The 64,009-nt window shown below is 39.0% G+C and overlaps 6 protein-coding genes across 12 annotated transcripts in view; 4 read left to right on the top strand and 2 right to left on the bottom strand.

Moving 5' to 3' along the window:
• LOC129779684 (putative nuclease HARBI1) overlaps positions 1-1,366 on the top strand; it is a 1,744-nt gene extending 378 nt beyond the window's left edge. Inside the window, exons 2-4 of the mRNA XM_055787318.1 lie at positions 51-483; positions 547-691; positions 1,308-1,366. Of these exons, the coding sequence (XP_055643293.1) occupies positions 51-483; positions 547-691; positions 1,308-1,366 (637 nt within the window). The remainder of the gene's footprint in view (positions 1-50; positions 484-546; positions 692-1,307) is intronic.
• LOC129776828 (uncharacterized) lies at positions 892-2,875 on the bottom strand. The gene is made up of 3 exons (XM_055782711.1): positions 2,737-2,875; positions 2,500-2,683; positions 892-2,433 (listed from the first exon to the last, which is right to left on the bottom strand). Coding segments are annotated over exons 1-3 (744 nt in total). The 5' UTR covers positions 2,739-2,875; the 3' UTR covers positions 892-1,875.
• An 11,817-nt stretch (positions 2,876-14,692) lies between these two features.
• Positions 14,693-39,228, top strand: LOC129762024 (anosmin-1). 7 transcript variants are annotated; one of them, XM_055759987.1, is made up of 8 exons: positions 14,693-15,008; positions 15,633-15,897; positions 28,864-29,028; positions 29,112-29,673; positions 29,736-29,953; positions 38,187-38,377; positions 38,439-38,637; positions 38,704-39,228. In XM_055759987.1, exons 3-8 carry the CDS (start codon positions 28,864-28,866, stop codon positions 38,914-38,916), a joined length of 1,548 nt encoding a protein of 515 aa, XP_055615962.1. In that variant the 5' UTR covers positions 14,693-15,008; positions 15,633-15,897; the 3' UTR covers positions 38,917-39,228. The 7 variants fall into 7 exon arrangements, with proteins under 7 accessions (XP_055615962.1, XP_055615960.1, XP_055615959.1 ...); XM_055759985.1 differs by having other exon boundaries at positions 14,693-15,031; XM_055759984.1 differs by having other exon boundaries at positions 14,693-15,031; positions 15,521-15,897.
• A 55-nt stretch (positions 39,229-39,283) lies between these two features.
• Positions 39,284-41,088, bottom strand: LOC129762025 (WD40 repeat-containing protein SMU1). The gene is made up of 2 exons (XM_055759990.1): positions 40,937-41,088; positions 39,284-40,865 (listed from the first exon to the last, which is right to left on the bottom strand). Exons 1-2 carry the CDS (start codon positions 40,960-40,962, stop codon positions 39,362-39,364), a joined length of 1,530 nt encoding a protein of 509 aa, XP_055615965.1. The 5' UTR covers positions 40,963-41,088; the 3' UTR covers positions 39,284-39,361.
• An 8,497-nt stretch (positions 41,089-49,585) lies between these two features.
• Positions 49,586-50,368, top strand: LOC129778242 (ribonuclease P protein subunit p20). Its single transcript, XM_055785024.1, has 3 exons — positions 49,586-49,939; positions 49,999-50,167; positions 50,228-50,368. Exons 1-3 carry the CDS (start codon positions 49,712-49,714, stop codon positions 50,344-50,346), a joined length of 516 nt encoding a protein of 171 aa, XP_055640999.1. The 5' UTR covers positions 49,586-49,711; the 3' UTR covers positions 50,347-50,368.
• An 85-nt stretch (positions 50,369-50,453) lies between these two features.
• On the top strand, positions 50,454-50,993 carry LOC129778251 (transmembrane protein 203). Its single transcript, XM_055785036.1, has one exon. It carries the CDS (start codon positions 50,454-50,456, stop codon positions 50,907-50,909), a length of 456 nt encoding a protein of 151 aa, XP_055641011.1. The 3' UTR covers positions 50,910-50,993.
• The last annotated feature ends 13,016 nt before the right edge of the window (positions 50,994-64,009 follow it).

The raw sequence follows: 64,009 nt of genomic DNA, 5'->3' as shown, positions 1-64,009 counted from the left end.
CAAAAATCCCATGTTTGTTTCTCTTATTGATTAATTTTGCCCTTATTCAGATTCATCAAAAGTTTTCGTCTAAGTAAGGAAGCTTTTCGGTACGTTTTAGAGGAAATTGAGAACTGCCTTACCACAAGGAAAGGTGGTCTATCCACGGAGGTGAAACTCGCAGCATGTTTGCGATTCTTTGCTGAAGGAAATTATCAACATGGAGCAGGGCAAGATTATCACATTGCCATAGCACAGCCCACATTTTCCAAGGTGCTGACTGAAATGCTTAACATTCTGGAGCGGACACTGTGTAAGAAATGGATTTCCCTAAATATGACGGAAGACGAACAGCGGCGTGCTAAACTACACTTCTATCAGAAAACATCAATTCCGGGTGTTATTATGTGTTTGGATGGAACCCACGTAAAAATTATTCCACCTAAGCTGAATCGAAATTTGTTTTTTAATCGGAAGGGATTTTATAGTCTCAACGTTCTGATTGTAAGTATTATTAGTATTTGAATTAACAAATCAATGAACAAATACTCTTTTTTATCAACATAGGTTTGTGACGATCAGCAAAGGATTCGTTTCGTTGATCCTACCTTCCAGGGATCTAATCATGACTCTACTATATGGCGTGTAAGCCCTGCAAGAACTCACTTTGAGCAGCTTCACCAAAATGGTGAAGTTAATACTAAGATTCTAGGTAATGTTCAACTACAATATTTTAGTATACTTGTATGTACTGTGTGATAAAATATTTTCAGGTGATGCTGGTTATCCATCGGAACCTTGGTTAGTAACGCCATTCAGAGCAGCGGAGGAAGGGAGTTTGGAGAGCGATTTTAATCGCAGGCATGCCTTGGGTCGTGCTATCGTCGAGCGGACAATCGGTTTACTAAAAAATCGGTTTAGATGCATCCTTGGCGCGAGACAACTTCACTACAATCCTACTAAATGCGCTCAAATTATAAATGTATGCTGTGCACTTCACAATATATGCTTAGAATTTGGTCGTTCTCAGTAGTTATAATATGTTATGCAGCTGTTTACATAATAAACTTTTGTTTAAATTAATATTTATGACTGTTAAATTTCATCTAACTTGTTTGCAAATGCTCAAATAAATAACAACCACCGGAAAAGGAAGTGTCTTCCTTACTTAACTATGGTTTCGGCAGAATTATTTACTCTTATTCCTGCCAACACTTTGAGAACATGTCATTATCGATTTCTCGTAAGCAGGCCAAGTATTCAAATAACCATTATTAATACTTTTTGCGTTGTTTTAACCCCTTGCTGTACGATTTAATTTCCAACAGCACGGCCCAAAACGAGCACTTCGAGTCGTTCCGCTACTCTGCTGAGTGTGGGTATCTAACATGGGTGCCCTATGATGAGCAAATACATGTTGTGTTTAAAATAAAAACGAAGGAGTTATTACTACGTACTAACTCGTTCGTTTTTATTTTAATTATAATATTCAAATTATATTTTATATTTTTAGCTCATTCAATTTTTTTTTAAATAACGGAAATTTTATAATCTTCAGTTGTCGGTATCCTCATCATATGCCTGAAGCTATGTAATTATTTCACATCGAGAAACAACGAGTGAAGTTCAATGTTGTACGTGAAGGGGTTAAGGAAGTTCCATAAACTATAGGCGAAATTCGTGAATTTTAAAAAAGTTTATATAATTTTGATGCTATTCCAAACAAACTTCAAAGAAAAAATTAAGTAAGATTTTTCTTCCATGGAAAGATATAAAAATACGATTAGAACTTTTTTTCATTTTTTTATACTTGAGTTACAATATAAAGATAAAAAATCAGATCACTGATATTTTGAAACATTATTCTAATGTTCTGAAATATACGCAATCTGCGTTTCAAGGATTTGTCGCTATTGATTTCTCCAGCGCGATCTTCTCCATCTCGTGGTTATGTCGTTTTTGTTCACTCAGATGTTCTTTGAGTGTGGCATCCACGGAAAGAATCGCTCGAGCTGATTGGCGCTGATAATGAACCAGATCACTCAAATTCTTGTTTGTGTTTTTTAACAGGGATTTCACATTGGTGTGAAATTTGTTTTGTTGCTCGACTTGCAGCTCTAATAGCCTCGTGGTAGAAGGTCTGGATTTTTTCGGCTGAGAGGGCTGGAAGTGAATGGTATTATTGATACCGTCACACTCGTCGGAAGTACCATAATATATAAAATTTTCCTGGTCTGCAGCTTGAGGTTCACCCGAAGGCGAACCCAACTGTGTTCCATGAGATGAGGTACCCGGGATTCCTTCCACGGTCGCAAGTAACCCAGTTAGTAGAACTGCCTGCTCCTCCAGCTCGGACAAATTGATAATTTTATTGGGTCCTCCACCTGTCGCCCTCTGCTCCCGTTTGTTGTGAGCGAGTTTTCGCTTTAATCCGGACTTATAGTCCGCCCAAACCTACACAGAAAACCAGGGCAAAAATAAGACTATAAACATATGTTTCGGATTCGTTTTAGTATATACCTTTTTCCATCCACTTCCATCGCGAATAGGCGGTCCCAAACTATTGACTTCTGCCGCCAGATCATCCCAGTAGGGTCCGGAATTTCCTCGGGAGAAACCCTTTGCTATGTCCGGCTCTTGCTCCAGAAGCAGCACAATCCGCTCGAACTGATTTTTAGTGGTTGTTTTGTTTTTGTTTTTTTCCCTGTTGAACGTTAAAATTAATTTAAAGAAAAAAATGATTAAAAATTAGCTTACATTTTTGCAGTTCACCGCTCATCCGCTGCGGAAATTATTCACTCCTTCATAAACAAAGTGGGTTTGACGTTTGGTTTGATTCGAATGAAAGATGTTCGAAAACAAAACAGTCCGAACGAAAGGTATTCGAATTTGAAAACACCTCGAACGAAACAGGGAATGGAATTTACCAAGTCGTTCGAAATATTTCGAATCGATTGAAATACAGAATAGACACCTATATCTCAGTTTCAAATAACTTCGCACTAGTGTAAACCATAACGCCTCAGCAGAGAGGCTTTTTGTATCATCATTCGATAGAATCAAGTTAGTTATGTTTTAAACGCTACGAGAGTAACTTTGTTTTCCCTGGGGATGGGGAACGAGAAGTCTAAATCCTCCCAGGAGGAGAAGCTCCGGCCGTATAATCCTAACTCCAACACAACGTAGGAAAAGTAAATGACGATCAAACCAAATACAACCGTGTTTGGCCGCAACACGAATTCTTACGCATCTTTGGAAACTCAATGGAATTATGAAACGCAGTGTATGTATTATCATTATGTTTAATCACAGTGAAACCGTTTAGCTTGAAAAGTTTTTTTTACTTATTTTATTTTCTAGTTTTTAGTACATTATCTGTTTCATTAGTAAATTTCTGTACAGTTAAACCATTCAACTATTTTTAATTTTCATTTCTTGCTTCATTTTTTTCGGAATGTTTTCATGATGCACATATTCTAGAAGTTAACTAATTTCATTTGATACTTGTTCCGTCCCAACGGAAGCGGAAAACCTTCGTCGAAGAAATTACGCAGCACAGCAGAGAAAACTAGCAACTACGCTATTCGCGCTCGCTATAAAAGTGAGGTGCGCTGCCCGAAAATCGCATGGTGTCATCCTCATTCTTTGTGTGGACACCGACTGGACAACATCGTTGCTGGACGAGCTGAACAACGAGGGATCGAGTGCCTTTCTCAAGGCAATGAGGGTGGAGGTGTAGTGCGAGAGCGAAGTAAAGTTTTTCCAAGGGCCTTTCTCAAAGCTAGAGATGAATGAACTGAAAAAGTTTAAAATCTCTATAATCAAAAACCAAACCAACCAACCAAAAATCGCCACAATTTCACCGACCATCGCGACGACAACATCGGAGAACCAACAAGAAGAAGCAGCAGCAGCCGAACAGCACCGAAGAAAAGGAGATAGAATTGTAGAAGAGAAAAGAAATAGAGTTCATAGTTAGTATTTTCCGCCATTTATTTTTTCTACATACTAACCATTCCGAAAGAAAGAAGCCTTTCTCAAGGCTTCCGATCCATCGAATCAACCCGCATCCGATTACGATCCCCGACGAGAGCTCAACCCGTTCAGCCAAATGGTCCCGAGCTCAGAAGATCCTGAAAATACAGACTACCGCACAGTCTAGTGTTTGTTCCCAGACTGAACGATACCCATACGCGGGAGTTGGATCAAAAAAGGTAATTGGACATTTTATGACTGCGGCCATATTGGGTTTGGATTTTTCATGAACTACTGTGTTCTATTAGTCAAGCTCTTTCATTGGATACCCATATTGATGAGATTTTAAGAAAATTTGTAGTGCGCCATCTTGAATTTTCAAGATCACGGAATACATAGTTTTATAATGCCAGCAGAGAAAAAAAAGGGTTCCAAATTTAAGATCAATCGGTCAACAAGACGGTCGAATTTCTACTAATATGGGACAACGCCACAGAAAAACATACAAACAGGTCAAGCTAAATAGAACCGTTTAATAAAGAGCAGTATGTCCCAAACATAGGAATAAATATTGTGATGCGAAATCCCGCATGGTTTTTTCATGAACTGTCGTTCATTAAAGTGTCGTGGTTCTTGAAAGAACCGTGGTTCATGAAATAACCATGGTTCTTTCAAGAGGCGCGGCTTATTTTTAAAGAACCATGGATCGTACGCTCGTTCTGACGAACCACATCAAATGAGCGGCTCGTGAGCGCTAGTCCATCTTTAATGTGACCCATCACCATTCATCAAACCAGTTTCATTACTGGACGATACTGGAGAATGACTCACAAATATTCAGTACAGCTGAATGAAGGCGAGTTCAGCATTCGGATTGTCGCCATGGTTGAACGGGGCGGATCGATGAGCATTTTACTAGAATGCTATGAACAAGAAATGGAGGTAGGCTAGATATGATTAAGCAGAACGTGAAGTAGATCACTTTCGTTAACTCGAATGAAAGTTCACCGAGAAAGAGGAAAGCTCTAATTAGGTCGTTTGGGCAATTTTGAAAAGGAACTGTCTGTTGCACGCATATTACTGAAGTAAGAAATAGAACTAATTGAGCTTTAAACTTCCACCGTCGCCGACTAGAGAATCAGTGTTGGATTCTCACAGCCTAGGAAAAACAGTCTTCCTTCGAATCGAACCGGAACAGCAAATGCTTATACTGGTAATCGGAACAACGGTAATGATGGCACGAAAGAGAAATATTGAAGTGGTTCACGATTATATGATTGAAATGCAATCATCATTTCTCGATTGTCGCTCGTGGCGTTTCTGATTTTTCATACTGCGACACAAATGTATGTACACCCCACACACATGTCATTTCGGAGAGTGTGCAGCTTGGAGCTTGAGCCCAAAATGGACAACATGACGACTCTATCTTCCGTCCGAAGCCCCCTTCAATCGAGCATGGACTGTAGGAATGCTGGGGATGTGTTTGACGACGACGACGACGGTGTAGGCAAACATCGGAATGTTTATTTTGTGCGATATTTAAACGCAAAGCATCAAAGGAGATGGAAATGACGATGCGGCAATTAATGAAATATAGGTTATCGATCGCAAATCACGGGGTACAAGGCATGATTATGGCTGGGGCAATTGATGGTATTTGCAGAATTTGGGTGAAATTATTGAACATTAAACAAACATTACAAACATTGTAGCAGGGCACGTGCCAAGAAATATACGACGATTGGTGGTCTGGAGCAAATCTGTGTGCTGGAACTAAAGAAACCTGCGCTATTTTTTTACCATCTCACCCACTCCCATTTGAAATTATTCGAATGTATACTGTTCACACCGCATTTCAACGTTGAACATATTGGCACCGGCCATCACTCACTCTCTCCTTGCATATGCAAATACACCTATAGGTAGTCCTGTCGTGTCGTGGTCCCACCTGACTCTGACTATTTCCATTGGCGGCTCGGCATCGGTGCCACATGCACACGCTATCGTTGGTTGGTAATTCCTAGAACCAGGAAAAGTTCAAGTCCATATGAGCAATCGCACGCGTCTGATTTATTGGAAATGATTTTATAACGATGGTCCACCCTCTACTTTTACCGCGTTTTTATCATATGATTTAAGCGAAAGCACGGAGTTTCTTTATTTATATTGACTTTATTTACTGCTATAACCCACTGGCAACGGGTGTTGGAGTTTCCCGGAATACGTTCCCATAAACAGTTGCGGTGTGTACACAAAAAGTGGCCACTGACATATTATATGGCGTGGAACAGCTGTTTTGTCGTCAGCGTGGCATGTGGGCTCCATAACCGCTTCCAGCGTCGGAGCGATGCGATGTGTATCTCGGGGACCGAAAGTCTAAGTTCAGCGAACATACAAATACGAAATAGTTGCGATATTGACGATAAACTCAATATCGTGGTATGAATGTGATGTTTTACAATGTTTAATATCTGAAAATACATTCCTTATAGGCTGAGTTTTTTCAGCTGAACTTTTTCAGCTTTGTAAAGCATCACATTCATACCACGATATTCATATTCATTAATATTCAACATTAACAGCCTTTTTTACTGAAATAAGATCAATGACTATGCAAGGGATCAGATGGAACAGATACATAAGATCCATTCCAGCGTGACGTGACAACGGTTTGACTCACTAAAAACAGTTTTTTTCTCGTTTTCATGTATAAATCATACGATTTCCAAATGGTAAACGATTTTAAAGTGAAATTGAGAAAATTTCCTACAAGAATCTTCAGTTGGAGAATATTTTGCAGTTGAATCCGCTTGTAGTCAACCCAATACTTTTGTGACGTGACAACATCTGTCTTTTTGCGGGTTCCGACTTTTGAATATTAAGGTTGTATTTTCAGTTCCGTTTCAAAACATGTAAATAAACTTTGTTCTATGATTTGTCAATGAAAGATGAACGTAGATTCCTGTCTACTTATTTTTTCAAAAAACTGGCAAGAACATGCATTTTGTGACGTGACAACGCGCTCCGTGCGAATAAACAGTCTCCACGAAGCGTTGTCACGTCACACAATTAATAAGTTGTATTAAATAAGAATTTCACCGTATTGTAGCAAGCTACATATTAGGCTGTCAAAAAAGTCCTGCGGTATTTCCGCGAGGTGTCGTTGTAAGCGCGTAGTTCTAGTTGTATTAATTGTATCGAGTTATACTATAGCTTGTTGGAAAGGTATTTTTGCGCGCTATAATATAGACAGTGTTGACAGTGTTTTGTTTGGTTAAGTCGTTCGTGAGTTATAGTGTCGCAAATATGGAGCAAAATAAAGAGAAAATCCGACATATTTTACAGTACTACTATGACAAAGGCAAAAATGCATCTCAAGCTGCCAATAAAATTTGTGCAGTTTATGGACCCGATACAGTTTTCATTTCCACCGCACAACGATGGTTTCAAAGTTTTCGTTCTGGTGTAGAGGTCGTCGAAGATGCGCCACGCTCCGGAAGGCCTGTCGTCGAAAATTGCGACAAAATCGCTGAATTAGCCGAGAAAGACCGGCATAGTAGCAGCCGTAGCATCGGCCAAGAGCTGGGGATAAGTCATCAAACCGTTATTAACCATTTGAAGAAGCTTGGATTCACAAAGAAGCTCGATGTATGGGTGCCACACACGTTGACGCAAAAAAACATCTTTGACCGTATCGACGCTTGTGAATCGCTGCTGAATCACAACAAAATCGACCCGTTTCTGAAGCGGATGGTGACTGGCGATGAAAAGTGGGTCACTTACGACAACGTGAAGCGCAAACGGTCGTGGTCGAAGCCCGCTGAAGCGGCTCAGACGGTGGCCAAGCCTTCATTAACGGCCAGGAAGGTTCTGCTGTGTGTTTGGTGGGATTGTCAAGGAATAATCTATTATGAGCTGCTTCCCTATGGCCAAACGCTCAATTCGGACCTGTACTGCCAACAACTGGACCGCTTGAAGGTAGCACTCATGAAGAAGAGGCCATCTTTGATAAACAGAGGCCGCATTGTCTTCCATCAAGACAACGCCAGGCCACACACTTCTTTGGTGACGCGTCAGAAGCTCCGGGAGCTCAGATGGGAGGTTCTTTTGCATCCGCCGTATAGTCCGGACCTTGCACCAAGTGACTACCACCTGTTTTTGTCCATGGCGAACGAGCTAGGTAGTCAGAAGTTTGCCACAAAAGAGGCCTGTGAAAATTGGCTATCCGAGTTTTTTGCCAAAAAGGAAGCGAGCTTCTATAACAGGGGTATTATGAAGTTGGCATCTCGTTGGGAACAAGTCATCGAACAAAACGGCGTATATTTTACTTAAAACAGATGATTGTAACTAATTTTATGGACAAATGAAAATTAAAAAAAAAATACCGCAGGACTTTTTTGACAGCCTAATATTATTTTTCACATTTTTATTACTCTGAATACCTCTCACATTCCTCTGAGATCTCCCCTTCCCTCCCCTGGGGTTCAGGATCACGGTCTTGTTAGGGTGATCCTGAACCTACCCCTCTTTGTATCTCAGGAACGGTACGTCCTATCGAATTTTCAGTAGTATCAAATGAAAGGTGTCATAACGCTGACAATTTGAGAGCATGGTGACTTTTTTCTGGCTCTATTTATTTCAGCGTTTTAGCGCCATTTTGCGTTTTCATTGCTTCAAAAACAGAGAAGAAATATTTTTGACCTGTGTCCAATGTTCTTTTAGATTGTGAAACATTGCGAAACAAGGCAAGTATAAATGCTTATGGTATGTTCATTAAAATAAGCTATATAAATTGAATCTACCTGTTACCTGTAATACACGGCATGTCTTTCTTTGGGAAAAGTCGGGTTGGTTCTAAACCGACCTCCAGTTTTTATATCGTGATTGTTTAACACGTTCACTCTGGCGCTTGTCATAAATTGTTAGCAAAATCCTGATTCATCGAGTGGCGCTCACCACAGGGGAAACGCATTTGATTTTGCTATCAGAAACTATGTATGCATCCGCGCACATACCTGTGCAAGGGCGTTTATGTTTGCGTGTTGAAGATGACTTTGACTTTGACGTTAACTTTGATAGTTGACCGTTGATCATTGATGTTTGCGTGTGCATTTGTATGTGCACTTTCTTTGTATAACTCCACACACGTCGCTCTAAGGCTAAGTTCTTTCCACTCAAACATTATCTCCCTCTCACTCAAACCCTATCTCTCACTATTAAACATTATTCTTTTTTTTATTCCTCTTCGTGCACCCATGGATATATGCCAACATTACCATTCACGATCGTATTGTAGGATTTCATGCCATTCTTGGTCTTTTATATCCGTTTTTAACGAACCGGAAGTCACCATCCTCGATTCCAATCGGAATACGATATTCGACATCGGAATATCGCATCGGAATACGATATTCGACTTCCGCTATTAAGCCCATATCGTACGGGATTTCCATTTTATTTTTAGCATTCAATACTACTAGGAGAAAGGTCATTTGTATGTTTCGAAACGGAACTGTAATTAATTAAATCATTAATGTTCATCAGTCTGAAACAACAAAAAGTTTGTAGTGAATCAAAATGTTGTTACGTCACACTGGAATGGATCGTATACTTTTCGTGACGTGACAACAACTTTTGGAGACAGTTGATACTCCTCTATTTGTGGTCCGATCTCAACCAAATTTTGTGGGTTGTTGACCTTCATTGTTTGCTCAGAGAAACCCAAGTATAAAAACGTTTGAACCTATGTTCATCTGATAAACTAAAAAAATGCTCTATTTTTGTGACGTGACAACGCTTCAAAATACCTGTTTTTCAAATGCTTGTTTCTTATAAATTACAAAATGAAACGTAGGTCTACTCACGGCTCTTCAAACAAGCATTTTATCACCCATTCAATGGTATATAGCCATTGAAGTTTGGTTAAGCATGTGCGGAGATATCGCGAGAAACATAAAAATAGTGAAAACCTAAAATATTTTAAATATAATTATGTAGTTTTTAAACTCGTCTCTCTCAAAGGTTGGTGCATAAAAATTAAATTTGTTACAAAAAAAAAAATGATATAACTGGTGCTTATTCAAACAACGTTTTCAATTTTCTCCTAGAATTAGATTTGAAATTTGGTTCTCTGGTGCATAACCTCATGGAGTGGGTCATAAATATAAATATAGGATTTATATTAGGTTGGGAAAAAAGTTATCCATTATTTTCTCGGTAGCTGGCTTTAGTAATATTGATCATACAATTTTAAGGTTATGCTTGTTGTATAGGCAACACTTCACATTAAAAAAAATCTTTTGCTGTTTTTTGGTTGGTTCCATTCAATTGTGAGATACAGGGTGTTAACGATGGATGTCAACAAAGAGACACTTTTTCTTTTAAAAAGGCGAAAATTCAAGCCAGATCGTGTTAATGGTACCGATACTGTAACAGTAAAATACGTGCATTTTTAATTTTGTTAGTTTTTTTCTAATTTTTAAATTTAAAAAAAATATTGTTCTAATTTTTTAACGCAATACACTAAATTTGGATCTCTACTGTTAACAAATGGACCGTTTGAGGCTAGCGATTGACCAGAAACGTCCAGAATTGGCCAACAGAAGAGGTGTTGTGTTCCATCAGATAACACAACTTCGGGAGCTTGATTGGAATGTTTTAATGCATCCATTATATAGTTCGGATCTGGCACCAAGCGATTATCACCTGCATTGCTAAACTTCCTAAGTGATTGTAAAAATCGATTGCTAGAGTTTTTCGCCAATAAGGACGAATATTTCTATGTGAGAGACATTATGAAGCTATCTTTGGAATAGTAACAAATTTTACAACAAAACGACATATTCGACCCAAATCGGACGTTCCGGAGCATATTAAAAAAAGTTCTACATTTCACCCAAAAATAATATATTACTTTTTTCGCAACCTAATGCCAACAGATTAGTTGCAGTTGAAAGGCCTTTGAAGAAGTCATGTTGCATACACCTTATTCTATTTTTTATTTGTTGGAAGACTTTTTCGTTCACTATTGCTTCGAATAGTTCAGGGATGCTGGAGATAATGGCAATTCCCAGATAATAACGTATGTCAGATTTAGTGCCTGATTTAAAGATAGGTAACAAAAAAAAAATGTTTCCATGTTTCTGGGAATATTCTAGTTCGTAATGACATATTGAAAATGCAATGTAAGGGAATATGACACGAATGTCATATTGTGATGAAGTGTCTTAAATCAAATAAAAAAAAATGTAAGGGAAGAATGAGTTTCCAGTCAGATTCTTCAGGAATACAGGTGCTATTCCGTCAGGTCCTGGTTCTTTCGTTCCGTATAATTCCTTTAATGCATGGAATATTTGTTGTTGCGAAAGACAGTTCACCGATATGTTAATCGGATATTCCGATAAAAATGATTGCAAATTTCGTTCGGAGAATTCCCCACATCTTCATCGAGATGCATCTGCGATGGGAAGTTATTGCTTTTGAGCTTAGACTTTACGTAATTAAAGAATTTCTTCGGACATGATTTGACTTTCGCTTCGACCTTTCTATTATACTCTTCGTGTGTACTTTTGCCATACAAATGAAACACAAATTTCTGTATAACTCGAAAATTAATCAAGTAAATGGAGCCAAATTTAGCATGCGAAGATTTAAGGGGGCACGAAATATTTCTATGGTGAATAGACACCCCTCCCATCTCTCTAAGGGGTGGCTGCCATACAAATAAAACACAAACTTCTGCATAACTCGAGAAAAAATTGAGCCAAATTTGGGATGTGAGGGTTTTTGGGTACGAGAAATGTTTCTATGATGGTATGACACCCCTCCCTCCTCTGGAATGAAGAGGGGTCCCATAAAAATAATACACATATTTCAACCAAACGTGACAATTCAAAATTGTCGGAAAACTCTGAAGGGAAATGGAAAAGTTCGAAAAATTCAATTTGCATATGTTCTACAATTACATATTAACAAGCGTTATTAGGCCATTTGATGTTTGCGCTAACGAAATTGATCTTAGTTCGGAAAAGGATAGAAAACGTGGATGTGATAACGAAAAAATTGGGCGAGACGAAGTTTGCCGGGTCAGCTAGTTATACATATAAAATTTACCAATTGTAAATCTGTTATCCTTGAAGTAAGATTCTGGAGTGCGAGAAAAAAAACTTGTAGCATTATTCTCATTGTTCATTTATGCTCGCGAGATTCATAAATTTATTTCTAACTAGCTGACCCGGCAAACTTCGTCCCGCCCAAAATTTATTTTTCGTTATCACATACACATTCTCTTACTAAGCGCACGTTCGTGGGTCCAATCACCGAACTGTTCATTGATTAATCTTCTAATCTACCCTTTAAAATTATTTTTTACTATAAAATTTCAGTACTTCTACCAAAATTCGACATTATAATATCAGATTATTTTCAGACACAATTCTCGTGCAAGACTTTTCATCCACTTGCAAATAACATGTTTCTCCGTTACATGGAATAAATGTTTGATACAGAATATATGATAGCATGAAGACAACCCTAAATCGGACAATTCTTTCCATTTTTATTTATATAGATAGAAGACGGTATAGGAGTGCGTTTTATCAAATTAAAATCCATTTCCACTTTCGAACGAAGATCAATATCGTTACCGCAAACATCAAATGGGCTTGTCAATATGTAATTGTAGAACACATGGGCCTTGAATTTTCCGAATGGGTGTCATATCATCATAGAAAACCTCCATATGCCAAATTTGGCTCCATTTACTTGATTAGTTTTCAAGTTATGCAAAAATTTGTCTTTTATTTGTATGGCAGCTCCCCTTTAGAGAGGGGTTGTAGTGTCTAATCACCGTAAAAACATTTATTGCACCCTAAAACCTCCACATGCCAAATTTGGCTCCATTTGATTGATTAGTTTTCGAGTTATGCAGAAATTTATGCTTCATTTATATGGCAGCCCCCCTTAGAGAGAGGGGACGAATGTCTAACCACCATAGAAACATTTATTGCACCCTGAAACCTCAACATACCAAATTTGGTTTCGTTTGCTTGATTAATTCTCAAGTAATGCAGAAATTTATGTTTCATTTGTATGGCAGCCGCCCCTTAGAGAGGGGGAGGGGTCTCGAACTATCATAAGAACCTTCCCCGGCCTTCAAACTCCCTACATAGCAATTTTCATGTCGACCGGTTTAGTAGTTCCCGAGTCCATAAGTATCAGACAGACAGAAATCCACTTTTATAGATATAGATTTACCTTTCCGTATCGAATGTGTATGTGTATTTCACGAAATGAGAGAAAATGTATAGACAAATGGTTAAGTAAGAGTAAAGTCTTCATGTTTTACGCATTGAAAAACATTAAGTACATTTCTTCATTCAAAATAAATATAACGGTTTAAAACTGCATTCGGTCGAGCGTCGAGCTAATCTGATATCTGATATCTGATATCTTTCTTTCACGCCAAATTCAAGCTTTAATAAATGTCGACAGTCTATCTTCAAAACCGCGAATTACTTCGGAATAGAATAAAATGTTATTCAAGAGCGGACTGGACAGTTTTTCTAATGAAGGCTACTATAAAAGTTATCGTTTCTTACCAGGAAAACTTTGTATATTTATTACAAATAATTTTCATTCAGATCATTTCAGAAAAATCGGACAAAATCGAGTGTTATATATCTTTATGTGTATTTTTTATTGGAGCTATATTTTTTATATTTTTGATTGATGCTTCATTTTTGTTGAAAGTCATTTATGGAAAAAAAGTGAAAAAATGCTCGGACCATCGGTTAACTTTTCAAGATCATAATTCAAAAACGATAAGAATCACATTTCTGATTTTGCATATCTTATATAAAAAACCTCATCTTTCAAGAAAAAATATTGAAAATACAGCGTTCTTGGTCCCGAAACTGTGTAGACTATAAAGAACAATCTATATTTACAAAAAAAAGTTTAACTTTAGTTTTATATATCGATCGTCTGAATCCGTCCAGTAGTTCAAAAGTTATGATTTTTATTTTCAAATTGCATTTTTATTCTTCATAATTTGAGACAAATGTAATTAAACATAGTTTTAGTTTCTTTTTACCATGAATATGTATTTTATTGTAGTCCAATGAAAAATGGCTTTATTGTTTTCAAAAATCAAATTAATTTCGCGAAACAGTACCATTTCGAGTTGACAACAAAGCTCAAGTGCTCGAAATATGAGACAAAACGGTACTTTTCAATGTCGAAGTCGCCTAAAAACAAGAATTTTGTGTAATGAATGGCCGTTGCATTTTAGTGGGTCGGATCGGGGCCACCTTCCCCTACCAGATTGGGCGAGAATGCTGATGATTTTTCCTGCAATTTGATATCATAGAGCCATACACAAACGTTTGGCTTCCCTTTGATTTTGACTAGAATCTAGTGTACAATCGAAGGATACTAATCACAACACACAATTCATCCGCTCTCTCCCACCCCATTGCACTTTCAATTACTCCACTAAGCTTTGTTTTGATTGGTATTCTCCCTCTCTCTCGCAGTGGGTGAATTTTAAATGTGCAAATCGCGAGAAATAGAGTGCATAAATGTGAGCGAAAGAGAGAGAGAGAGAGAGAGAGAGAGAGAGAGAGAGAGAGAGAGAGAGAGAGAGAGAGAGCGAGTCTGTATGCAACCACGCGCGCTAGAAATCCCTTGCAAAGTGGAGTTATCCTTTCCCGCGCGTTGCGTTTAGTGTGGTCATTCCGTTGCTGGCTGCGTTCGGGTTCGGATGCACTTTGCATATGTTCGGTTTGCCGGCACTGACTGCACCGAGTTCGAAGTTCGTATCTTGTGCACTCAGCCGGCTAATTAGTGTTCGTTTGTGTTCAAAGTGATGCAGCAGTGGGGGAGGAAGAGTGGAAGGAGCTCCCACAGCAGAAGCAGCAGCAGCAGCAGAACGGCAAGCAGAAGCAGTTGCAGTGCAGATACCGATCAGTGCGGACGTGATTTTCAAGAAAGCAATTGTTTGAGGTCCTCGCCGCCACCTCAGTAGTAGTAGGCCAGCGAGATTTCGAGTAGTACGCGAATCGGTTTTTGGAAAGTTTGTGTTCGTCGTTTTTGGGATTACTTGCGCTGCTCTCCTTTCATAGCCATAGTGTTGCCAATGATGATGGCCGGATCGGAATCGATACGCTGCATAAGGCGGCTCGCACACCGCAGCAATAAGCAACTAGCAAACTGCAGTACACAATATGCAACAGGAAACATATTTTGTTGTTCTTCGCATACCAGAGCAATAAAAACCCCTGACATTATGCAAACAATCGCCTTAATGTACGAAACTTGTCAAAATATGAGCGATAAGTTGCTATTCAACCGACACGCCGTGTTGCTAGCGACATGTGTTGCTCTGTAAAGGCGACAGCGATATCGTATTGCGTCGGTGTGCGAGATCAACAAAGATTAAATGGAAAAATCCATTGGTGATAATATTGCTTATTGCATGTTGACAGTTGCTAGTTGCTCATTGCTCCGGTGTGCGAGCCGCCTAAGGATACCGACAACCGAACACAACAGTCACTGCCGAAAGGAAGCAGCAGCAGCAGCAGCAGCACGGAAATGCAATTAACGAGAAGAATTCGGTGCAAATAAAGTGAAAACGTGTGTCGTGCGGTTGATTTATGGGATTTATATTCTACAAGAGCCGAGAGGTCGAAAATGTCTTTCTGATTTTTCGATGCATACAAATTGGTGTAAGGAATAAATGTGTGGGCAATTAAGTTGACTGAGGTGATCGATAAATTGGAAGGAAAGTGGAATATTTAATTCGGTCGATAGCGTTTATGAAGTGAGCTTGTTTTAAATGGAGATGAGCCACCAGTGCTTGAGCGTGCTGATTTTCTGAGAACGGTGATGTGGGTTTCCCCTTAGTGTGCCATAACGATCGAACGGGGACGAATTTTCAAGGTGTGGATCATTCAACTACAGTAAATATATCCTTTTGGTCGAGCTAGATACATTGTTTACGCAATTTATAACCCGATATTGATCATTCATCATTACGCAAGCCTCCAACGCAAAAAGGCAGCGACAATGCGTAATGCGAAGGCTGCATTTGCAGTGGCAGTGCGTGCGTATAAGATTGCTACTTTTGCAACATGCTGACTCTTAGTAAGGCTTTTTCGTCTTTTTTTGCGGATTCTACAGCTGATACCCTACCGTCTGCTGCTAGGCACTGGCACTGCCGGTCTGCTCCACTGTAGCTGGGTGTAGTAAGCATTATAAATTTAAACATGTAATCGATACAATCAATCCGGTTCAATAGTGGAGATACGATGATATGCCCTTCAGTAAAGCGGCTTTTATGCGATTTTCTATGTTATGGGTTTCGTTTTCGACTTTGTTTTGTACCTGATAACGCTTTCACGCTTTACTATCAGCTAGCTGGGGGTGCATTTAGTAAAGGATTGGAAGAAGTTTACTTTTCATGCGAACGATATGAGAATGGGGTGGAAAGCGGGTTAACTATCATGGTATTCTCTCATTAATCTGAACCTCTGCGTTACCCCCCCCCAAATGTCAAACTATTTTCACACATTTTTAATCCACTTGAAAATAGAAAAAGTGCGTTCGTTGAAATGATTCAGTTCCCTTTTACTCTTAAATACATTAGACAACATAATCTATATATATAAAAATGGATTTCTGTCTGTCTGTCTGATTCTTATGGGCTCGGAAACTACTGAACCGATCAACATGAAAATTGGTATGTAGGGGTTTTTGGGGCCGGGGAAAATTTTCGTGATAGTTTGAGACCCCCCCTCTCTAAGGGGGGGCTGCCATACAAATGAAACACAAATTTCTGCATTACTCGGAAATTAGTCAAGCAAAGGAAACCAAAGTTGGCATGTGAAGGTTTTAGGGTGCAATAAATGTTTCTATGGTGAATAGACACTCCTCCCCTCTCGCTAAGGGATAGCTGCCATACAAATAAAACACAAACTTCTGTATAACTCGAGAAATAATCAAGCAAATTGAGCCAAATTTGGAGTGTGAGGGTTTTTGGGTACGAGAAATGTTTTTATGATGGTATGACATCCATCCTTCCTCTGGAATGTAGAGGAGGTCCCATAAAAATAATACACATATTTCAACCAAACATATTCGAACCAAACATGACAATTGAAAATTTTCGGAAAACTCTGAAAAAAAAGTTCGAAAAATTCTATGCGAATTGTTCTACAATTACATATTGACAAGCTGAACCGATCAACATGAAAATTGGTATGTAGGGGTTTTTGGGGCCGGGGAAGGTTTTCGTGATAGTTTGAGACCCCTCCCCCTCTCTAAGGGGGGGCTGCCATACAAATGAAACACAAATTTCCGTATAACTCGAAAACTAATCAAGTAAATGGAGCCAAATTTGGCATGTGAAGGTTTTAGGGGGCACGAAATGTTTCTATGGTGAATAGACACTCCTCCCCCCGCTAAGGGGCAGCTGCCATACAAATAAAACACAAACTTCTGTATAAATCAAGAAATAATCAAGCAAATTGTGCCAAATTTGGAGTGTGAGGGTTTTTGGGTACGAGAAATGTTTCTATGATGGTATGACATATATATATATATATATATATATATATATATATATATATATACATATATATATATATATATATATATATATATCGGTGAAAAGTTTTGTATAACTGTAACTTTTGTATATTGTAAAAGTAAAAAGTAGTGATTTCTCTTCAGTGAGAAATTCACAAGCGTTTACATATGGTGAATTTATTCAAGTTATATATACCTCGAATAAGTGTATCATATTTATTTTCATCTGTTTACACCTTTTTTCACGTGAATAAATCCATCTATAGCTATAGATCTCCCTAATGTAAATCCGCCATAACATACTTTGGTGGTATCTTCGTCCTGGCGGAATGTATGATCCTCTTCTGCCAATGTAAAAAAATCCATCACTCTCAGTTCATGTGCGTTACTCTCAAAATACACATTTCAGCGAAACAGTTCAACAATATGAAAAAATATGGTCTCTTATTGATAAATACGGAGTACTCGCAAGGGGCGGCAAGATTGAAATTTGATAAAAATGCAGAGCAGATTTTATTCTTTATTGATTATGGATATTAATGTATTTTCAAAAATATTCATTTTATGTATCCACGTGGACATTATCTGAACCCCCTCCTCCCTCTCCGTGGACAATCGTGGACATTTTCGTACCCCCTACCCCCCCTAAAGTTGTCCACGTGGTATGTGGACAGCCCCTTATTTGCAAGTGGTTGAAAAATCTAGAACGAGAATTGTGTCTGAAAATAATCTGATTTTATAATGACGAGTTTTGGTAGAAGTACTGGGAATTTTATAGTAAAAGGTAATTTTAACGGATAGATTAAAAGATCAATCAATGAATATTTTTGCGATTGAACCCATTAACGTGCGCTTAATAAGAAAACGTGGATGTGACAACGAAAAATAAATTTTGGGCGAGACGAAGTTTGCCGGGTCAGCTAGTTCACCTATAAAAAGACACAGGAGGGTTTGTTTCCGAGACACGATCGCATAGTTGACGTAGGATTCCGTTAGGCTATCTGTTGTTTTGGATATGTTTGAAGAATTACATTGTTAAACTCTTCGGTAATGATTTGGTGGCCCGGAAAAAAGGTCATTTTGTCTGGTTGTTGGGTATTGTTTGTTTACTCGACCAGTGTTCACAACCGAGTGATTATGATAGAAGGATGGTTGGATGGATTAGTCAACAATGCCCACGCTAGTTACCATTTGTGCGCGTCATTTGTTAAACTATCGACCACGAGGGTATTTACATGCTGGTTTCCCCCAGGCACCTTGAATTTGAAATCTCTGTTAGGGAATACATGTCGGTGGAAACAAAAGTTTCCCCTACTTTCATGTGTTTGCAATGCCGATTCCCTCCAGGCAGCTTGGTTTTGATGTCTCTGTTAAGGAACACACTTCGGTGGTTCTCTCTACTTTGATGTATTTGCAATGCCGATTTCTCCGTATCTTCCATTTCGACCAATCAGAACGAGGTATTTCCTTTTGGAGAATTTTCGATTGTTTGATAGTTTTTTTTTATCCCATTTATTTATTTTAGGCTCATTAGCATTTTAACTGTAACAGAGCCAAATTTTAATCGTGTACATGTCACATGGTTATCATATCTATAATTAGTACATTACACAGTTGCCATTCGCCAGTATTCCTTCTATACCATTACATATGGTACATTTACACAGTAGCCATTTAGGCGTAAGAGTTTTCTTTCTGTTCTTCCATTATCCAGGACAGCGGAGACAGTTGATTGATCATTGTTGAGTTATTTATAGAACAGCAGCCCGATGTGTCTTGCAGAGCAGAGCAAATGTATGGATGAATCGATCTTATTTCGACCGTGGATCGATCTCCATCGCTGATGATTGTTGCGTGGACGTAGCTATTCTGTAACAACACAAAGATGGTTAATGAGGGTCCTGAGTTTTGAACTCACGATCGATCGCTTACTAAGCGAACGCGCAACCAATGTGGCTACGGAGACCCCCAATTGTTTGATAGTTAGTTTCATATGATATATTATTTTCTCTATTGTGATGAATTGTTATGGAGTGCTCAGATGGATTGATGCAAATATCTCGTAAATCCATCAGGAAATAAATGACCAATAATTGTGAGCACATGAGCCGCCGCATGTGTCGTCAATTTCAATCAATCAGAAGTGGGTATTTCCGTTAGGATAGGGGTTGAGATTTTCCAATTGTTCGATAGTTAGTTTCATGACATATAATATTTTATCCGATGTAAAAAATTCTTATGGAGTGCCCAAATTGATTGACGCAAAAATCTCATCAATCCATCATGAAATGACTGAGCTATAAGCGTTTGAAATTGGACACTTCTCACGATGTGCTCAGTTTTTGATTTTAATTTGCACCCCAATATTTTCCAGAAAAACGTAATCCTACGTCAAAAAGGATTCTGAAATGAAAGGAAAAAGAAAAGGAAAAATGGTGCGTCGTCGACGTCTTTGAATGGATAGCGATTCTAGGACATTAGTATTCCGACTTCTACCGACCACCTCATTCAAATTTGCTGGCTTCTTGAGACTTTGAGCGCTGTATTTTACAAGGTTTAAAAATTGCATTTGTACTATACTTGTTTCGGTACAATCGATCTAGTCACGTTTTCCCAATCAGTTGCACACGATCGCAGCAAACAGGAGTGAGAAAATCTGACATTAGGCAAAAACGGCTCTCACATGGGGAAGTCTTGTTTATTATGTTAACACTAAACCTACCACGAGGGGTTTTAAACTTTTTTAAATTTTCTTGCAAATTACATTGTCACAACATAATTTTCCTACACTAGTTTTCTTAAAACATACATCGAATGTATTTTTCAGGTTTTACTCCTCTCTTGTTATTTTTTTTACTGAGAAATATATGTAATCTGCCCTAACTACCGCAACGGGTCATTTGACCCGTGCAAGCATTCATATGATATCAGAAAGATTTGTATATGTGGTTGTGATATAAAACCATTGTATTACATATTTTTGCCATAGATTTATATATTTTGTTGTATTTGTGAATGAATAGTGAATTAATTGTATTGCTGACTATCCAAACGAGCTAACAGTAACAATGCCAAGCTACAGTGCTATTTTGCGTATCAAAAATTGTAATTTCATTATTTTGCCAATAATTGCTATTCTAAAATGTCGAAATACACCCATACCTCGCTTTACGGCCTAGATACGTAGGTCCGCTACAAAATGGCGGATTACACATTTTCTCAGGATTGCTTCAATATGGGTATCAAATGAAAGGGCTTGACTAGTAGAACACAGTTATTTATGAAAAATGCAAATCCAAAATGGCCGGCATCATAAAATGGCGCCATTTTTTTTTTCAAAGCCCCATCAATATGGATATCAAAAGAAAGTGCTCGACTGGTAGAAACCCAGCAGCACAGCAGATCATGAAAAATCCAAATCCAAGATGACCGCAGTTCCCAAATAAACAATTACTTTTCAATGGTTCCATTCAGCTTGTCAAGCCTTTTCATTTGATACCCATATAGATGGGGTTCTGAGACAACATGTAATCCGCCATTTTGTAGTGGCCGCCATCTTGGATTTACATTTTTCATAAATAACTGTATTCTACTAGTCAAGCTCTTTCATTTGTTACCCATATTAGCTATTCAATATGGAATTATACAAATTATTCAAAATTTCCGAAAACCAAAAATAAAATACTCCGGATAATCGAGTCCGACAATCATTTTGCGATACAGAACTTGTCAATATCTCAACTTCACACGAAGTTATTGATATTTCTTCCCAAAAAATACGCTCTCTGCAATTGTTTGTCATTCTTTCCAGGGCAAACATAAACAAAGTTTATTGGCTACATTTGAAAGAGCATATTTCACTCTACATGATGTGAGATTTTCAAAACTATCTTATTTTTCGTGTTTGAGTAAATTAGAATTTAAAAAATAGATCTTGGGTAAAAAAACATCAATAACTTTGAGTAGGATCAATATATTGACAAGTTCTACATCGCAAAATGTTGGTCTTGATAAGCTCTAAAAGTCGTACGAAGACGGTTTTGATATAGAATTTGAAATATAATAGTTAGAGCAAAAAAACTCGCTTTGGTCATGGTCACCCTAATGCAACCTAGGAAAAAAGCGCTGAATCGAATCTATTAAAAGATTGAAAAAAGCTTTGTTCAACAAAGTTGTTTAAAATAATTCGGGCTACAACATTGTCGAACTATGTTTATCTCTATCTATAAAGATAAGAAAGTTTGATCGACAATTCTGGTCACCCTATTTTAATAACATAAAAATGAGCGCTCTATCATATGTAACACCTTTGTCGAAGACAGAGTTTGTCTAAAGAATAAATATCTCCCACAAAGTTTTTTTTAACTAAGTTGCATTAGGGTAACCATAAAAAACCGTTTTTTGACTCTAACTTTTATATTTGAAATTTTACATCAAAGTTGCCTTCGTACGTCTTTTTAAGCTTATCAATACCAACATTTTGCGATACAGGATTTGTCAATTTCTTAATCCCACTCAAAGTAACTGATGGGGTTTCACCCAAAAACTAATGATTTCAATTTTAATTTACTCAAACACAAAAAATAACATTTCTTCGAAAATCACATATTATATAGAATGAAATTTGTTCTTTCAAATTTCGTCAACAAAGATTTTTTATGTTCGCCCCAGAAAGAATGGCAAGCAATTGAAGGGAGCCTATTTTTTAGGAACAAATATCAATAACTTTGAGTGAAGTTGAGATATTGACAAGTTCTGCACCGAAAAATGTTTGTATTAGTAAGCTCTAAAAGTCTATCGAAGACAGTTTGTATGTAAAATTTGAAATTTAAAAGTTAGAGCAAACAAACAGTTTTTTTCATGGTAACCCTAACGCAATTTAGAAAAAAGGCGCTATATCCGTTATTTCAAGAGATAGAAAAAAACTTTGTTCTACAAAGATGTCTCAAATAACTGGGGCTACAACATTGTCGAACTATGTTTACCCCTATCTATAAAGTTAAGAAAGTCAGATTTTTTATTTCAGCGACAATTTTGGTCACCCTATTTTTGATAACATGAAAATATGCGCTCAATCATATGTAACAATTTTGTCGAAGACAGTTTTTGTCTAGAGAATAACTGTCGAGCTCTAAATGCGAATTTCCACTTAAATGCATTTCCTGGACCATTGTGCAATGGTGGACCTATAAATCTGTCATTATTGAGCCGTCGAATCGGTTTTTTTTGAGCCGGTGTTGATCCAGCACTGGTATATTATTAGGTTAGGGAAAAAGTATCCTTTAGTTAAAGTATTCCCAATTGCTGTGGAAGACTCATATTTCCTTCAACACAAACGGAATACAAACTTTCATTCGAATTAAAAATACTTATGTTTTGTCATTTGTCGTTTTCATTTGGAATTGCTCTATAGCCTTTTGAAATAAACTACAGCAGAAGACGAAGCATTTAGAAGTATTACTGTTCTTTCTAAAAATTATTTATGTATAAATTAATCATTTGAGAAGTATTTTCGGAAAATGATATTATTTGTTATGTGGAAGACATAACTGTAGACAATTCTGGATCAAGTAGCATTAGCGTCTATTTTGAGCGATTTTGAAAACATTCAATCCACGAGCTTCGAGGATTATCGGTCGTAATCTTCAATTAATTCATTGATTGATTCTGCACCATTTTACGCTTGTGATAAAAATAAGTCGGTATAAAAGACGCGTAGGTCGATCGACGCTCAATGTATTTATTCAAGACGATGCAAATTTCTATGAGAAGGCGTCAATTATCTTTGTGAAGTCGTTGAAAACAGTGAAAACTCTTCTTATCGCTACACGAAAGTATCTCCTGAGTGCCACGGGTTATTGATTGGCCTCAGCTCCCAGAAAATTCATTGCTTCCACGAAAAAGGAGCCCTTGGGCGACACTTATTTTTGTTGACTGTTGTCGGTACTCTCTGACTGACCGACTTGGTACCTTGGCTTGTGCAGTTGTTTTATCACTTCGTTCAAATAAACGCGATTCACCCACCCTCGCGTATCGTGTCAGCGCGTGCGAGGTTTGCCATCCATTATTTTCCGCTTCCAACCCTTCACGCCTCCCGGTCTGATTCGCGCTCGGTCAAGCTTCCGCACGTTTTGCCTGCAATAAAGTCTTCAGATGATTTCAGCTGGAAATAAATAAATCATACAAGGAAAATGACATAAAATAAACACTATGGCAATGACGACAGAAAGAGGTGACATATCGTCGCAAAAACCCTGACCCAGGACAAACGATTTGCGCGTCATTTGTCGTTGCTCACCGGTTTGCTTACCAGTTGTTCCTTCGTGTCTCCTTTGTGGGAGGAGAGTTTCATCACGCAATGCTCCTTTCGACTTAGATCAGCTGTACTCAACCTGCGGCCCACCAGGCCCTTTTGGTTAGCCCGCCCGGCCCGAGATCCAATCACGAAAACTTAAGAAATCATCTAGAAAACATGAGATAAGAAAAACGGAGTTTACACATCGAACATTACATATCTACACATTAGTTAGTTGTCTAGATAAGTGGTATTAGTAGATTAAATATCTATTAAATACATTTAATCCGATCGTTAGGGCCAACCCTGTCGACATTGATGCACAAAAACTAAAATATCGATATGAAAATATGAATATGTAATCATTACCCTTTTTTGACATAAGACTACGTCTCTCAGTAATGGTACCAGATCAGAAAACTGGTCAGGATTTTCTATAAAATAGTTTTACCGTTAAATTTATTTTAGCTATGTATGTTTTTTTGGTTTGTATTCCAATCGAATCAGAAATTCTTTAAACTTTTCGGTTATTTATACATTATGATCCCCCAACCCATAAATGATTTAAATTAGGGAAAAATGGAAGAATACACACTTTCCTATCGTGTTCATGTGACCGAGTATGTATGAGGGATGTGCAATATTCAAATATCACTGCTAATGCTAATAAGGCGTAAATTGGTCGCTCGAAATGCAATTGACAGACAATGTGGATAGAGATAATATTGCAATCTTAGCTCCCCCGTATTCTATCCATTTAGTATAAACAAGCCATTCGCGATTTCAAAACACAGTAGTCACAATACATTAGGCATCTAGCTAGCGATCAGACGGCAGCGAGTTTTTCGAATAACCTTTCTCAAGGCTGAGTGTTTAGTTGAGTTTTCCAAAATGTGTCTTTTTCATCATCATTCAAGTCGTCTCGCTCCAGCTATCAAATAGCAGTCTTTCACAATGCTGATGTCACACACAAAGGTTTTGCTCGATACTAAGAAAGAATGAATGATCGATATCACATTGTACGTATGGTGCAATTTTGTTCGGTGGGGATACCACGTCGATTTGCATGCCGTCTGGTGAAGAGTGCCTCTGTATTTTTGCATCACATCAATCTGTACTGGGGTGTATGTTTATAATTTCTGGAACAAGAGCATTACTGATGCAAAGTTTCGAACGTTAATTCCCTTTTTTCAGTTGTACAAAGTGGTATGTCAATCACTTCATTCGATAGATAAAAGATGCTTCGAAAGCAAACCATTGAAATCACAAAAATCTATAAATATGAGTACCTGCTCGAAAGTCCACCATAGTCAAAATTTGTCGATGCATGTCGTAGGTTGTGAACGAAAGTTCTCTATGTGTTTTGCTCGCGCTGGTCAATCTCAGTTTCTATTTTATTTGTGTTTTATTTCTTTCAGAATAAGCAAGAAGCAAGCATAGTGTAGAGCGCAATCAAAGCTGAAGAGAAATATTAAGTTGGAGGTACATCATCGGTTTTCATACAGTGGAGATTGCGTTATCTAATAGATAACGGTAATGTGAGACAAACAACTCAAACTAGAGGTGGACAAAACGGTTCGTTTCAGCGAGCGGCTGAATCGAGACTCTTTCGGCTCTTTTTAAGCCCGGACTCTTTCCAAAAGCGGCTCTTTTGACGTGGGGCTACGTCTAACCGGAGTATATGGGGGTAAAATGAAAACCTAAACATAGAACATGCATGAAAAAATGAAAGATTCCGAATGCTCATAACTCGATCATTTCTAATTGGATCGGAAGGATGTTTGCATCAGTTGATACGGAATATTTCTACGCTTCTAACGCAATTAATAAAATGTTATTTTTTATTAGATAATAAACTGAATAACTGTCAAATGTTAAACGCTATCTAAACGCCCTAACTAGCTAGTTTTGATTGGCCCGATTTACGGTTTCCCCAACACAGCCATCAAAACCAAGCAGCCTTGGGGAAATCGACATTGCAAACACATGAAAGTATGGGGACTTTCGTTCGCACCGAAATGTGTTCCCTAACACAGACTTCAAAACCAAGCAGCGTTAGAGAAATCGGCATTGCAAATACATGAAAGTCGGGGGTATTTTTGTTCCGACTGAAATGTGTTTCCCTAACACAGACCTCAAATCCATGGAGCGTGGGAAAATTGGCATTGTAAATTTATGCAAGTCTGGGGCATTTTTGTTCCGACTGAAATATATTTCCCCAACACAGACTTCAGAACCAAGGTGTCTGAGGAAATTGGCATTGCAAATTAATGCAGCTCAGGGGTATTTTTGTTCCGATTGAAATGTGTTTACCTAATAAAGACTTCTAAACCAAGGTGTCTGGGGAAATCGGCATTGCAAATACATGCAAATCGGGGGTATTTTTGTTCTGACTGAAATGTGTTTGCCTAACACAGACATCAAAACCAAAATGTCATCATACCAAACGTAAAATACTGTCATTAAATTTGCTTGTAACGAAGAACATAATCTATTGCATGAATTGACCTTACATGGCATTGTACAATCTTTTTACTCACAAAGCAAATATATTGAATTCAATTGAATTCGGAAATTGTTTCATTCAATAAAAATTTTAATCAATAAAAACGAATGATTGCTAAGCTAAGGAAGTCCCACGTCAAACTTGCAACCCACCCATTTTTTTATGTACCGCGGCTCTTTTTTGAGCCGAGACTCTTTTGAACAGCGGCTTTTTTTGGGCCCGGACTCTTTCCAAAAGCGGCTCTTTTTTGTACCGCAGCACTTTTTTGAGCCGAGACTCTTTTGACGAGACTTTCTTTTTGAATGCGGATCCTTTTTGAACCGCGGCTCTCTTTTGAACCGTGGTTCATTTGTAAAGAACTGTGGGTCGTTCGCTCGTTCTGACGAACCGGCTCTAAAGAGCACTAAAACTTTCGACTAAAGAGTTTTTTGAGAAATTTAGATGCATTCTAAAAATCTATTTAGTAGTCAGCCATTCCATGTCAAATCGATATAGTAGTTCTCAGATTTTTGTCAAAAGTGGTAATTTTGTTCTTTATCGCAAAACATTAGATCCCTTTTTTTAAATTTTTTTTTTCATTAGGGTTCCCATTTCCTTTCTAAGGTGGTCCGATTTAACATGTTTTAAGCTTTCGTTCAATATTGCTATGTGACTAGATTAGACCTATGCGACTAGAATTGATTCTTAACGCAAGTGTAATCAAAGAAGGTTAGCTTATTGGCTTCAATTCGATATGTCAATCATCTAAATCGGTTCAGTAGTTCAAATGTTACGAATTTTTGATAAAAGTCATTTTTGGATGAAAACAATAAAAAACGACTACCATCAATAATTACGAAAATAAAATCCATTGTTTTTGCAGGTTCAAAATTTTTAATGAAAAGCTAGTTCATTGGCTTCAATTTGATTTGTCGATTATCTAAATCGGTTCAGTGGTTCAAAAGTTATAAATTTTTGAAAAAAAGTCGTTTTCGGGAAAAAGTGGAAAAAAATATTTTTGGACCACCCTAAAATGGAAATTGGCACCCTAACGAAAAAATGAAAAAATGCGGGTCTAATATTTTGCGGTAAACAACAAAACTAGCGCTTTTCATGGAAATCTGAGAACCACTATATCGGTTTGACATGGAATGGCTGCATGTTTGTATGTTTGCTTGGAGAGAGCTTCTGTGAATTCTGGAATGTGTTTGGATAATGATGTAATGATGTAATGATGTTGATTTGAATAGTAGAAGGTTTAAGCTTTCTCAGTCGCCTCTAGCCTTGAAAAATGCCAGTTTGAAATACCAATCTAAGCAATCCGGCCTTGAGAAATACTATTTGGAAAACCTTGCTGTTTGGATGATTGATGAATGACTAATTTGTTATTTTCTAATCGATCATTCAACTTTCGTGATTCCATTGTTTTCGGGTTGAAAGTGACATAAGGTATTTTTCAACGTTGAAAGATGTGTTCTTCGGTGAAAAACTGAAGTTGAAATTTTTTTTCGATGGTTCAATGGTATTGCTTTCGGATCCGCAGCCACCACAAAACAGCTTCGGGTTGGTTTCTGTTACCGTTCTACGTCTGCTGAGATGTTTCATTCTGCGTTGGGGATATAATTTTGCTAGGAGATACTGGAAAACAACTTAGATATTCAAGAAGGTCAGAGTTCCAATTTTAGTGTTCTAGACAGCGAGCAATCAACAGTACTTGTTGATGCTCAGAATTAATTTGACAATCTACTCAAATTGCTTCGCGAAACGTTCGCGATCCTCACTCAGTGAAAGCACTCATTTGTCGGCCCTTGCAATCTATCGAATATTTGTATCGAAGAGTTTTTTTTATTAAATTCAATGTTCGTGCTCGCCGGCAATAATTTCGTAGTTCTATTTGACCCGCACTGGTCGTGTCTTGAACATCACTCTTCTTCATGGCACGCGGCACCATGACGTGTTTGTGGCCCCATGAAAAAAAGGTTGAGCACCGATGATTTAGATGAAACATTTTCTCCGATCAATCAAGACATTTCATAGTTTTCTCATGACACACATGATCAAGACGTCTGTAATATGACATGCCTCGTGCACAAACCGTCGAATACTTCCGTCGGCAGATTTTGTGTCCTACAACCCGATTGTACAACTAGGCAACTATTTTTCACACAACAGGGGCGAGATTGATGTGAACCGGCAGCGCGATACGCGATACATTGTTGTCGCCAGTTTTCCGTTACAACAAAGTCGGACGGTTTTGGGTTACGGCATTTTGCGAGTGCAAAACAGTTGATTTACAGCATTTTTCGTTTAATGAAGGCAAACGAGCTAACCGTTCAGTATTTGACAATCGAACCATGACTGGGCGGATTAGGTCTTTACAAGAGGTAATCCTTCCTAATACCTCGACCGCATTGTAGCATCATTACTTACTGCAAATATCGGTTTGCATGCGTCGAGAGAACCTTCCACGACTAGTAGCTAGTGTATTGAATAACTACTCGATTAATGATTGATTCATTTTTTTTTCATCCCCATGTAGATGTTGTGCACAGTTGGGGTTGTGAAGTTGATGCTGATACAACACCTGGTTGGCGTTTCGTCCCTGATGAGCAGCGTGAGCACGGCGATCGGCCGAAGACACACTGATAACCTGCTGATCGCACGATGTCGCTCCAAATGTACGAGCACAAACGACAAAATGACGGTAACCCGCTTTAAAATAATGATATTTTTCTTGGAAACTCACGAAATCTAAAGAAAAATTTACTCTCATCATTTGGTTCACAGTGCGAAAGCTCGTGCATCCAAGACTATCTGGAAAACTCCTCCTACAAGAAATACGGCGACTGTCCGAAGGACCCACTCAACCGTCTGGAAGCAATCTGTCAGAACACCTGCCAGAGCACTGATTATCACTGTCCGGGGATCGAGAAGTGCTGTTCGCACTCGTGCGGCATGAGCTGCCAGGCGCCCATTGGTTTGGAAAAAGTTCGCGGTTTGCCACCGGTTCCGTTTCATGTTGTTCTGCGTGAAGCGGGACGTAGTTTTCGGATGGCCGAGATTCAGTGGGAAATTACCCTGGAAGAGGAGATGTCCAGTGCGATCTACTTTGTGATCGAGTCACGGCATCACATTGGGATAAGTTTTGCGGAGCGTAAGCTGGAAAACGATTGGCAGAATCACACGCCGACGGTTATCTACGAGGTCAAAAGGGCGGGCAATCAGAAGCGCTACGTCGGAGAGATGAAGCTAAAGCCGGGCCGCTGGTACCAGGTTCGAGTGGCGGCGGTCAATGAGCTGGGCACCAAGGGCTACTCGGTCGTTTCGAAGGAGTTTCAGCTGAGTAAAAGTCTGTTCGGAATGAAATTTTGTAGCGAATCATGGGTTAACCTTGTTTAATATTCTCATCAGCAGAGCCACAACCACCGCAACCACCAAAAAATTTCACCCTAGGTCAATTGGTACTTAATGCAAATGGAACATACAACCGAAAAATCACGTGGACATTACCGCGATCGGATCTTCCCGTGGAGAAGTACAAAATCAGCTGGAGTTTGTATCTCAACGCAAGCGCAGGACCGAAAGCGGGAAATTCCTCGTTATTCAAGGAAACGGCCACCGTATCGGCGGTAAGCACTTCAAGCTGTGATATTTTTAATAGTTCAATCACTTGTATTAGGAGTACCGGTAAGTTTCTAGGTATTTTTTTTCAAAGATTAATGCTTTGTTCTGCAAAAATGGTTACAAATTTAATTTTCAAAGTATTGTCCTTCGCTAGTCACAACTTTTTCCCACTTTTCTGGCAAGTCACGGATCCCTTTGCGGAAATAATCGGCCGGTTCGTCGGCTAACCACGAATCGATCCAATTTTTGACTTCATCAAAATTGACATCAAAAAGTGCTGGTCAACCAGGCCATGTTGCATCGATCGGAAAAGGTAGTAATCGGACGGAGCAATGTCTGGAGAAAACGGCGGGTGGGATAGGACCTCCCATTTCAGCGTTTCCAAGTATGTTTTGATCGGTTTCGCGACCTGTGGCCGAGCATTGTCGTGCTGCAAAATAACTTTATCGTGTATTTGCTCGTATTGTGGCCGTTTTTCCTTCAGTGCATGGCTCAAACGCGTCAATTGTCGTCGGTAGAGGTCCCCCGTAATGGTTTCATTCGGTTTTAGCAGCTCATAGTACACCACACCCAGCTGGTCCCACCAAATAGACATCATAACCTTCTGGCCGTGAATATTCCGCGCGACCGACGATGTTGATGCATGGCTGGCGTATTCATACGTTGCCCGACATTTAGGATTGTCGTAAAGGAACCACTTTTCATCGCCAACAACGATTCGTTGCAAAAACAACCCTTTTTTTATGCCGTTGGAGCAACTGTTCGCACGTGAAAAACGGCGTTCGACGTCTCGTGGCTTCAATTCATACGGTACCCAATGTCCTATCTTTCGGATCGTTCCCATTGCTTTTAAACGATCGGATATGGCGTTTGTGATGGATCTTGATCGAGGAAAGCTTCCAATTCTTCATCTTCAAACTTTTTTGGCGCTCCAGAACGTTTTTCGTCTTCCAAGTCAAAATTATCACTTTTAAACCGTGCAAACCACGTCTGACATTTTCGCTCAGTTGGAGCATGGTCACCATAAACTTCCACCAAAATGCGATGACCTTCCGCAGCTTTTTTCTTCATATTGAAGTAATGATATAACACTCCCCGCAAAAACACTCTCGTTGGTACGGAATTCGCCATGATCGAAGTGGCAAAAAACTATGTTGTTTACGCTTCAACTTTTTGACATATACTGAAAAAGACGCGCAATGACGGTAGCTTTCCAACGAATGTCTGGAAATTTGATTCACTGGAATAATAATCAAGTTACGCCATCTGTCAACCGATCTGTAAAACCGAAGAAACTTACCGGTACACCTAAGTAGTATAATAAGTAGATTTTTGCAAGTGTATTGAGATATTTCTGATACTGGCCGAGTAAGCGTAAAGGTGGAAACAGAATGCCGCGTTGTGCGTTGCTTCTCATCAGCTGTCATTGCTTGCGTTTTATACTTAAACATTCGCCCGACGCAGTCTGTTGATTTGCAGTCACAATCTAGCATTCGCGTCTCCACTTTTCATGTAAACAAAAACAAAATAAAATGAAAATATGAAAATCTTGTTCTTGTTGTGTCCACGGATCAGTTGATTAATTTTAAAAACAACACATTGACATATCCGCGCTGGCGGCATTGAGCTTCGTTTACTAGTTTAGGGGAGCGTGAAAGAATAGCTGATTTTCAGTCGGAGAACACGTTTTCAAAATTAAGTTTGTGAATGAAAATTAGCTTTTCCATATCAAACTAGTATTCTATTGAAATGAATGTTTGCAGGTGGTGAAAAAGTCTCATACGAAAATTGTGTATGAAGACAACTCTATATTATGATGAAAAAATTCAGCAACAATGTTGGAACTGCTTAGCCATATGGTTGAATGAAAGTCAGAAACACGTGTTTCAAATAATCGAATAACATAATGTGAAAAATTTCATTCAAATTTTAGAATTTAAAAGCCGGCTTCATGTCTTCTAATCTGATAGAGATTACACTAACGAGTTTGGGACCCAAGTTATGGCCCTAATTTGACGCATATTTTCGCATGTTGCTGCATCAAAAAAGTATTTGGATAAGTACGAGACTACACAAAGAACATCGAACTTACTTCGTATGAGAACATCTTAAAACGCTGGAGAGGTCGTTTTGACTACAGTAGAATCCCGATTATCCGCGAAAAATGTCGGGCTAGATCATCGCTTATAACGAAAATCGCGGATAACGCAATAAAGGGCTAAAATGAGATACAAATACGAAAAAAAATATTTTAGCATGAAAAGTTATGTTTTATCAATACAGAAATTATTGAACCATTGAACCTAAAACTATTTGATTGCAACCTTTTTAGACCCGAGGTTCAGTCAGATCAATTAGGAGTTCTCGAAACAGATAGAAGTAAACGTAAACATACAGACAAAATATTATCAAAATTAAAATCATCGGGCCCTATTCCAGAAAACGAGACGAGCAGACGAGCGTTCGTCTCTTTTGTTTTCATATTCCAGAAGCCGAGCTCGACTAAAAATAGACGAGTAGATCGTCTGGCTCGACGACCGTTTGGCCGCGCTCGTCGATGAATCAGTCGAATCGTCTAGTTTGTTTGATATGTTTGTTCACCTTGTTGATTGAAAGCATCGGTATTCTTCTGCTCCGCCTTTATCTTCAAAAATGGTTTCACGGCTAAACTAGTATTGTATAAGCAATGTATGTTTTCAACTGCAACCATCAAATTCAGTTCAGTAATTGCTAGATTTTACAGATTTTCAAATGGGCCTCTTCCAAACAACACAACCAAATGTAAACATTGAACTCATATCCAGGGATGCTAGATGACTGTTTTGAATATATGAACACGGCACGAGAAGGGTCTTCACATATTGAACGAAAATGAATCATTCAAAACTACTACTTTATTGGAAATACGAATATATATAGATTTTAAACTTTTCCTGATAAATCGTTGATTAGGTGAACAAACATTGCCCCCAATAAATCCATAATAACAAAACGTCTGAGTGATGAAACCATATGCTCGAGGAAAAATATCAATGAAACCAAAAGATATATGAAACTTATTCCTTTTTGTTATGTTTTTTTAATAGTTTTTGGCACTGAGAAAAGAGTATCGATTGATCAATTTAAAAATTGTTTGTTGTTTTTCTCAAAACAAAAACATGTCTTCTCATCTGACATCACTGATGATACCGAGAAAAACTGACTGAAGTCTCTCCAGTCTACCAAATAAAACATTTCAATGAAACTCGTGTATTGGAATGGGATATTTTGCTCGTCTCGACAGTAACTGAAGCCGAGACGAGACGAAACGAATTGCTCGTCTCGTTTTCTGGAATAGGCCCCATCATACAAAATCTTCTGAAAATAACAGCTCATTGCCGTCTTCAACACCTGTTAAACAAAACGAAAGCGATGAAGCTGAATAAAACGTTGATGATATGAGTTGGTAATAATTCAGATTTAATAACAATTTTGACATGTCGGTAATCACAACTTATTTTATTATCAAGTGTGAACAGGGTTGCCAACTATTATTTTGAAAAATCAGGGAAAATGAAAATAAAAATCAGGACAAATCAGGATAGCTCATATTGTGTTGCCCGAAAAGTTCGAACCGATTTTTGGAAACACAATCGCACTATTTTTATAGGCAGACTACATTTATTCAAGTTTATGAGCACTGTTTTTTTCCACGATCTTTCGTCGTCTTTTGCAAACCCTAAAATGTTATCCTCCCAGAATATGTTTACATCCTCGTCGGAAACTGTTTTATATATAAATGTAAGATATTTTCTATGCTTCTTCGACACTATGTTCGTGTGCTGGAGATAACTTTACAGGGACCCTAACCAGTGATAATCTGAAGGTGCAATATCGGGTTAATTTAGATGGTGGGATAGCATAAATTAAATTGCCGTGTTGTCAAAGAGACATGAAGTTTGGCGTTGCTCTGATGGAGCCGGCTATCACATTGATTAATTCTGGAAGTTCGTTTAGTTTGTTGCGAGCAGTAGTTGTGGGAATCCATCGACTATTTGATTAGTAGAAGCTCATAATGGAGCTTCGAGAATAATGAATAAGTTCAGCTTCGAGATCGATTTGGAAAGAGTATGCTAATGATGATGAGTTTTTATGGAATATCAGGAAATGTATAGACAAAGTTGTAAAGTAAGAATTAGGAGTACGAATTTTAAGTATTCAAAAAACAACAAACAATTATTTTCATTCAAAATATAAAGATTTGAAACTGCTTTTGGGGGTGCTAATCTGATAGAGTATCTTTCTTTCACGCTAACCTCAAGCTTTAATGAATGTCGACAGGGTATCTTGAATAAAGCGAATCGCTTCGAAATATATAGATAATAAACATAAAATGATCAAACATTTACAAGTGCGGATTGGAGAGCTTTTTTATGTAGGCTATTGTGACAATTCTCATTTCCAACCAGGAAAACATCGTATATTTACTACGGATAATTTTCATTCCTTCTACACCTTCTAAACCTTCTACCTTCTAAACTCGAGTTCACCACGAGCAATCGGTTTTCACCTTACTAAGCATAGAGCTAATTGTTTACATATAGTTTTAACAATATATTTAAGAATTCGGCTCCTTCAAACTTATGCAAAGCCTGTAAAAATAAACAAATTTAATAAAAAAAAGTAAAAAAGTACAAAATCAGGAAACATCAGGATCATTTCAGAAAAATCAGGGAAAATTGAGTGTTTGTCAGGATATCAGGGAACGTGTCAAAAAGTCTGGGAAAACCTGAAAAATCAGGAATGGCATCTCTGAGTGTGAATGATGTTTATATGCTAGAGTAGTGCGGGGCAATGGTGCGCATTGGCTTTTTTGACGCAAACGAGCATAAAAATTCGACAACAGTATATATGTTTGATACATTATTATACCAGCAAGCCACACATATAAATAAGATACATTTCATGAAAGTGGTAAAGAGTTATGAGGTAAAAAAAGTTTTGTGATATTTTGATCTATTTGTTTCAATTTTGGGGATGACGATTACTTACCTAAAATAACTGGAAAGCTCAAAACTACACTGTCAAGGAAACCTTCATTCTATAGTAGATGATAGTGCGTATTCGTTTTTGTGAAAAAGTTCAAGAGCTTTTTTTTAAAAATTCGATTAGTTCAAACATTGCTTGTGGGGCAAAGGTGCGCACCAGCGTTTCGCTCTCAAAAAAAAAAAAAAAAAAAAAATTAAAAAATTCAACGAAATTCCAACCAAATTTTTAACGGGACCCAAAAAAGAAAACTGATTTGAAGAAATGCTCAAATGGCCCGATACAGGCTTCGGGAGGGTGTCTCGAAGCGTCGGGTTGTGGCAGACCTCGGTATTTCTGAATCAGCTCTGAGAAAGAGGCTCATATCTGTAAGTGATTTATGATTTAAATCTTCTTTTATTGACATTTCTACTTCTGCTGAGATGTGCCAGCGAGCGCCTAGGGCGGTTCAGACAAGTATTTACGAGTGAGCAGTCTGAGGAGCTGGCGGACCACTGCAGAGCACTGAACAAAGTTTTCTATGGTATGACTTTCAAAGATTTACTGTGCCTGGCGTTTGATTTTGCTGAAGCCAACAACCTCCAGCACGAATTCAACAAAGTTGCAAAACTGGCAGGAAGAGATTGGGTTTCTAGCTTCATGAGCCATTGTCTGTTTCTTCGAACCCAACAACAGCGCAACGAAGCAACAGTGCTCCAAGGCAAAGTGCGAATAGTGCGTTCGGTAGCTTGAAGTGTCTGCTATAAACGTACGGAAAAACGTTTTTGTCACTATAGTAGTTTGCGAGCAGCAGTGGTATGAATGGAACGTGGTTTGTAGTGCGCGTCGGAAATCATGTGTGACGAAAAACACGAACAACAACACACCTGCCTATAACGTGCTGTCGGTGAAGTAATTTTCAGCCGATAGGGGCATTCCAGTGCTCGAACATGCCCCGTACTCGCCAGATCTAGCCCCATGCGACTTTTTTCTATTCACCAAAATCAAATCCGTGTTGAGAGGTACCCGATTTCAGTCCGTAGAAGAGGCGAAGGAAAAAGCGACGCGGCTTTTGAACGCCATCACAAAAGAAGAGTTTCAGCACTGCTTCAAACAATGGAAAAAACGTATGGAAAGCTGTGTGAGGAGCTAAGGGAAGTATATTGAAGGGGAGCAGATCGTTGTACCGTAATTTTTAAAATATAACCCTTTTTCGTAATCAGGCTCGTTGCTCAATAGCCATACCTTGTATTTATAAACTCAATCTATAAAAATAAAAATGATTTGGTGTCCATTCTTCACGATTTAACTCAAGAACGGAGCAACGGATTTAAACAGTCAGTATCAGGATTGATGCGTCTTAAACCAGCGCTACACGATGCGACGAACACCCTCGAATGTTCGACGCTCGATGATTCGACGCACCGTGTAGTCGACTGACGAGCTACGAACCTCCAATGTCGAGTGTCGAATATTCGCGTTGGAAGATAATCCGTTCGTTGTGGATTACCTTCCAACGCGAGTGGCACGAGTCAAAGGATTTTTGTCATTCGTTGATTCGACACTCGATGACATTCGATACACCGCTACACGATTCGTGAAGGAACTATGAAATTGATTCATAAAATCCAAAATGTTCGGCAAAATATTGCAGTTTAATAATGTTGATTTCAAGCATTTTTTAATTTACAGCCCGATATCAGTACAATTGCTACAGCAGCAATTTAAATACTCGCATCGTCATCCAGTTTCCTAATGTTTTTGATGGTAAATAAAAACAATAAACATTCGATCCAAATACTCGCCGATTGTTTGGACCGATTGCATTGAATCGAACATTCACTTCACCGTGTAGCAGCACATTCGTCACAACATTTGTCGATTCATCGAGTCAAATGTTTGAGTCCAACATTCGAGTGAAACGTTGGACGAACCGTGTAGCGCCCGCATTAGTCTATATCAGGTTTATATGTCAAAAAAGAAATTATATACCGCGAGTGTAGATTACCTACATAAAAATAATTTCTGTGGGAATTTGAGTGTTCGAAATGATTTATATCAATATATCAATTGTGGGTGGACGAAGTTCGCCGGGTCAGCTAGTTTGTTGATAAAAAGAATTCTGTTTCAAATGTTGGACATTTTCAGGTATCTTATATTGTCAGTTTGCAACCTCCCAAAAATTTCCACGTGGTATGTTCGACCATAACAACGACCCATAAAACATCATACAACAACCCCCTCCTCCCTACGTGATGGTGCCTACACACTCTGGGAATGATGCTTCTCCCGCTGGTAATGATAAGGCATTTATTTTTGTTACAAGTTACCTCAGAAGTACAATATTCAATAAGTAGCGCACTTTTGTCCCGTACGATGCGCATCTTTGCCCCCACTACGGGGCAAAAGTACGCATTTTTCATTTTGTATTAAAATAGGTTTATGTCCAACTACAAACAAAACTCGAGAAACTCTTGTACTACGTTTCGAAGGTAATATATATAGCTACAATTTGGTAAGCAAACTGAATTTTATTTGCTTTTATTTCAAGAGTTATTGGACGACAACAGTTAGGTGCGCACTTTGCCCCGCACTACTCTTTTGTGTTATAATTTATCAGAAGTTAATAATTATTTTTTTTCAAATATCCGCTATCCGGCCAATATTTGCTATCCAGCCGGATACCGGATAGTTACCGGATGTCCGTTGGTTCAAATTATGTTGAAGTAGTTGTTTTTAAAGAGCAAAATAATTGTTTGCAAAAGTGTATTATGTAATCTGAATAATCTAATGTAAAAAACCTTTGTTTGTTAAAAGAGAAAAGTGCTGATCTTTTCGGATACGCATTGCTGGCATTAATTACACATGTATTACATTAATGGCAAAAGTGTCTCATATTCAACGGATAATAAAACTAAAATTGTTTGTTGATTATACTTCATATGATTTACTCTTGGGAAGGGTTTCGGAAGATTTCACACGAAGAGGAATTATAAAGTATAAGTTCTATATAAAAACACCACATCAAAACACATTGTTAAGTTAACACATATAAAACACTGCTTTTTCAAGGAAAAATATTTCCGACCAGTACGACATCCATTCCCAAATTTAATACGACCGCAAAGGGTTAATATCTCTCACACTCACCTAATCAGTGCCAGGATAGTGTCCAGGCACCACACAAGCATTGCCGTGAGGATTTCAATGTAATTTTATTTCATTCCAACACAGCCGAGTAGACATTTCGAGATCAAAGGACTGCAACCGAACAGTATTTACTATCTGCAAATACATGCCATTAGTGTGTACGGCAAAAGGCGACTCAAGTCAGCGGCCACTAGCGAGCTGATGGACACTACCGTTGATACTGATGAAGCCGCAAGGCCTCCCAACATGGACAATATGTTAATGAACGATGCGAGGTAAGCAGAGGTTTGCGTTTCCCAAACATTCTTCCAACAGGCTACCGCCTTACCATTTCAGCTTTCAACGTCGCACAAAGTCGGGCTCATCCGCTCAGGGTCTGAACTACAAATTTGTTCCTAGAAAAAGCGGTCTTGTGGTGCGTGTTACGTGGCCAGACAAGAATCCCACGGGACGCTACCGATTACATCTCTGCCAGGGGGCCCGAGATTGCCTCACCAAACCAATGGGAGCAAACTTTCACGATGTAATCGTTAAGGTACTCTTCAAGTGGTCTGACTTATTCAGTGAAACCAAACACTAACTGTTCATCATTTGATTCTAGCAACGAACATCGTACGAATTCGCGAGACTTGATTTCGAAACCAAATACACGGTTGGACTGAGACACAACCGTAAGCGCGCTGTGACACAGCAACAGCATGACCGAATTCATCATCAACCCGGAGGTTACGATAGTGTAAGAACTTTTGTGACACCCAAGTGTGACCATTTCCGGAAGGCACATCCTGAACTGCAGCTCGACTGCGCCGTTTAACGCTGCTTGTTGTTACTCCTGTAGTGGAAGATGATATATGAAGTACGAACCGTAGCCATTTCCAGTATCGTAATTGTGAATTTTATCCCGCCATAACTCGCCTCTCTTTCCGTTGATGATGTGAGCCGTGGATAGTTCCTGGGGACGACTTTTTTATTGATTTTTGTTTGTTGTAAGTTTTCATTAGTTTCTATTTTATGTTTTATTCAATGCTGCGCTGCCATTTTATCCAATGTAGAAAGGGATGCAACTGAAGACAAATGAACGAATGTGATTTAAATAAAGACAGTTTGCATTTATGTAAAGAATTAATGGGGATGAATGGTAGAGCATGTGTTTTTCGAAAGAAAATTCCTTTGAGTGTCACAATACTTTTTTTTTATTTCACACGTCATTCTTACAATCATAAGTTAGTATTATCCTATCAAATCAAACGCTGTCGCCTTTATGGTTTCCACATTTTCAGGAGACCATCCTCGCTATACGTGGCCAGCAAATTCTGGTGGGGGTGATGCGTCAAACCAATTACGTCCTTCTCGTGTACATTCAACGTTCTTTCCAGCTTACCGGATGTCACTGAGAAGCAGTACAGCACAAGATCTTCTCCGGCGCAGTAAATGAACTCTCCTCGAGGTGAAATGGTAGCGCAAATAAATGCTCCCCCTTCTCGCTTACCGGACGAGAACGAACGAACAATTTGGCCCTGCATATTCATAATCACGACCGTGTTGGAGCGATTGCAAACAACGAAATGCTCTGGATTCTTCGGTAGCATAAGCACTGAATTCACGGCCAGGTCGTTTCCAAGCGCTTTAAAGGTTGAAATACATTCAGTTGTTTTGAGGGACCAAATTTTAACGGAACCATCGGAGGAAGCACTGAGCACATTGTGTCCGTCCGGAGAAAATATTGCCTCATTCACGAACGATGTATGACCACGGAATTCCTTCAGCATTTTACCCGATTTTAACCCATACAGACGGATGAGATGATCGAAAGATGCTGTCAAGATTTGACTGTTATCACGGGAGAATTGCAAGCAGGTAACACCCTTGGAATGGGCTTTTTCGAACCGACGAAGACACTGTCCCGTTAACAGCTTCCACACCTTAATTTGACCATCCTGCGAGCCTGTGGCCAACATTTCTGAATCTCGCGAGAAAGACATCGCCAGCACTGCTTGCTCCATCATCATGAAGTTATCCTGGGCCTGATATTTTAAATCCTTACGAATCTTTCCGGTTGTAAAATTCCACACCTCGATAAATCCATCCACACTCCCAGTGATCAGATATTGACCGTCCGGAGAAAACAACGCACACTCCACGTGACTTTTCTGACCGAACTTGATCTGGCGTGAGAGCTGCGTAGGATACATCTCATCCTCTTGATCCCTGATGGCTGCCTTACCACGGAACAAATCGATTGTTGTCCCGGGCGGCAACAAACCCTGATGTTGCTGCCATTTCAACGCCTGTCCCAACAATGCCAGCAATCTCGACGAGGGCACAACAGACACCTCCCCGGCCAGCGCGGTTGCAATAGCCGCTCTTCGTTTCTCTTTACTGCCACCTTCCGGATAGGCTTCTCTCGGATCGAAATATGCCCTCTGAAGCATATTTTCCAAGTGTATATATCGCTCGGCCTCCTGTTGCTTGAGCATGATCATCGGATCGGTTTGCCGCAGCAACGACCTAGCAGCACCCAGCTCTCGCAGTTCGATAAGCTCAAGCACAACCTGCTCGTACAAATCTATCAGCTTTTTGTCCGGAAGTTTTAGCGATTGAATTGCCTTGAGCACCGTATCCCAGTGACCGTTGTGGATGTCGGACACAAAGCCCTCGACGCTGTCCACTGTGTTCAGCGAAACCCCGGTTTCTTCCTGCAAGGTTTGTAGTGTTTTGTGAAGATTTGATTCCTTGAGGTACTGCTGGATCAGACGAATAACGCTGTTGGTGAAGATACGGGATACGTGTGATAAGCTGGTTTGAAAGCTTAGAAATTTGAAAGAAATACGTACTCAGCGGACTCAATTTCGATAGACATTTTAAGGGGTAATCAGCGAAACAATCCACGTTTTGTTGTACAAATATTCCGGGCAATATAAATGCGATATACTGTTTTAATGTTTATGACAGATTCGATGTAAATAAACAAAACAAGAATGAGAGGCATACGTAGAAGGGATGCCAGATTTCTTTTGTTTTCAAAACAAGAATCTGTTATACACAAATAAAGTTTCTTAACTGTATGATAGTGTATAACAGTTAAAAATTGAATATAATACCAGGAACAGACATACAGCTGTACTAGCATTGTACGTGTACAGCGTTGTACGAGTACAATCGTAGCAAGACAGACACACTTTGGTTGTTCATTGCACCGCATGTCAAACTGACAATCAGAAATTGGACCAGTTTTCACCACATATTTCAATGAGAAAGGTTTTTATTTAGCGTCCAAACTATCATACACAACAAACATGTCTCCAATCTGAGCTATACTTATGACAGACATACAGCTATACTACCGTTGTACTACGAAAATTGTATGTCTGTCACTATGTACAGCGCTAGAACCATGCAAGCAACTCGGTACAATCGTTGTACCTGTACCGACCTATTTTACCGCTGTACATGGCTACAGTTGTACTGAGTGCAGCGCCATAGACGGTTAGTGGTGGGTAGCATGAACAAACCGAATCAAAACATTTGGTAAACGTTCTTTTCATTGACTTTCTCTTGAGTTATTAACTCAGATTTTAAACTTGTTTGCTATGTTTGATAGTTTGAACGCTAAATAAAAACCTTTTTTATTGAAATACGTGTTGAAAATCGGAAAAAATTCTGATTGTCAATTTGACATACGGTAAATGTACAACCAAAGTATATCTGTCATGGTACGATGGTACCTGTACAACGCTAGTACAGTTGTATGTCTGTCCATGATATTATTAACACGAGTGGAAGCCGATGAAAAGAGTGTTAACCAAGTGTTTTGATTCGGTTTGTTCATGCTACCCACCACTAACCGTCTATGGCACTGCGCACAGTACAACTGTAGCCCAGGGTTCTGGCAACCCTATCCCAACCAATGCAAATTGAGCGTACACTGGAGAAAAACTTTAGTAAATACAGCTACCAAATCTTTAGTAGTAGAAACATTTGTAAAATGTACAAATTTTTTGTAAATATTACAAAAACTTTGTTAAACTGATGTCAAATGCAATGTACACCCATACCAATGATTCGTACATTTTACTTCAAAGCATGTGTAACCTTGAGTATTTTTATTTCTGGCAACTGTGTGATACAACCACCATTTCTCTAATGGAAGCGAAGCGATACGGAGGTAAACATTTGGTTGTATTATGGTTCATTTTACCTAAATATTTTTCTTCTTCAGCCTAAAATCGTAGAAATCCATAACAACGGTTTCACGCAGCCGTAAGTGTTTAGATACATCAGAGGCCAAAAACGGCGGATGTCGCCGTGCACAATTGATTGATGACCCGATTATTGTTTGATTTTTCCCCTTATTCTATTATCCACAGATCGCAAGCAACAGCAGCAATGGATCGCCTCTCGATCGATTCTTTGTTCCAGGAAACGATGGATATCAGTTGGGTCAATCGTGCCGTCAGCAGCAAGGAAACCAACAACAACCGTTTTACACTGAGCAATCAACAGCTACCGATTCGGACAACATCGACTCGGATGGAAGCAGCAGCAACAGCGCAGATTGTCGGTGTTATTCCATATACTGTCTGCACTAGCTGATGAACGATATGCTACGGCGAAAGTACACAATTTCAAACACATCGTCACGATAACATTTATTCTATAGCAGTACTTGGCGACGGCACCCAGCAAAAACCATCATCATCACACAGAGATCCAAATCCATCGTCGACACAGCAGAAAAAAAGCCTAGCGCCAAACCGAGTCAACTGCCCCTACTGGCATGTTCCCCTTGGACAACAACATCAGCATAGGATCGGAACACAACAGTCCACTAGAGAAAACTGCGATCTCTTCGAAGGTATTGCATGACAGATTCCACCGTGAAGAAGTGTTTTTCTGACATCGAACTCTAGGGGGGAGGTATTGGAAAATCGAAAATAATCACAACCAATGTGCAGCGGTTCTAAGCATGTGGCTGAGTAGAGAATTTCTTATCAAATTTAAAGAACAAGTACTACCAATTTTGATCCACAATGATCAATCCGCATGTCACTGAACTGAATTATTTTTTCACTATGCAGCTTCCATTTGGATTTCCAGTAAAAATAGGTGTATGCTCAATTATTTTTAAAATATTTGGCACTATGTTACGCAATTCGTTCTATTTTATAGAAATACCGCTGTTCTATGTGTTGAACGCGGTTATCATATTTGGCAACGCATTCTAATAAGACTCCCGTGACCAGTGTGAGCCACATCAAAGAAAGCGAAGAGCGTACGGTATGCATTATCGAGGTTTACTGTTTCGTTGTCCCGTTCGAGTACGTACGACGTGGTGTCAATTTCCGGCGTCAAATCATCTTCGAAGATAAGAACGAATTGATGCAATTTGCGAACCAGCAAAGTTTCGCAAGTGTCCGAAAAAGCACACTTTTGAGTACTGTAATACCCAACTCGCTCGCTAAAAGCATGCAGGAAAAGCTTTTCAATATTTTATAAAAATAAGAATAGAATAAGAATATTAATAAAAATAAAAATATTTTAAATAAAAATTATATTGAACCAATAGAGGTCCAACAAATTAGCCATTACTAAAGCCGAAATTGAGCCAACATTGGACTTACAAACCATAGTTTTGTTTGACATTTGTATCTACCAATTTTATTTCGTAGGATCCCAGCAAACATTAAATCGTATAATTTTGCACGTGCCAAGTCTTACAAGAAATCCGAATAAATCATAATCGCATATAATATCAATCAAAGTATGTGTCGTGTATATTTGAAATCGCATAAAATGCAAAAACTCGATTTTATATACCATTATCAAATTAAGTCGCAATTCGGTATAACAAACATCAATTTTATGATGTACATTGTCGTAAAATATATTTAATCCGCATCATATGCGTATATTACGCTGATGCAGTTTGTGTGTCGTATAAGCGTATAATTTAAATCGATTCAGTACTGTAGTAAATCGTGTTGCATGCTGAAGAAAATCATGAAACAGTAAATCATATTAGATCCTAATAAAGAACATATTACATCATATTGAAATGTCAATGAAATTCTGATGCACTCGAAAGTTTCAACCGCTGTTGAATTAAATTTCAGATAGCCGCGCGAGATAGCTGGTGGATGATAATCCAGACGACCGGAGTTCGAACCCACATCGGAGCAGTTTTCACCAAACATTAATCTGTGCCATTTTAAACATTCATATTCCACGCCCAACACAAGTCAATCAAACAATTATTATTTCAACAAACATAAATACTCATATATAAAAATGGCGATTCGTGAGGCTATAATAAACATTTCACGAAAATATTTTGCGCCATTTGTTTTTTTTCTATGTCTGTAATAAATCGTATATGAGTATTGCAAAAGTCGCTATTATAGCCGGTCAAAGTTGCATATTCATCCAAACAAATTCGGTAAGCATTTGCCATGTATGTATATGGCCTCCACTTTTGCATGCATATGCTAGTTAGGCGCATTATATGCCAATCAAATTTTAGGGCATATGATGTTGTATATACGCTTGTTATGCGATTTAATGTTTGCTGGGATGTACCAGTGTTGCAGTGTAGGCAGGGCTCACGCCAAGGCGCTTGCATAAATGTAGAACAGGGCTCACGCCAAGGCGCTTGCATAAATGTAGAACAGGTGAAGCAACATCATCACTTCAATAAGAAGGGGATTACGGTTTGTGGAGCGGGGGTTGTTTGTTTTGTTATTGCTAGGATATGCCATTTTTGCATTTTCACATGCAAGAGTAGTGGATATGAGAATGAAATTCTACAAAATCATTCTTTCTGTTTCACATAAATTCGCGAAACCCGAACATAGTAGGCATCGTTCGAATAAGCGTCGTAGCAGGTTGTAGAGAGCCGCCGGCAGCGTTCTGATGCTGTTTGTAAACAATACCGACAGCATTTCCAATATGGCTGAATGTGCATTTCATATGATTGTTCCACCTGGTACATACAGAGGCACCTTGGCTCACGCTAAGGAGGGTCACGTATTGTTTAATGTTTGGAGTCATATATGTTAATATTTGATTACGTTGGATAGTTTCCTCTGACAAGCGATGTTTGGATACCAATCCGGAAGCTTTCTTGGCGATTTGAAATTAAAATCACTGCTGGATAATCGCGCGGAGCACTTCATTTTTAATTTTAGGTTATGATTTCTATGCTCATGATTTTCTATGCTGGCTACAAAAAGACGGCCATCTTAGCAGTCCCTTGCTGTAGCCACGCTGTAGTTACGGCGGTGAAACAGGTCGGTACAGGTACAGCGATTGTACCGAATCCGCGTTGACGGCATTGAGCTTCGTATTACGGAATGGGGGAGTAGGCATGACAATATGGGTTTGCAGAAGAAACAAACACACTTTTAAAATAAAAATTATTAATGAAAATTATTTTTTCCAAATCAAATGAGTACTCTATCTAATTGAAAATCACTTTTGCTTGCAAGTAGTGGAAAAATATTATACAAACATTGTTTCTAAAGATAATTTTATATTATATAGTAAGTTTTGGTGAGAATATCTGAAAATTCATAGAAAATAGTTAAAATTAGGGTCAGAACAACATACTTCTAGTAGGTAAATAACACCACGAAAAAAAAAATTCATTCAAATTTTAGCAATTAAAAACTGCCTTGGGGCCGAATAGTCAGATAGAGAATAGTTGCCCTCATACAAACTAATGTCGTATCGAGATGTCGACACCATTCCGCCGTAAACGCGAATTGCTTGCATGGTTCTAGCGCTGTACATGGTGACAGACATACAATTTTCGAAGTACAACGCTAGTACGGTTGGCTCGAGGTTAAAGGCTGATTTAGACGATGCCAGTCAGCGCTCTAGTTGAGGTATCCAGTGAACAGAGAACAGACACTCTGTCCAAGTTACTTGTACCAGTATCGAACAAGTAATTAGCCTCTAACTTGAACAGAGTGTCTGTTCTCTATTCACTGGATACTTCAACTGGAGCGCTGACTGTTTTAGACGATGCTAGTCAGCGCTCTAGTTGAAGTATCCAGTGAATAGAGAACAGACACTCTGTTCAAGCTAGAGGTCAATTACTTGTTCGATACTGGTACAAGTAACTTGAACAGAGTGTCTGTTCTCTGTTCACTGGATACTTCAACTAGAGCGCTGACTGGCATCGTCTAAATCAGCCTTTAGTGTTACAATTTGTTATCATAGTTGTCATAATGGGGATGTTGTAGTCTCCAATGTTTTGTACATGTGTCCGACACGGGATATTTCTTTTTGGGATGCAGCTGACCATTAATCAGCAGCGCCCCCCTAGTCTGTATCCCATATCTAGCGTGGTGCGTCGGGTGCGTCTCTCACGAATCGAGGAATCCAGATTGCTCGATTGCTCGATTGTACGTTAACCGAAGAAAAGAAACAAACAATTTTGTTCGCTAGAAGCAGGCGAATTCCAACGAAGCAAGGAGGAATCAATATAACCACACCAATACTAATTCTATGTAGTTGTTTGCTTTCACGATTACATACCATTCATACGACCACATTTCCGCATCCAATGTGTCGAGAACAAGTTTTATTGAATTGGAAATGGAAAAAGAAGGCGATCTTGTCCGTGTGCCCCTTTTCGATGGATCTAACTGTTCTTCGTGGAAATTTCAGATGTTGGCTCTACTTGATGAGCATTTGCTTATGGAATGCATCCAGCAAGAGGTACCGGAAGTAGAGGAGCTGATAATTAATCAAGAAACACGGCTGTGGAGGAACGGAATATCAAGACGAAGGCTTTGGAGAAAAGTCGGAAGAGAGATAAAAGATGTCGATCGTTGGTGATCTCCCGTATTCACGATAGTCAATTGGAATATATTCGAGACAAGTTAACCTCGGAAGCGATTTGGCAAGCACTTCAACGAATTTTTGAGAGACGAAGCATAGGGAGTCGACTGCATTTGAAGAAGAAACTAATCACTCTTCGGCAGGACGGTGCTAGTTTACAGGAGCATTTTCTCAAATTCAATCGGATAGTACGTGAGTACAAAGCCACAGATATTAGCATTGCTGAACTCGATATCGTGTACCATTTATTGTTGTCTTTGGGCCGTCATATGCAACGGTTTTGACTGCCATCGGAACGATGCCGGAAGAGACGTTAAAACTCGAATTTGTTAAGTGCCGTTTACTCTACGAGGAGACAAAGAAAAGAAGTGCGGTTGTCGAAAATATCAAGCCGAATACACATTCAGCAGAAGAAGAACAAAATCAAATGTTTTGGCTGTGGCAAGGAAGACCATTGAGTTGCAGATTGTTCCGAGAAGAAAAATGTTAATGAATCGAGAAAATCAAACGCATATTACGGATCTGACGAAAAGGCCTTGTATTTTGATGTTGCAGAAAAACATTCAAAGAAACAGAAGTGAATTGGATAATCGATTCAGGATCGTTGGAACATATTGCGAACAACCGCGGTTCGTTTGAAGGATTGATTTCTTTGCAAAAACCCATTGAAAACGCAGTTACGAAGCAAGGAGAATCGATCATCGCGAAGCATCGTGGTGCTATTCGCCTGCATTCTGTAGTTAATGGTGAGTCGATTCCTATAGTTCAGATAGACGTTCTGTATATTCCGGAAGCGTGTTAATTTGTTGTCGGTGCGAAAAATCGAGATGAATGGACAGAAAGTAGTGTTCGTTAATGGTACAGTTAGCATCGAACGTGAATCGGACGCTGTCGCTATTGGTAAACGACGCGGAAAACTGTACGATCTGAATATTTATAGAGAAGAAAAATTCGAAAATAAATCGTCTTTCTATTCGTGTTGTCGTGTACCAAAAGAACTACAGTACGCGAGAATAGACGGTCAACGTAAGTGTTGGAGTGTAATGTATTTTTAAATCAATTTATTTTCATTTAATGAGATATTATCTTTTTTCCCCTCCTGATTATTGAATATCTTTTGACATTTCTATTGGATTCTTCTTGACAACCAATTTGATTCTACCCGCATGGCCCAGGTAAGGTATCCTTTGTCTTATTTTTTCGGAACTCGACAAATCGTCCGAAATTCGTGCCTCTACACTAGAATACTCCCGGTATTTGCGGTATTTGCTTCATTCAGTTAGCCCAGTTAGGCCCATAACCTAATGGGTGAATTAAATACGGATTAATCAAAAAATAACAGCGAACGATCTAATGAAATATCGGAAAGTTTAATTACACGAGTGGTCTTTATAGGGGTTATTAGGCAAGTGAAGAAAATTCTGTTTGTAACAAACGGAAGTGTTGATATGGTTCGCAACAAAAAAACTACTCATATTGGATTGAATTGGCTATGGCATTTTACATCTCAATACAGTTGTATGTCTTTCAATGGTATTACGTGACGTGACGTGTATGTAACGTTTAAGTTGTATATGAATCGCGTATTAGGGTAAATGATCTTGGTTAGTTCGATTTTGGGTGTTTTCACGCAACTGGTAAATGAAAATCGGTTTTTCTTCATGAAAATATGATCAGGGCGAGTATGGGTTTGTTGAAAAGTCTCTAGTTGCTAATACCACACATATGGCGTTGTAATTATTCAAATTTTTATGTATTTTAACGATTTTCCTCAAAGAGAAATTATGATCATGGTTTGTTCGAAAGAATGATCATGGTTTGTCCGGTTTAAGAAACCACCATTTTTGAAAAAATGGAAAAAATCGAATTTTCAAGTAGATGTTGCATTTCCCATTGCTTGAGTTTACAATCTTCATATTGATCCATTTATAATTTAGGATTTCTTAAGAATATTGCCTTTTCTTTGGCATTTTGAAAGTGTTCACCACAACACATTCAACACAGAGAAATTTTATTTCTGCTATGCGCGAAGGACACCATAAACAAAACAAACAAACTGCAGCGCGCCAAGTGGTTGCCATAGAAATCATGTGAAAAAACCAACATTAGCGAATCGGACCACTCATGATCAGAATTGAAGTCATCTAAATGCATTAATTACATGGTTTAGCTATGTAAATCTGACACAGCGGTGTGCAAGCATGATGTTTACAATATTTGTAAGTGTATCCAGAATATGTCGCCGAAACTACGCCTCGGTACCGAATAATCATCTGGTGATTGATTAAAAGTTAGCTCAAATGAGGGGCGTATTGACACCAATAGAAGGTGAATTTTATAATCCTTCAAAACATGTAAATTCGTGAAAATTTACTATAAGACTACTGTAAATATGAAAAAGACTATTTTATTTATATGTTTTAAAAACATTTGAATAGCTGATTTGACACAGGTGCGCTGAACTAGAGCATTCAAAAGAGTGGACAAACCATGATCATATTTTCGACTGGACAAACCAAAATCATTTACCTCATCATATGTATTTTACCTTTTTTCGAACTCTGCTGGCCGATAGCAAAAATAATTGGTTGAAATTACCGCATCATGTGTGAACCAGGCTGAACATGAAGTTTGAAGTTTCATACGCTCTAAGTTTATTTGTAAACATCGTCTCGCTGTTTTCGGTTCCGGAGATTGACCCTGTTTTTTCGAACAAGCATCGTTTAGGAGCAAATCGATGAGATTCATTTTCATCCGTATGTATAATGTCCGAGGGAAACCCAACTGTTGAAGGGAATGCTGCTGCAGTGAAAAAGTCCAACAGCGAGAGAGGACCTAAGGGTAGCAGCACGAACAATAAGAAACCTGGAACCACGGAATCCGGCAGACCGGGACGTAATTTCAGCGATCGACACGTTGTCAAGAAACGGGCTCTGCCAAAATACTACACAAGAGTGAATGATATTTATGTGACCTATAAATCGGATTTTACCGTACGGTGATGAAATTACGGAAACGATGATGAGAAATTATGAACTTTTTTATATTTCAGTTTCAATTCAAGCGTTGTTTGGAATTGTTGAATTCTCATATAGGAGAGGTGTTTCTTCACTGCACCGGCAGAGCGATCAATCGTGGGATTAATCTAGCATTGAAGCTGAAAGAAGAATATCCCGACGCTTTCAACTTCGAGGTTAACACGTCCACCGTCACTGTTACTGGTGGGTATTTCTGGGATAGGTACGTTTGGCAGAGTTCCTTATAACAACGTTTAATTGCAGACGATATACATCCCCTGAAAGATGATGATGACTTCGGTGAACAGCGACGAATGAATTCTTGTCTACATATTCGACTGTATAGTATGATTAAACTAAAGTCAACAAATCCAACTACATAAAGCCACAATTAAATTTGAAAATCGTCATATTTATCTATATTTCAAACTAACATTTAATTTCTAAAACAATTGCAACCATTGCTAAAATAGCCCCTTCACGTAGAAAAATGGCTGACGAGGTGGAAATAAAAACTTACTTTAAGCTGGTGGACGTGGTCAAGTGGATTGGCATCACACAGTTCGAGATACTGATGAATCTGCTCGCGTTTCTCGTGTTCAGTATAATCCTTACGGTGAAGGCCACAACCGGGGCCCTTGCCGGACCGATTAGCACCAGCGAGTGGTTGGTTATATTTTCGCCACTGTTCTGTGGAGATTTCTGCAACGCGTATTTCTGTGTCATCGTTGGCATCCGCATGTATCTGGGCAACAAACACCGGCAGGCAATGCATCGACTTTCGTGGAGTATCCATTTTCTGCTGCTTACTGCTGGGTTTAAGTATTTGGTGTGCATGAAACTGTCCGGCCAGAGTGGACTCGAGTATAGCGAGGTGTTTTCGCCAATTTTTGTCCTGCTGCAGCTGATTGCGGTGAAAGCATGTCAATTCAAGCAGCAATCGTGATGCGGTGAAGAGGATGATAGTGGGCTGGGTTTGTGCACTTGGGACTTTATATCGCTTTGAAAAATATATGTTGGTGATAAGTTATATCATTGAGCGCACTGTTTTTTCTTTCCATTTCGCAGTCCTTTTACATTTTTTGCTTGATTAGTTAACCTATTTTGATTCACATGTGTTTTCATCATCATTTGGTCGATAACTCGAAATTTTTAATAACTCGAAGTTTTTAATTTTGCGACTTACTCCTCTCGGACGTAACACTGACCATTTGATTCTAGTTTTCTAGCCTGCCCAATTTAAATTGGTTCGCTGCAGAGAAGAACGAAGGGTCGACGTTCCGTCTTTTGAGAAAGCAAACTTTCCCAAAGCTGTTGTCACACACAAAGGATTTGCTCGATACAAAGGAAGGAAGGAAGGAAGGTATTGAATTAGAGAGACTTTAAACTCTGAGAGTTCATTCGTCTCTATATACAAAGGAATAATGGAAGATAGATATCACGGACAGTGGTGCAATTTTGTTCGATGCAGACACCGCGTCGATTTTCATACTGTCTGGTGGGGAGTGCTTCTGTATCTTTGCACATCATTGTTGCATCTGTACTGAGGTGTTTCAAGTCTGCGACGAATGATCTTTGAAGTTTACAGCCTCTCAGCAATTCGAAATGAAATCGTCCTAAAAATGCAGATTTTAAAAACTTGTATTTTTGATTCCAATGAAAGTGTGTATTCCCGTTTGGTTTGGATGAAATATGAGTTTTCACAGCAATTGGGAATTTGTTGACTCAAGTGTAACTTATGAAAAGGTGCTATCGATTTTAGTAAGAGAAATCTTCGATAATTTATATCTCAAAAAATATGAGTCGTACGGAAATAGTGTGTTAGAAAGAGTTATAGAGTATTGTTGGCTTAATTTGAAAAAAATATACACTCAGAAGAAAAATTAGTATTCTTTTTTTTTATTTAGAAAATAAAATTTTAATTTGCAATATCAATAAATATGTATTTTTTTATATTTTTCCCTTTCCCTATGTATTTTTTTTTCAAAATTTTCATATAAAATAGAAGTCATGTAGAAAATTAAAAAAATGGGCCCAAGATTATTTATGACGAAATTTGTGGAACATCAATTTTTTAGGAATTTTCGAAACTTCGAATTTTTGTATGTTAGCAATCATTTTTAGCCACAAATTATGAATCCTGATGTGATTTAAAACAAAAAAGGTTATTATCAATCTCCTTCTAAATTTTTTTTTGACTCGATTATATACAGGATTCGATTATATACAGTGAAAAGAAATCAAAAACTGTATATGATCGAGTCCGCGCTGTATATGGCCAGAGACGAATGAATCAAAATAAAGACAGTTCAAATCGGATGATTCTTTCCTCGGGTTTTGCGCTTAGCAACGCATTTGCCAATCCATTTTTATTTATATACAGTAGGGTGCCAATGGATGTATGGAAAAAATTTCATCATCGAAGTCCAAAAACCGACCAGTTTCATTTTGCCAATAAATAAAATGTACATGGTCGGATTTTGAAGTTTCACCTGACCATTTTTGCTGCCACCCTAATATACAGTGTCGGACAAAACATTAAGTCCGCTATAATCTTAAGTTGAAAGCCAGCGCGACAAAATTTAAGACCAGTTCCACGTTCCGGCTGTTACGAGTGTTGTTTGGACTGATTTTTGAAGAAGATTGATTGTTTCTCGGTGGTATTTTGTGTTTTTCGGATCCTGGTAAGTAAAGGTTGTGTCACCTCAAATTGCATCACGGAAAAAACGCTGTAGAAATTTAATTTTTAGGAATTATATCTTCAGCTTTCGCTTATAATCAGATAAGAGTGTATAGATAACGTTGGCCATGCTTCACTGTCACTTTTTCGTAAATTTGGAAAAATGTCGTCGAACGAAAAAGAGCGTCGTGAATTAATCCTGCGCACTCATTTCGAGAATTCGGAGTTGTCACATCGGGACATCGGTAAGATGCTGGGAATCGTCCAATCCACGGTCAGCAGAGTACTAAAACGATACTTCGAGAACCTAACCATCGACCGGAAGGTGAAGAACGGCAAAAATGGATGCTCCGTCAGTGAAAAAGATCACAAGCGCGTAGTTAAGCAGTTTAGACGTGATCCGAGAAGTTCGGTCTGGGATGTCGCCAATAAGCTGAATTTGTCAAGTTCATTCGTCCAGCGGACCAAGCAGCGGGAGGGCCTGCGTACATACAAGGTTCAGAAGGCTCCTAACCGCGACGAAAGGCAAAACATGGTGGGGAAGACGCGAGCCCGGGAGCTGTACATCGAAATGCTGACGAAGCCGCATTGCCTGGTAATGGACGACGAAACCTACGTCAAAGCGGACTTTCGTCAGCTGCCGGGCCTGTTGTTCTTCTCCGCAGAGGACAAATTCAGCGTTCCGGAGGTGTTTTCGCCAATTTTTGTCCTGCTGCAGCTGATTGCGGTGAAAGCATGTCAATTCAAGCAGCAATCGTGATGCGGTGAAGAGGATGATAGTGGGCTGGGTTTGTGCACTTGGGACTTTATATCGCTTTGAAAAATATATGTTGGTGATAAGTTATATCATTGAGCGCACTGTTTTTTCTTTCCATTTCGCAGTCCTTTTACATTTTTTGCTTGATTAGTTAACCTATTTTGATTCACATGTGTTTTCATCATCATTTGGTCGATAACTCGAAATTTTTAATAACTCGAAGTTTTTAATTTTGCGACTTACTCCTCTCGGACGTAACACTGACCATTTGATTCTAGTTTTCTAGCCTGCCCAATTTAAATTGGTTCGCTGCAGAGAAGAACGAAGGGTCGACGTTCCGTCTTTTGAGAAAGCAAACTTTCCCAAAGCTGTTGTCACACACAAAGGATTTGCTCGATACAAAGGAAGGAAGGAAGGAAGGTATTGAATTAGAGAGACTTTAAACTCTGAGAGTTCATTCGTCTCTATATACAAAGGAATAATGGAAGATAGATATCACGGACAGTGGTGCAATTTTGTTCGATGCAGACACCGCGTCGATTTTCATACTGTCTGGTGGGGAGTGCTTCTGTATCTTTGCACATCATTGTTGCATCTGTACTGAGGTGTTTCAAGTCTGCGACGAATGATCTTTGAAGTTTACAGCCTCTCAGCAATTCGAAATGAAATCGTCCTAAAAATGCAGATTTTAAAAACTTGTATTTTTGATTCCAATGAAAGTGTGTATTCCCGTTTGGTTTGGATGAAATATGAGTTTTCACAGCAATTGGGAATTTGTTGACTCAAGTGTAACTTATGAAAAGGTGCTATCGATTTTAGTAAGAGAAATCTTCGATAATTTATATCTCAAAAAATATGAGTCGTACGGAAATAGTGTGTTAGAAAGAGTTATAGAGTATTGTTGGCTTAATTTGAAAAAAATATACACTCAGAAGAAAAATTAGTATTCTTTTTTTTTATTTAGAAAATAAAATTTTAATTTGCAATATCAATAAATATGTATTTTTTTATATTTTTCCCTTTCCCTATGTATTTTTTTTTCAAAATTTTCATATAAAATAGAAGTCATGTAGAAAATTAAAAAAATGGGCCCAAGATTATTTATGACGAAATTTGTGGAACATCAATTTTTTAGGAATTTTCGAAACTTCGAATTTTTGTATGTTAGCAATCATTTTTAGCCACAAATTATGAATCCTGATGTGATTTAAAACAAAAAAGGTTATTATCAATCTCCTTCTAAATTTTTTTTTGACTCGATTATATACAGGATTCGATTATATACAGTGAAAAGAAATCAAAAACTGTATATGATCGAGTCCGCGCTGTATATGGCCAGAGACGAATGAATCAAAATAAAGACAGTTCAAATCGGATGATTCTTTCCTCGGGTTTTGCGCTTAGCAACGCATTTGCCAATCCATTTTTATTTATATACAGTAGGGTGCCAATGGATGTATGGAAAAAATTTCATCATCGAAGTCCAAAAACCGACCAGTTTCATTTTGCCAATAAATAAAATGTACATGGTCGGATTTTGATGTTTCACCTGACCATTTTTGCTGCCACCCTAATATACAGTGTCGGACAAAACATTAAGTCCGCTATAATCTTAAGTTGAAAGCCAGCGCGACAAAATTTAAGACCAGTTCCACGTTCCGGCTGTTACGAGTGTTGTTTGGACTGATTTTTGAAGAAGATTGATTGTTTCTCGGTGGTATTTTGTGTTTTTCGGATCCTGGTAAGTAAAGGTTGTGTCACCTCAAATTGCATCACGGAAAAAACGCTGTAGAAATTTAATTTTTAGGAATTATATCTTCAGCTTTCGCTTATAATCAGATAAGAGTGTATAGATCACGTTGGCCATGCTTCACTGTCACTTTTTCGTAAATTTGGAAAAATGTCGTCGAACGAAAAAGAGCGTCGTGAATTAATCCTGCGCACTCATTTCGAGAATTCGGAGTTGTCACATCGGGACATCGGTAAGATGCTGGGAATCGTCCAATCCACGGTCAGCAGAGTACTAAAACGATACTTCGAGAACCTAACCATCGACCGGAAGGTGAAGAACGGCAAAAATGGATGCTCCGTCAGTGAAAAAGATCACAAGCGCGTAGTTAAGCAGTTTAGACGTGATCCAAGAAGTTCGGTCTGGGATGTCGCCAATAAGCTGAATTTGTCAAGTTCATTCGTCCAGCGGACCAAGCAGCGGGAGGGCCTGCGTACATACAAGGTTCAGAAGGCTCCTAACCGCGACGAAAGGCAAAACATGGTGGGGAAGACGCGAGCCCGGAAGCTGTACACCGAAATGCTGACGAAGCCGCATTGCCTGGTAATGGACGACGAAACCTACGTCAAAGCGGACTTTCGTCAGCTGCCGGGCCTGTTGTTCTTCTCCGCAGAGGACAAATTCAGCGTTCCGGAGGAGATTCGCAAGCAGAAACTATCCAAGTTTGCCAAAAAGTACATGGTGTGGCAAGCGATCTGCTCTTGCGGAAAGCGGAGCGCCCCCTTCGTGATGACCGGCACGGTAAACGGGCAGGTTTACCTTAAGGAGTGTCTACAGAAGCGCTTACTACCACTATTGAATCAGCACGAGGGCCCGACCATCTTCTGGCCGGATCTCGCTTCGTGCCACTATTCAAAGGACGTGTTGGAGTGGTACGAAGCCAACGGGGTCACTTTCGTGCCAAAGGAAATGAACCCGCCCAACGCGCCGGAGCTTCGCCCAATAGAGAAATATTGGGCGATTATGAAGCAGGCCCTCCGGAAGAACCCAAAAGTTGTCAAATCGGAGGCGGACTTCAAGGGAAAATGGATTTCTGTTCAAAAAAAACTACAACCTGACGTTGTACAGAACCTTATGGACGGGGTAAAGAGGAAGGTGCGTGCATACGGGCTTGGGCTCGAAGTATGAATAAAAAGAAAATGCCAAAATTTGTTTAATAGTTCTTATTTTACTGTCTAAAATTTTCAAAAGGATCGGTCTACTAGGCGAATTTCTACAGCGTTTTTTCCGTGATGCAATTTGATGTAACATACCCTTTATTTATCATGTAAACAAGAAATATGTAGGGTTTTAATTTTTGAATTCTAGTTGTAGTCAATAAAAAAAGGCAGGCAGCAGCCAACGCGAAATCGCAGAGTACTTATCCACAGAGTGTTATCCAAAACCTTCGTGTTTTTTACATAGCTGGTGGAGCAGGGGCTAGACGGTAAAAGCCTCCGGAAGGTCCCGAAGCTGACACCGAAGCATCTGAAGGCGCGACTGAAGTTCGCGAAAGACCACTTCGATTGGATCGGTCCGGAGAAGGAAAAGCGGTGGCTGATGAGACGAAGGTAAACCTGTCGGATGAGACGAAGGTAAACCTCATCGGCTCGAACAGAAAAAAACTTGAGACCATCGCCCAGTAGGCTGCGCTTACATGCCACAGTATACCACGAAGCCATTCGAGCATGGAGGAAGGAACTTTATGGTGTGGGGGTGCTTTTCTTGGTACGGGATTGGCACCCCGTTCTGGGTGGATAAGATCATGGATCAATACCTCTACGCCCAAATCCTGAGGGATGTTATGCTGGGAGATGCCCCTGAAAAGGCAGTTCATGCAGGATAACTATCCGAAGCACACCGCCAAGACCGTCAAAAAGAGGTTCCAGGATAACAAAGTCGACGTTATGGAGTGACCTGCGCAGTCACTGGATCTGAACCCTATAGAGAACCTATGGGAGATCGTGAAAAGGTCGGTGTACACGGAGAAGTCGAAGAATAAGCAGGAACTGTGGGATATGATCCAAGCTTGTTTGTACGCCATTCCGGTCACAACGTACCAGACGCTGGTAGAATCCATGCCGGAACGGGTGCGTGAAGTGACGCGTAATAAAGGCTACGCCACCAAGTACTAACCCTGGAAACTTTTCACGATATGACTTTTTTCGTTTTTTTTTTTACCATAAATTTTAAAACCGGTCCTAATTTTTGTCGCGTTATTTTAGTTGTTAAGTATTCTTAAAACGCATTTTTTGCAATGAATGACTATTGTTTTAACTATAAATGGTAAAAATTTCTTCGAAGAATGTAAATAAATTATTATAAATGGATTGAAGTACAGGATTGGATTATTTTTTCTCAAAGTTTTGTCACTTTCTTTTTTTTTGCTTGAGAAGTGGTCTAATGTTTTGTCCGACACTGTAGCTCAACAATTCGTCCACAGCGACGCTCGCCCGTTGAGCGGCTCCGTCCGCAAATCTTTAAGAGCTCTTTGGAGACTAGTTGTAGCCCACACCTCTAGCCCCGATAGATCTTCTCTTCAGGACAGGATATCAAAATTGGTTTAATTCATTCCTGACCTCAGAAGATCTGAAATTCGAGTAAAGATAGTGGAACGCAATGTACATTACTTTAATCGACATGTTGCTTCCATAATTCCATAATTTTTCTAAAAGTGTTTCAATTTTTTTTCCAAATAGTGAAACCACACTACTATTAGAAATCATTGTGGTTTAAAAGCAGTAGAACCATCACTTGTATCGCATCAAGATCCGTGAACAGTATGACCATTCACAGTTTCACGCAGTGTCGCACTTTCAAATCGTTTGAAACGCAATTAGATGCGGGGAGATTCAGCATACTTTGTATCACCCGTGCGAGAGAAGACCTGCCTGGACAACATTAGTATTAGAGTACAATTATGGTGTTACCATTGAATGACGCCGAACCAGTTTTTTTTCCCCACAGAGATCTGATTGGAACCAGCGACGTCATTGACCCAACGATCGCAGTATCTCAGTATCAACGATCGGTTAAGCTTTTGAATAGATTTAAACCTGATATTGATAATCGTATGAAAGCAAGATAAAACCGAAGAAGCAATGCCCGCTCTGTCGAACTCCTACAACCTAGTTGCTGCCAAGGCTGTAATAACCCCGAAGACGCAAAACATTTCATAAGCGATGGATGCCAATGTATGACACACTTAGGCAAGCCCCTCCTCTCCTTTTGTTTGGTGAATATTTCAACTTTGTGGATTAATAATTCAGCACGCAGTTGAATTCAGAAATAACGCCAACGAAACATTGTTCTGGTTGGATAAACAGGTCATCATACTTCTTCTGGGTTGGTGTCCAAGAAATCCACGAAGAGGCGTTCCTGAAGGGGATCACTGCAGGCTAACACAAGATCAATCATACTTAAATCATTGTCGATTTTTAACACAACTTTCTTCGGTCATATTCGCTATCGCTGCCTTTTTCGTCCGTAAAAATACATAATTCACCTGACTCGTTAAATGCTTTGCGAAGCACCGGGTTAAGTCTTTCGTATTCAAAATCACGTCCTCACGCAACCGGACGCAGGCAGGCTGTTGGTGATAGTTGATCCAAACATACCAATAGCACCTGATCGTGCGATACGAGGAACGGACAAACAAGCCTAGAAAGAAGGCTATTTCTATTTTGATTCGATTCCACTCAATCCGGATTGAGTAACTAATAATATGCATACATATCACCTCTTCACCATCGTCGAACGGGTCTCGGTCCAAGCGGGACATGCAAATATGCAGCCGCTTCGAACGCAAGGGGCCTTTCTCTGTAACCGACTGGCAAGTGGCAAGCACAGTGGTACCAAATTTTAACTTTCTGTTTTTTGATAATCGGGTTTTGTATGAAATACGTTATGGAATTCGGTGCTTCTTTTCATTAAGGTTAGTATCCACCCTATCTTTCGGAATATGCCTAAAAAATCAATCTATATAGAGTAATAGTAATTTTCGAAAAACGGCTTTTCAAAGGTAAACTCTTTTTAGTTGCATTCCGTTGAACATATACACTCAAGCGACTACGCGCATCGCAAAAAAAAATAATTCCATCTTTTGTTGACTTGTGCCCTTACTTATGTCTCTTCCGACTCATGGACCCGCGGTTCGAAGCTGCCAGCGGCAACAGATGCAACAGGGGAACTTTCACTGTCACTCGAGGTTTGGCTCCTTCTTCCGCACCTTACATCGCAGGGTCCACGTTTTCATCAATGTTTCATAACAAAACTGAAGATGCCGAATCGACACAAGCATTGAGATCTTCGACAAAAATTACCAATGAGATGGCAAAGGAAGTACCTCCTATGCATGTGCTTTTTAGTAATTATTTTCACTTTCATGCTGGAAGCAATTGCGCACAGTGATCACCAATTACTATTAGTCGGTTCGGCCCACAGCAGTGAAAGTTATGGCACCGTGTTTCAGAACGAACCCACGGAGGCTCCGTTCGTCACCGCACACGCGCGGTTCGGGAAGCATCGTATTATGGCTCACGCGGGGTTTGAATCGTTTAAAACCAGAAATATGTGCGGATTTCATTAGCGACCTGCTGCAGCAGTGGTTTTGTCCTACCCCCTGTTGATTGTGACCAATTTATTTATCTAGCGGAAGGCATACTAAAATTATGACCGACCGCATTATTCACTTCTGCTGTGCAGGAAGAGATTTTAATCGAATAGCTCATTACCATCATTACGTCATCCATTACTGTGAGCGAGAGATACTCTTATTTACGGAGTCGATATTGTGCATCATAGCGCTTCGATTAAGTCATATAAGTGAAAATTTTGAGCGAGAGGTCCTTTGCCATTCCACTATCATTCAACCATTGCCAGGCACTTCCGGCAACCGTTCGGAAAGCTATCATCCGCCGCAAGCAGCACTTTTGGCAACCTTGTCGATTATTGCGCGCACCTTTGTTCCGCTCATTTCACTTTCATTTTCGAAATTAACCCCTTTCCGATTTTCGCAGCCCATTTCGCACCCATTCATTTATCGATACATTCGATCATTGCGCGGTTACTTCCGATTTGGGAAGACAGTGGCGCTGTGAAGACGTGTTTTCGTTGTTGCAATAGCACGTGACGCTATGGAGGAAATCGGAATTACCACAATACACTAACGGGATTTTTTTTGTTCGATGTACGCTCCTAAATTCCGAGAGTTATGTAAAACCACCCTTGCTTCTTATAGTTATCTCAACACGTCAGTTCCTTCAGGCGCAATAGAATACCTACTCGTGGTTGACAATATCCAGTTTTTTCGTTAATCAGCATTTGTTGATCTCCGTTGGTCGCCCATTATTAACTTATGCAATTCAACGCGTAGATAATCATTTCCACGCAACATCCACGGCTAGAGGAAATCGCTTGTGGGGTGAGAGCTGCAACATTGGGTTTGCGTTGGTTGATCAAATACCGGGCCAAGGGAGAAAAGAAAGCAATTTGACTCTTATTTAGAAACAAAACTAGTCTACTTTGGAATATATGCAATAAGTAAAAGGGAAAATGTACCATAGCACCATAGGAACTCGTCATCCTAAGTGTTAGTCTATTCTCATTATGTTTGACCATTGCCAGTATCATTCAAATTTGCGATCATGAGCTCATGGAACTCGCACTTGAGGTGCCGTGAACGTAAACAATAGTAAACCGTTTCAACAAACGGAGATAGATTTTTGGCTACATAGTCTGCCTCTACTTACGAATGCGTCTCTTCCGCTTTTTCGACCAATTATTTGGTATTGCCGCTGGTGAAGTTTCTTCGAGAATGGAACAGACTTTGAATGGAAATACGCACGGTGTTCAATGTCGTAACATTCCAGCACTTCGCTGAGATGGAAGCTTTGCTTGGCTTGAAGCTGTAGGAAAAGCAAGGTCAATTAAAAATAAAAGATTTGCATTATCGTGAAGTTTTCATAAGACGGTCGCATTGCTGGTTTTGGGGTTTCTACGCCAAATAAGTTATAGTGTTTTTGTAATTGGACTTCCTCCGATTTAGTTGACACCTTGCGTGACAGAGTATTCTCAGCAAACGTGCACTGAATTGGTTCAATTTTGTTTTTTCGAATAGGCCAGGGGTTCTCAAAGTCCCCAAGTGGTCGGCATTAACAAAATTTTTTAGACGAGGTACAAAAATTGGCCCCCTATTAATTAACACAAGTTCTTGTTTGAAAATTTCAGGATACAGTATAAGTTGTGCAACGTGATCTGACTTGACTAAAATTCTAATTGAAAGTATTTTTGTACTTTTAAAAATCTCAAATAGGCCATCAGATCAAATCCAATATCACATCGCATCAAAATCAACATAATCTTACGTCTCATCATAAAGGATAAGGCGTTTACGCCACCTCACAGTGGAAATGGCACTTACATCGCAGTTTTTTTGAAAGTATTTGGTATTCTTTATCGATCTATAATAAAAAAAAAAAACGTCAACTTTGGTGCTTACGTCACTTTGCGAGATTATGGCAGAGCAGTACAGTGTCAGAGGAAGTTTAACAATAAGTGTTATGGCGGGTTTACATTAGGGAGATCTATAGCTATAGATGGATTTATTCACGTGAAAATAGGTGTAAACGGGTGAGAATAAATATGATACACTTATTCGAGGTATATATAACTTGAATAAATTCAGCATATTTAAACACTGGTGAGAAATCACTAAAGTTGGATGCAGTTCTACTTTGGGTGAATAAATTCACCGAAAATATGAATATATTCATTATAGAAGTTCACGCTAGTGTAAACGGTTGATGCGATTTCTATAAATCTCATCATATTTCTTCATATGAATATATCACTAGTCTAAACCCACCCTTAGGCATAGTACAGTGAAGGGTCGGATTTTGTTGTTTTAATATCACAACCGAAACGAGCTTGGACCTAGGGATTCGATGTCTGTTCAATAGTACTGATCTCAAACAAAAATTAGAAGAATCAGATTTTTCGATCAAAAAAATCTTCGAGCTTCACTTTAAATGAGGGCCTAAAAATGAAAGGGGTGTAAGTGATCTGATCGATTTCTCTACATCGACTCTCTCTTTTTACTCAGCTGCAAACTCATTACTCAGCTGCAAACTCATTTCCCGCTGTATTTGACAATGTAGAAGATAGATCAGAAACTCATCTGTCGTATTCTATAGCACACTCAAATTGGAACGTTTTTACAGTTGAGTTATTGATTGAAGAAAAAGTTGATGAAGAGAAATCGATCAAGTCACTTACACCCCTTGCATTCTAAGCCCCTCAAATATAATTGATGAAGAAGAGAAAAATAAAAAAAATATAGGGGGTTGTGTTCCAGACACGACCGCATTGTTGACGTGGAACTACGTTGTAGTTTAATTCAAGTCGCTTGTTTATAACTGCGGATATTTTTTTATAATGCTTCGAAAATTTTGAAATAACCATTCTACCAGTTTGGTCGCCCTGAAAAGGTTTTTTTTATTGTAGAATCATTTGACGATAATTTTTTGATGAATCATTCTGGTGCTCGCAGAATACATGTTCGAGATAAGCGCAGCTGTCATCCTTAGAGGAGAAAGTTTTACTACTGGCAAGCGAAACCAAATCACATACAACATTTCAGCACGACATTTACTTTCTTGGTGACTAAATAAACAAAATAAACTCTATCTGTTAATCTCAACAACCTCGAAAAGAGTAGCACTGCTTCATTATGATAAAGATTAGCGCAAATGCAATCCTAGTTGAAAGCAGTTTTGCGACTGGCACGCGAGCCCAAATAAATTAATAATTGAATATAACTTATTGAATAACTTGGTATTCCCCAAATAATTTTTGGGTGCACAACCTTAACACCTGCTTCGCCATAGCGTCAGTTCAATGCATTAATGACAGAAAACAAACAATGTTAACTGCTTGGAAAAAGGCTGAACGTTGCCTCAGCGGAGATTTATTACCAATACCCTAGCGTAAATATTTCCCTCCCGCTATCTCCCCTCCTTGTTTTTATTTACCATTACGACAGCATAATTTGCAAAACCAAACAATCATCAATCATAGCATAAAAAAATTAGGCGATTAATGCTCCGTTACAGGGCCAATGCACACGGGAGCAGATACAAATGGGGTTTCAGCGTAGCGAAGATGCACTATTTTTACCTACGGATTATGAAGCACGCACGTACACATACAAATATCCATATACGATGGCTTGAAACAACTAAATATTACTTCTCCACCCCCATTGCCTTGAGAAAGGCATCCGATCCCTCGCCGTCCAGCTCGCCCAGCAACGATGTTGTTCAGTCGATTTCCTCACGAAGAATGAAAGTTTGCCTCAGTGAGATCCTCTGTTTATACTATAGGCAAATATTCCTCTTCGTTCTTCTTCTTTTCCTTTGTTCACGGAGACTTTACATCTCACGATTTCCTCTTCGTTGCACGTCGATAAGTTGCTCGTTATTGACAGCTCTGTTCGGGAAAGCACACCAATGTATGAGGAAATGGGAGTGCTTCCAATTTTCATCAATTTAAACCATACACAAACTATGGGATTGTAATGTACAACATATCAAACAAGCCTTATGGAATTTCCGATTCGTTTGGTATGCAAATCGCCAAAATCCGTTCGCGGCAAAAATAGTTATTAATGTTAAGTTTATTTCATAAAAAACGTGATTTGGCATTCTCAATGAAAGACGTAGTTCTGCGTCAAAAAAATTGAAAAATGAGAAGAAAAATTATATCAGCCTTGTTATGCTGGAATATTTCGTGTGTTCAAGAACACCAATCAATCAAATTATGAAATCACTATTCATTGAACTT

This window comes from Toxorhynchites rutilus, chromosome 1, assembly GCF_029784135.1.
Source record: "Toxorhynchites rutilus septentrionalis strain SRP chromosome 1, ASM2978413v1, whole genome shotgun sequence".
NCBI lineage: Eukaryota > Metazoa > Arthropoda > Insecta > Diptera > Culicidae > Toxorhynchites > Toxorhynchites rutilus.
Note: the sequence above shows the minus strand (reverse complement) of the source record. Positions and strands in the feature narration are given on the sequence as shown.

What these genes read in the sequence shown, in the direction of transcription:
- LOC129778251 (XM_055785036.1), top strand. Translation starts at nt 50,454, where the DNA reads ATGGCTGACGAGGTGGAAATAAAAACTTACTTTAAGCTGGTGGACGTG.
- LOC129762025 (XM_055759990.1), bottom strand. Translation starts at nt 40,962, where the DNA reads ATGTCTATCGAAATTGAGTCCGCTGA. An exon ending in ATCGAAATTGAGTCCGCTGA is followed by an intron (nt 40,866 to 40,936) that starts GTACGTATTTCT and finishes CTTCACCAACAG; the next exon opens with CGTTATTCGTCTGATCCAGC.
- LOC129778242 (XM_055785024.1), top strand. Translation starts at nt 49,712, where the DNA reads ATGTCCGAGGGAAACCCAACTGTTGAAGGGAATGCTGCTGCAGTGAAA. An exon ending in CCTATAAATCGGATTTTACC is followed by an intron (nt 49,940 to 49,998) that starts GTACGGTGATGA and finishes TTTATATTTCAG; the next exon opens with TTTCAATTCAAGCGTTGTTT. An exon ending in GTCCACCGTCACTGTTACTG is followed by an intron (nt 50,168 to 50,227) that starts GTGGGTATTTCT and finishes GTTTAATTGCAG; the next exon opens with ACGATATACATCCCCTGAAA.
- LOC129762024 (XM_055759987.1), top strand. Translation starts at nt 28,864, where the DNA reads ATGTTGTGCACAGTTGGGGTTGTGAAGTTGATGCTGATACAACACCTG. An exon ending in GGAGTTTCAGCTGAGTAAAA is followed by an intron (nt 29,674 to 29,735) that starts GTCTGTTCGGAA and finishes TATTCTCATCAG; the next exon opens with CAGAGCCACAACCACCGCAA. An exon ending in AAACGGCCACCGTATCGGCG is followed by an intron (nt 29,954 to 38,186) that starts GTAAGCACTTCA and finishes ATTCCAACACAG; the next exon opens with CCGAGTAGACATTTCGAGAT.
- LOC129776828 (XM_055782711.1), bottom strand. An exon ending in ATGGAAGTGGATGGAAAAAG is followed by an intron (nt 2,434 to 2,499) that starts GTATATACTAAA and finishes TTTTCTGTGTAG; the next exon opens with GTTTGGGCGGACTATAAGTC.